Source organism: Canis lupus, chromosome 4 (assembly GCF_011100685.1).
Source record: "Canis lupus familiaris isolate Mischka breed German Shepherd chromosome 4, alternate assembly UU_Cfam_GSD_1.0, whole genome shotgun sequence".
In the NCBI taxonomy this organism is placed as follows: domain Eukaryota; kingdom Metazoa; phylum Chordata; class Mammalia; order Carnivora; family Canidae; genus Canis; species Canis lupus.
Window position 1 is genome coordinate 10,690,861 of NC_049225.1, and position 72,089 is coordinate 10,762,949.

At 43.9% G+C, this 72,089-nt stretch overlaps 1 protein-coding gene and 1 long non-coding RNA gene across 2 annotated transcripts; both read left to right on the forward strand.

Annotated features, from left to right (window-relative positions):
* The first annotated feature begins 3,180 nt into the window (after positions 1–3,180).
* On the forward strand, positions 3,181–6,661 carry LOC111095684. The gene is made up of 4 exons (XM_038533767.1): positions 3,181–3,195; positions 3,913–4,273; positions 4,378–4,608; positions 5,094–6,661. Exons 1-4 carry the CDS (start codon positions 3,181–3,183, stop codon positions 5,186–5,188), a joined length of 702 nt encoding a protein of 233 aa, XP_038389695.1. The 3' UTR covers positions 5,189–6,661.
* A 14,703-nt stretch (positions 6,662–21,364) lies between these two features.
* LOC111095697 lies at positions 21,365–23,116 on the forward strand. The gene is made up of 3 exons (XR_005357559.1): positions 21,365–21,493; positions 21,913–22,035; positions 22,145–23,116. It is a non-coding gene; the product is annotated as an uncharacterized LOC111095697 (long non-coding RNA).
* Positions 23,117–72,089: the final 48,973 nt, after the last annotated feature.

The following is a 72,089-nucleotide window of genomic DNA, read 5'->3' on the forward strand; positions in this document are numbered from 1 at the left end:
ACTGAGGAATAGGAATGTTCATGGAGGATTTAAGGATAAGAGAATGAAATGGTGTGCCTGGATGAGAAGTAGTGGGAAATGTAAGTAGTAAGAAATGCAGTTGGTGCCATATTGAGCCACAAAGTCTCAAAAAAGAGAATGAACCATAGCCTGTGAGGTGGGCACACCATGGAGACTTTTCAGTCGTCTACCAACATTGGCAAGGCATCTTCTAACTAGGTAAGTGAGCAAAGGATGGGTTGAATGGGACAGAGACTAGAGACTGTGTGACCTTTCAGAGATGGAGCTATGTGGTTATCACTGAGAACAGACAAGGCAGGAAGAGGCTCTGTGAAGAGAATTGACAATATATGGCGAGTGATGAAAACCTGGAAAAGCCAGAGGGAAGAGTCCCAGGCATGATCCCTGTCTTTCCTAAGTGTTAAGTTCATAAGAAATGTAATTTCTGCTTCCTTTCATTTTCCTTCATAATTTAAGCTTACTAATAGCTTCATTTCAAGATGAAGCCCATGCTAGCATATTGGTTTTAAGAAATCACATCCTTAGTATGCTGTGATTCTAAACTAAAGCTCATAAATCATGCAGTTTTCTCTTTCTTAAACCTGTTATCACTAACATGAACTCATTAAGACATCAGAATTTGCAAGGAAATTTTGGGTATAGTCAAAGTTGCAATCATCTAGAATTTATATGTTAATATTTTGGAACTATAAGTAAATTTAGAGAGAACAGCTAATCTAACACTTCCTCCTATCAAAGCCAAAACCAGAGAAGAAGGGTCTTGTCATTTGTTTGCCTGGCAAAGAAAAAGGGAAGCAGACACCCAACTGCTAATCAAACATTTTAGTGACTTCTATCTTTTTAGCAGAAAACAAAAAAAGATTAAAAGAAAGTATAAAATTCAAGAACCACTGATTGTTGATGACTAACAAAAACTGATGAAGAAATGATAGTGAGGATGGTTGTGATTCATTTATTCCCTGAAAACAATTTATCAGATGCCTTGGGAGGCCAGATGGTTCCAGGCACAAGTACCAGAAATGAACTAAGCATACAAAGACTGGTTCTCATGAAGCTGGCCAGTGGGGGAGACAGATTTCATATTCACACACATGCATATGTGCATACACACAAAACTAAAATGTCAAGCAGTGAGTGCTAAGTACAGCCATGCTGTGACACACAGTATAGTTGAAGAAGAGGATGATGACAGAGACAAGTTGTAAAGGTTGAGAGGACACTGGTAAGGCAGTACAACATTGAGAAACGGGCTTTTCCAGCTCCCATGGCCTCTGGGCACCAGAGCTTCTAAGAGCTCTTCTCTCTGTACCTGGGTCATCCGAAGGGCGTGAATAGGTGGAGGTTGCTCCATGTGGGTCTGCCAAGGACCTGGTCCGGGGACCAAGGGTCTCTCATGGAAGGGCCATCTTCATATTTTTGCTTATATTCTGATGCATCCTGGTCCTCAACACTCAGAACTCAGAATTCAGCAAGGAGGCAATTGCACAATTATATGGATTTTATCGAATGTGGACAGGGTTCTAAAACCACAGAGAAAGACCCTGTTTCCTGCATAGTGGGGCTCCATGGCAAAGATAAAGACATACCCCTGCAAGGGGTCAGGTCCCTGCAAGACAGCAGTAGGGAGCTTATGACTGAAGGTTTGGGGGCCTTTCAGGGTGTTAGATAAGCTAGCCAGTTGTTAAACATCCTCTGAGCAGTCATTGTACACCAGGCTAAGAGGAGGAGGATTAAGGTACCACCAGGGCAGCAGCACGTACATATAAAGGCTGCTTCTCCCCACCCCATCCACCTTGAGGGCTTAAGCAGCCAGTGAACAGGCTCCCTAGAAGTGCTCAGGGAACCTCAGATCCCAAGGAAGTTGGCTGAGTACCTCACTGTGCCCACTGCCTGCCTGTCTCTGTCTGGCCTCAGGTAGAGGTCCCTGAAGTGAGGTCAGAGGCAGAAGTAGCCCCAGCAGTAGCACCCGGACACATGTTGGAAATGTGAATGCTCAGGCCCTTTGTAGACCCATTGAGTCAGAAACTCTCTGATAGGGCCTGGCACCTGCAGTTTTGCAAGCTCTCCAGGGCATGCCAGTGAACTCTGGCTTGGTGTGCCCTCACCTTGGCAGATGCTCCCACGTAGGTACGTGGGCTGGGCTGGGCTGGGTCCTGGCTAGCACCACACCACAGCCCAAGCTGGCAGAGCTGGGTTACGGAGGCCACCCTCCCCAAAAAGTTTTGGAAGAAAAATGTCCGGCCTTGCCAGCTTCCAGCAGCCTGGCTCCCTGGAATGGTTAATGACAGTGCAGCCTTCTTTCCCAGCTAGTGATAAAGACTAGAAAGGAGGTAAGAAGGAAGCTGGAGCAAAGGGCAGAGCAGGCTCCTGGAGGCTGAGGGGGTGGGAAGCGTGTGTCAGGCCTGTCACTGCATCATCCCAGCCTGCAGGGAAGAGTGAGGCAGCTTCTCCCTCTCACGCAGGGAAGGGGACCATTGTCTGAGGCAGTAACAGCAGTGATGAGAGTCGAGTCCTGCGAATGAAGATAAGACTTCTAAAGATGTCAAAGCCAGTTCTGTACAGAAGTCACTAGGTGTGAACTCTGGAAGGGCCAAAATTATATTAAGAAATGGTCTCTGTTGTCAGGCTTCTTACAAATTGCTTGGGGGAGAAAAACACTTCTTTATTTTAATAAGATTTTATGTAAAATGCACTATTTAATACCAATACACTCCAACAGTGTAACTTGAGGGGAGGGGGGAGTCAGAGCCACCCCTCGGCCCAGCAGGGCCTCTGTACTCCTGTGGGCCCCAAAACACCTCTACTGAGCCCCAAAGCATGGTTTGGAAATAAGTGGTGTTCAGACAGGGATGGCAACTTTATGGAACGCTCCATGGCTGCAGAGAGACAGGACCCAGCCTGGAGTCCAGGCTGGGCCGTCGTCACCAGCCCATGCCAGCTGACACACCAGAGCTCAGATGGGACACGGTGCTTTCCCAGTGAAAGCTTCCTGTGTTATCTGCTCGGGCTGCCATAACGAACCTGGTGGCTTCAAACCAGAAATGTATTTTCTCAAGTTCTGGAGGCTGAAAGTCCACAATCACGGTGTTGGAGGGGTTGGCTCCTTCTGAGGCCTCTCCCCTTGGCTTGTGGAGGGCTGTCGGCTCCCTGCATCCCGACATGCTCTTCTTCTGTGTATCTGTGTCCTAATCTCTTCTTAGAAGGACACAACTTGTAAAGGTTGAGAGGACACTCTCAAGGCAGTACCACCTCGAGAAATGGGCTTTTCTAGCTCCCATGGGCCTCTGGGCACCAGAATCACATTGAAGTAGAGCCCATCTCAACGACCTCTTTTTTACTTCAATTACTTCTTTAAAGATCTTTTATCCAAATACAATCACATTCTGAGGTATGAGGGTTGGGACTTAAACATACGAATTTTGGGTGGGGGACACAATTCAGCCCATAACCCTGCTCAGAAGTGTGTATCCACACCACGTGGAACAACAGGAGAACACTGCAGAGACCTAGGGAGGCCCCAGGCAGGGCCTCCACACCCCCAGGCCGCTTCTCCTTTGGCCCTGACTGCCACACATGGTCTGATCCTCTGCCTCTCTGGGCCTCTCGGAGTTCTGAGGGACACTGCCTGCCTCCCACGGGCCTCAGAACTTCCTGGGGCCCTGCAGCGGGCTGCCTGGGGCCGCAGACTCTTTCCTTCTGCACTTTTTTCATTTCTGAAGAAATTCAATGGTCTCTGAACCGCTGTACTTTTGTAAAAGGACACAACATAGTGAGCCACATGTGAACCAAGTAGGAGCTGGAGCAGTCGCCGGGCCCTCCTGACCCGCCTGGGATGGCATAGCATGTGTGTGCCCATCTGCAGGCTACAGGGCAGGGACCTGGGGCCCTTAGGGCGGCAGAGCCGGTCTTACCCTCACCAGGCATGGCCGGGCAAAGCGGATCGACAGTGTGAACTCAGTTCTACCATGGAAAGTGGGACGGCCAAAGCCCACACCACATCTGAGGCTTTGTGCCAGCAGCCCCAGGTCTGGACATAGACAGGGAGAAACATGGCAGCCCACCTGCCTGGACACCACAAAGAGGAAAAGCTGCATTCAGGGGCTCCCTGCCCCCCTCCCCAGTCCCAACGCAGCCAAGGTCCCACTCCTCCTGAGGCACTCTGGCTCTTCCTTGACCTGGTCTGCCTGTGGCAACCTCACACATGGTTTTGGAGCTACCCTTGTCTCAGGCCCATGTCTGCATAAATCAGCAGGTAAGCATGGAAAGTGGAAGTTAGAGACGGAGTCCCCAGAACAGTTGGGGGCCTGAGGGGTACTGCTCCGTGTAAAACAGTGTTATTTGACTCTCTTTCTTTAGATTCTTACAACCAGAAAACGAACAAACAGAAACAGAGACCCCCCGAGCCCCCAGGATTGCCGAGCCTACACACCAGTTGCCCTGTGACCCAGGCAGCGAGAGACCCTTGGCCCAGACCCTCTTCCTTCTCACCTCGAAAGGCCTCTCCTGAGGCCCGTATCAGTTGTGGCTGCTTGGATTCTGGAGCCCCTGTTCATAGCCCCCACCTGCCACGGGGTCTGGATTTACAAGGTGAGACCTTGGTCCCCGTCAGTTTCCAAAGCTGTGAACTCGAGCCTCACTATTCTGTGTGTAAGGGCATCTCAAAGGGGCTCCTCAAAAGGCTGAGGAGTGAAATCAGTCCGGCATCTGAACATGTCTCGAAGCCCTTTATGAATATTGGGTCTTCTATGGTAAAAAAGAAGCCCTTTACATATTCATTTATTCTTTCCCTTATTTTGTTCACATCATTTCTGCCTTCCTGGGTGAATTTCCTTGTGAGCAAGTGTGTTGTCTTATGCTCCTGTCACCCTCAGATCTCCCGTGCCCCTGGACCCCCGGGCAGTCTAGCATCCCTCAGGACACTCCCTGATCTCAGCTTGTGCAATAAACTTGACAGCTCTGCAGACGGATTCCAAAGACAACAGTCCATCTTCACTCATCCAGCCTCCTCTCTGGACTTGGGTGCCCTTACTCCCACACTGCCCACCCCAGTCCATGCTCTCTTGTCCTTCCAGGGCTCCCAGCTCTGCTCCTCGTCGAAGGCGACGAACCAGTGTGCCCTTCCAGAAAGTGCATGGTCAAATGCCAAAGTCAATTGCAATGCAAATAGCCAGAGAAATGTACTTGATTTACAGCCTGTGGTTTAACTGCTTTCATGAGCCATCAGGAAACCAGCCTTGAAATAATTCCTGGAGAAAGCACAGGTCAGCTGGAGACCACCAGGGCTGATGTTGTAAGGAAGAGGAGTTTGAACTTCCAGAAGAGAAAATAAAGCCTGATGTGGAACAAGTTGCTCAAAGAGCCCATGTTAGAGGACACTAGACACTTCACTGGAGGAGTGTCTCCCTGGAAGGGCCATGTCAGTTGTGTGAGCAGATGGCATTTCTTTACCACCTGATGGGCCAGAGCCATCAGGCAGGTCTGCCTACCCTCTGTCCCCATATTAGGGCCATCCCAGTGCTGCAGGGTCTCCTCAGCAAATTGTCACGTTACTCAGAATGACGTTGATATGTCTGCCTATGATATGGCACCTGGTGGGTACTTTCCCTTGTAAAGGTCTTTCTTAATGGCTGTCTAGGTTGGCCCTGTAATCTTGTCAGGCAGAGGCAGGGGCAGCACTCCCACTTTCCTCTGACAGAGGCTGGGGAGGCTGAGGAGTTGGCCTAGGTGTGTACAAGTGAGCAGCGGGGGGTGGGGTTGGCCTCCTGTACTCTGCTTTCCGCCAGCTCTGGCCTCCCTGGGGGGCCTGATGCCCAAGGCCCTATGAGTCACCTGAACTTGCCTGCTGGAGCCATGCATTCATAATCTGCTTCTGAGCACCTCCAGGTGAGCCTTCCAAGCTGGCCTTTCAAAAAGCAATCTCCACCTGTCCCCGGGGGAAAGTTCAGGAAGCCTCTCCATTAAGACCCTGCAGTCCTGCTCCCGGTCTCCACCACATGGAGGGTGAGGGGCTTTGATGACTGGCTGCAGGAGTGCTGGCTTGGTTTCCCAAGACTTTCTCTGGTGGAAAGACTTCCAGGGGCTCCCTACACAGCCTCCCATCCTCTGAAATCCTGCAGAGGGTCCTGATTTGAACCTATTTCAGAGGCTTATAAAGACTTCTTCCCCAAAGCCAGAGTTGTCACTTACTACACACAAAGTATTCTTTTAGAAAACACAGAATATTTCTGAAAAGTTTCAGTATATCCTTGAATGCCTCACACCATGGTCATTCCCAGAATAAAAGGAAAGCAGTAAAGTCCTAACAGTTTGATTTCAAAAACTGCACAAAACAGGCATAGGACTCAAACTGACGCTCTGCCAAATGTGAGGCGTACCTCACTGAGGGATCGAGTCTCAGGGCCAGCGCTGGCCCAGGGACAGCAGAGCCCAGGATTAGCGAATCCATCACAGGAAATGACTTGGACTCTGCAGAGAATCATCAAGGTCCCTGGGTAGCCTGGCCACTCGCCGGTTGGGAGGATCTCACCATGCCCAGGAGCCCCAGGCAGAGAGGGCAGTCTTTTCTGTCTGCTCTGGGAGCCTCCACTGTGGCTCCCATCAGTCTCTCTCTCTCTCTCTCTCTCTCTCTCGTTTTTTCCAATCTTGGCAAATAAAATTTACCATCTTAACCATTTTTAAGTGTACAGTGAGTGGTATGAAATACTTTCATAACATTGTGCAACCATCACCACCATCCATGTCCAGAACCATTTTCATCTTGCAAAACTGAATCCCTAACCCCATTCACTCCACCCTTCTACCCCCTGTCTTCCCAGCCCCGGGCAACCAGCCTTCTCCTTTCTGTCTCTATGAATTCAGACTACTGCAGTGCCTCCTCCTGTGAGTGGAATCATAGAGTATTTGTCTTTTTGCGACTGGCTTATTTCACTTTATGTAATGTCCTCAAGGTCCATCCATATTGCAGCCTGGGTCAGGATTTCCTTTCTTTTTAATGCTGAGTGACCTTCTATGATGTGTGCATACCGCACTCTGCTTGTCCATTAATCTACCGATGGATACTTGAGTTCTTCAGTCCTTTGGCTATTGTGAATAGTGCTGCTGCGGACGTGGGGGTGCAAATGCCTCCAGACCCTGCTTTCAACTCTTCTGGGTGGATACCCAGAAATGGAATCACGGGATCACATGGTCATCTCTGTTTCGTTTTTTCTTTTTTTTTTTTTTAAAGATTTTATTTATTTATGCGTGAGAGACAGAGAGAGAGGGAGGGAGGCAGACACACAGGCAGAGGGAGAAGCAGGCTCCATGCAGGGAGCCCGATGCGGGACTCTATCCTGGGACTCCAGGATCACTCCCTGGGCTGGAGGCAGACCAAACCGCAGAGCCACAGAGGCTGCCCCCTCTGTTTCATTTTCTGAGAATGGCCACACTAGTTGCCACAGGCGCTGCACAGGCGTCAGGCCTGCCGGTAGAGCAGCGGTGCTCCCACTCCTCTATTGCTCCCACTCCTCCACGTCCTGCCCACGATTCCCACTGCCTGCTTCTCTGTTGCTTTTGTTGATGGTAGTTGTCCTAGTGTGTATGACCTGGTCCCACGAGCCTCCTTCTCATCATGAAACATTTGCAATTATATTGATACTAAAATTAAATTCTCAGGGTTAAAAGAAGAAAACTACATCTGCCTTATGGTTTGCAGTCCACAGAGTACTTTAATAAGACACATTACTTGATTTTCTTTATAACACCATAAAACACCTGTGAGCCCCTTTTCTAGATGAGGAACCTAAGGATCACTGACAGAAACTAAGGTAGAGCACACTCCTTTTTCCTCCAGGCTTCAGACAAGAGAGCATCATTGTCATTTTGACGGGCTTTAAAATCACTTCCCTGGGATCCCTGGGTGGCGCAGCGGTTTGGCGCCTGCCTTTGGCCCAGGGCGCGATCCTGGAGACCCGGGATAGGATCGCACGTCGGGCTCCCGGTGCATGGAGCCTGCTTCTCCCTCTGCCTGTCTCTGCGCCTCTCTCTCTCTCTGTGACTATCATAAATAAATAAAATTAAAAAATAAAAAATAAATAAAATAAAATAAAGTAAAATCACTTCCCTGTATTAGGATCTCATTAAGCCTGACCTTCTGCCTCAGAGACCATCAGGCTTCAGATCTTCTTCTGTCCCCCGCCTATGAGCTCCCCACTGTCTTCACATCTCAGTGCTCAGGCTGTGGGACACAGCCTGTGAAATGGGTAGGAACTCAGGCTGCAGGAGACACTGAGGGGGCTGGAGTCTGGCCCTGACTTCCCACCTAGGGGACCTCAAGCATGGTGTCAACCTCTCTGACTCCATCCCCTCAGTGCTGGAGCTGGGCTGATGAGAGCTCCTAGGAAGCACAGGTGAGGTGGGGTGCTTCCTGGTGTGGGCCTGGCACACCATAGAGCACGAGGCCCCAGATGGTGCCTTTGGTGTCACTGCTGCCCTGTTCACCCACCCCTCTGGGTGGTCTCCTCTCCTACCACCTCTAACACAACCCTAACAGGGAACCACTCAGCCTGGGCTCTCCCCAGAAACACATACTGAGGTGGACCTCAGCACCTGTTCTGCTGGGCCATGGCCTGGTGGCAAGCCCCTCTCTGCTACAGCACAGCCCTCACCCAGCTCTCAATCCTGGGGCCCGCTGACATCCCTCCACTCCATCCCATGCTCACCGTCCTTCACACCACAACAATGATGATGAGCCCCTTGTATGACTCAAGGCGTGGTCTCTGCTGCTGTGCTCCCCACCCACCCTCCGGATCCTTGTCCTGTGCCTGGAGACATCAGTGCCTGGAACCCCTGGGTTCATGAACCTGGTGAGCCACTCACCTCCACTCTTAAAGCTGTGTGACCTTGAGCCAGATGCTTAACCTTCATAGGATTTGGTGAAGTCCATATGATAGAATGTTGTTAGAGCACCAAGTACCTTCTAAACACCATAGACAAATCTCAGTTGTTATACAGATGATACGGTCTCTAATCCCCTCTCATGTAATACTGTTTTCCCCAGATCACAAATCCCTAACGAGGACCATGTAAATGTATGGTAATTAATTGAACTCCCCATAAGTGCTCACTAGATATTTTTTTATGAAGACAGCCACATCCTAAACTTGTAACATGAACCATATAATTAATTACCTTTTTTTTTCAAGCCTCATGGAATCGAATATGGTATCAGCATTCTTCGATATGCAGAAGAAATGCCGTCTTAAATGCTGATTTGCTAGGCAGTGCGTATGAGGACATCTGGGCCATACTTGATTTTATAGGTATTTCTCCCAAATGCTGTGGTCTAGAGGCAATCTACTTCAACTGCCCTGGTAGGTTTTTGCTGCTGGCTGGGGCACACCTGTGGCCTACTCTGGCACACTCAGAGCTGTGCACACCGAGGCCATGCTCCCGCGTGCCAGACCGCTGCCTGCTGCCCTAGCCAGCTCCCATCAGGAACAACTGGTACCTCTCTCCCCAAGTAAACAGTCAAGGAGAGGAAAGGAGAAAAGCCTTAAATATTTGCTTTCCTTTACAAGACCACCTACAAAATGTTGTTGAGACCCTGCAGGCAAAATAATCTGTCCTGATTCCGGCTCTGGCTGAATGTAAACACCTCGCACGCTCTGTGAGGAGAAGCTGGAGGCTCCCAGATGTTTTCACAAGTTTTCCTCTGGGGAGGGAGGAGGGCAAGACCTCCTCTAGTTTTTATCGTCTCCTGTTCTTTTGTTCTTCCTCCTCCGTGAAGTACTTAATCAAAACAGTTTGGGATAGAGATTGTACGCGTGAAAGAAGTGGCTTTTGTTACAAAACTAGGGTTCCCTTTCATTTTCTTTGAAGGACCCCAGTCCTGAAGTGATGGCCCACATGGGGTGCAACAGGCTGTCAGCAGTGAGAAGACAGGGTCTCAGCTGCCACAACTGCCCTGAAGCCAGGGTGGACGATGAGTAGATGCAGGAGAAAGCTCTAGAGCTGTACATACCAACTCTCACCTCTGCCCCTGCCTAGTGTTCAGTTCACATGGGAGATTCCAAGGATAAAGAGAACCCATTGGAATCTTCTGAAAGTGAATTTGTTCTAACCATCGTCCACAGCATTCCCTCTTGCTCCCTGGTGTGGCCCCGAAGAGCAGGAGAGCTGGGAGCTGGGTGGCCAGAGCTGCTGGGAGCATCACGGCCTCCCACTGGCAGGTGATCTCTAGGCACAGAACCCAAGAGGGCTGGTGGGTAGAGGGCAGCATTAAGCAAGGTCCTCCCTGGCCATTTTCTACCACTCCACACCCACCTCCTTCCTCAGATCCAGAGCCCAGAGCAACCTCATCCTCTAGGGGCTTCCCAAGTTCTGCCCGAAAAGTGGCCTTTGAATGGGGGCATAGCCACATCAGTCTGCTCTGCTCAGGGCCGTCACCTCAGTGCACCACCTTGGGACCTACTAGCTGTGCGTGAGGAGGCTTTGGCACTGTGGTCATTATCATCTTCACCTCCCCGACACCCCTGCGAGATAGGCAGGGTATCAATAAGTGTTTTTATTCTCTGAGCCTCCATTTCTCAATATGTTAAAAATAAAGTGAAAGCATTATGGTAACACTGACCTTTTAAGAATAAATTATGAGAATTAATGGCAATGCAGGGAAAGCTCTTAGCACAGTGCATGGCACATACCAAGTACTCGGTGACTCTTATCAAGAAAAGCCAATCAGGTAATGAACAAATAAACAAAAGTTTTTAAGTGACTTTCGTCTGAATTCATCAGCTTAGCAGCTATTTCCATGGAGGATTTAGGGGTTTGTTCAGTATTATCCCCAAATTTAAACCCCTGGCTTGTTTTAAGATGTCAATAAGAACTTAAACATCTGAAATGTGGTTGGATTTTATGCCCACAGGTGAGTCCCATGTAATTCAGCCCCTGTCCCCCACCTTGTACCAATGCCCAGCTGTTACCAATGGGAGGCTGAGACTCTGGAGCATCCTGCTGGGCCAGCCATTCGCACATGGCAGGACTGGAATGCAGCCTAAATGCTGTTTCTAAGGGACAGAGTCCCATAGCCAGGCTGACCTGAGTGTGCATGTCTGAGCTCAGACTAGGGAGCATGGTGCCATCTCTTTTGGCAAGGAGGATGCCCCTACCAGCAATGCAGGTATTGCATGGACACACACACACTCACACACACTCTCCCACAGTGGATCAGCTGTGCCACATACTAGAAAAGCAACTCCAGAGGAACTCATCTTGAGCCCAAGCTACCATTTTCCCTCACTTGAACTTCTGAACTGCCCTTTCAGCTCACCCCAGCTGCTTTGCATCCATGGTCTTTTTTTTTTTTTTTTTTTTTTTAAGATTTTTTATTTATTTATTCATGAGAGACAGAGAGAGAGAGGCAGAGACATAGGCAGAGGGAGAAGCAGACTCCCTACCCAGAGCCTGATGTGGAACTCAATCCTGGAACCCTGGGATCAGGCCCTGAGCCAAAGGCAGACTCTTGACCACTGAGCCACCCAGGCACCCCTGCATCTATGCTCTTCACTGTAGCCAGGGACCTCCACTACTTCTGGAATAAAGTCCAGACTCCTTATCAAGCCTGTGAGGCCCCACAGCCCTCACGGAATTTGCTCCACAACAATGCTGTCTTTCAGGGCTCACATTGTTCCCACCCCCAGGACTTTTGTATATATGGTTCCTTTCTTCTACAAGTTCCTTTGTCCCCCCCCTACTCCCTACTTTGTTCCCTGACACAGTTAACTTCTCTTAACCTTCCAGATTTCAATTCAGCTTCATTTGAGGTCAGACTTTGACATATGCCTATAGTTCTCCTCACACACTGTGTTATAATTCATGAATCTATATTTGACCACATGCTTGATTGTTTGGAATTTGCTCCAACCCCCAACACTCTGCAAGGGGCACAGAGGCACAAGTCATGTGTCACCACCCAGGACCAAGCACAGCATGTAATAGGCTCTCCCTCTGAGGGGTGCTGAGCCCTTTGGGGAAGGCAGTACCATTTACAGAGCATGTTCCTAGCCATGGATCCTCAGCTGAGGACACTCAACATCGCTAGATCTCATCTCCTCATCTGCAATGGAGTGATAACGACAAAGATCATCTCTCCTTCATGGTGGTTGTGAAATAGATGAAAGTTAATAGTTAAAAGTATATAAAACAATGCCTGAAACATAGTAAACTCTTTATAATGGCTGATGTCTGATGATGATGTCTGGATTCCAAATGAGTTAAAGTAAATAGTAAATGTAAATAGGAAAACTATAAGGCTAATAAAAAAACTATACAGTTATATATATTCGTGTCTTTGTTGTCTACTAATGAGGAAAGACTTCAGAAAGAGAACTTTAAAATTATAAATCACAGGGCACCTGTGGGTGGCTCAATTGGTTAAGAGTCTGTCTTGGACTTGGGTCATGATCCCAGAGTCCTGGGATCGAGCCCTAAGTTGGGCTCCCTGCTCAGGGAGTTGAATTTGTGAGGACACAAGTATTCAGCCAACAACAGCACATCAGGCCCTCCACAACTGGATACCATCCTATCCCTCCAAATGCATCCTGTACTGCACCACCCAACACCCTTCATAATGCTTCTCCCTTCCTCGCCTTTGTGTGTGTTGTTCCTTCCAAATCTATCTGCTGGGAGAACCTGTCTTCATGCTTCAGGATTGGGTTCCAGTCCCCTGCCCTCTAGGAAGCTTTCCTGGTGCCCTTCCCAGGCAATATTGATCACCCTTCAAAACACCATTTTGTCTTGTGCACATGTGAGGCTCCAGGCAGGGTAGATGCCTCCCCCGTGGTTCCCACAGCTCCTGTGCTTGGATGCTGTCTGGTTCTCTCTTAGCATGAGCTCTTTAAAGAAGGAAGCTGATCTTACTAAAAATTAAGTGTCAGGCCCTAGCACAGTGTTGGGCACATAGCAGGAGCTCCAAAGATAGCTGCTGGATGGTGGAATGAATGAGCAGTTAATAAATGTAGCCCTAGCACAGTGAGCTGTAACCATCTGGCCATCCTTCTTCTCTCTCCTTCATGAGGAGATGAAGTCCTTAAGAACAGGGAGACTCTTATTCATCTTCACATCTCTGGGACAAGAGTTGGCCCATAGCAAAAGGGAAAGGTGTGCTTCACTCACTCGTTCTGGCTATTCCAGAATCTGGACAACTTATAGCTACTGTTTCTCTGAAATCCTGACAGCCAGGGGCAACTTTGGGGAAGGCTGGGGCAGGGACAGTTGGGGAGCCCAGATTCATTCCTCTGACAGCTAAGTCTCCCAACTTTGGAGGTTCAGACACAGGGAGCAGCCGGTAAAGCCAGTGTTCAGCAGGACTGAGGGGAGCCACAGGAAAGGTGTGTGCATGCCAGGGAGGGGCAGAGGGTATTTGGGTGATAGGGAGAATTAAAGGTTAGTGCAGTGTAGACACAACAAAGAGAGCAGCAGGACCTGTCAGAGAGCATACTTGCTGCCAGGTGAGAATCAGAGCAGATCAAAGCTCTGTCCTCTGACTCAGACCCTCTGACCAGCCCCTCTTGCAGACCCAGCCACAGAGCCCTCTGATTTTGTTTTATGGCCTCAGACATTGACTCTCCTCCTAAAAACAAACAAACAAACAAACAAAAAGAAACTAATTAAAAACAAACAGCTTCCCCCCTCTCCATCAGCTTTCAGGAAAACCACACAATCATCTCAAGGATTTAGAGACTTTTTTCCTCCAAAACCATAGGGAAGTTGTTATTCACTACAGCCATCTTCTTGCAACTGAAATGTGTGGCCTGAATTCTTGTCTGCTGGAGGCTTCAAATGACGAACTGATCGGAGGACTTAACCTGGAGTCCAAGTCCCAATTTCCCCACCCAGAAAGCCGCTGAGCCTTTGGTCTTTGAGGCAGCGCCATCCAACAGAACTTACTGCAGTGAGGAAAATGCCCTACATCTGCACGGTCCAGCCCAGTAACCTAATGTCATATGTGACTTCTGGGGCTAGTGCAATGGAGGACGTAATTTTTAATTAAGTTGATGAATTAATATTAAATTAATATTTATTAATTAACTAGACAGCACAGCTCTTAGATATGACCTAGAGCTGACATTCTGCTTATGTTTGCAAGTCAGCTTTCCCCTGTTTCTCATGGCCATTTCCTTTTCATAGGAGAAACAGATTAGTCACTACAGGGGACCTATGGATGTAGGACCTAGATCAGAAAGGGCAGAGTTGAGTGTCAGAGAGACAGGTCTTCTCTTCAAAAGTAAAAAACAACCCTGGAAACAATGCAGTGGAGACTAATGTCATGAGCCAGCCCTCTCCCCCTTTCCGTAATCCTGCTGAGACAACACCAGGTTGTAAATCAAAGTTGGCTCTCAGGCAGATCCAGGCAAGAGCAACATTCATTTATTTTCTTCCTGCATAGTCCTTTCTCCTCTCAAACACCCTCCCCCACTGCCCCTTGGGATCTGTTCTGACTCTAGAGACTGTACACAGTATGCTGGGACAGTTGGCCTCACAGGATGAGGAGCTTCAGGATAGCAGTGGCACCGTGAGGGGGTGAGGACACCTGGGAGGCACCCAGAGCTCCAGCAGGCATAGGCCAAGAGCAAGAGAGCAGGGCTATATCCAAGTACACTGGTGCCTGGGGTTCTGTGGCCCCCAGCTCAGACTCCACTGATTTAGTCAGTACCTAATGATTTATTTATTGATTCAGAACCATGGCAAGCAGGAGGTCACACTACCCTGCCTTATTAATCCAGACAGACAACCAAGGTAATATGGGAAAATCCAAATTGCTTGATCGGGCTTTTGTTGTTGCCTTTCCTACTTACTACTGACCATGTATCAGAAAGTCCCGTGGAGAGAGTCCCATTGCTGGGCATTGCATAACCCTTGCTCTCTGGCGCTTCAGCGATCACACGGAGGGACATTTCTGTGAGCATCATAAATGAGGGTTCATTGGGGCCAGCAGCCAGAACACTCCTATTCTTCTCTAGGTCAAAAATTCCTCTGTGTGCACATGTCTTTTCTTTCAGGTTCTTTTAAAGGAGGAAAAGTTCAGCCATAGCATCCATGTATCTTGGGCCAAAGGAGACACGACATGCAAAAGAACTTTGGAAGCCCTTCATGTGCACAGGCTGGAGGGGTTCTGACAGCTGGAGTCTGCTTATCTGGCAGCCCCTCCGGAAGCCTGGTCTCACCCACACAGTACATGGTGGGTCCAACTCATCATATCCCCTCCACTCCCTTACCCTTGGTGTGACACAGGTGCCCTCTGGCCCAGGGGTCACTGAGCTCTTGATATGACTCCTCATGTCACTCACTGCTGACCTAACAAGGGGACCGAGGACGGATTTGGAGGACCTTGTCTAGGGATCTAGCCAGCAGCAATTTACAACTTTGTTACTCCAGGGACGCTGCTCATACATTGATTAGATTAAAAACAATATATAATGCTTCACTTCAAATTAAAGATTCCAATTGGATTCAGCAATTTTCAAAAACAATAATAAAAATTGATAAGCTATCTGACCCTGTCTCAAATGTGTCTGTTTTTCTATAGGAGACACAAGTATAACCCATGCTGATACCTGGCTTCCATTATTCCCTGACTGTTTTTTCCTTATGTCAATCTTTTCTACCCAATCAGGCCTTCTGCTCTGGGACACCAGTACTGTTTCTGGAACGTGAAGCTTTCTTCCCTCATAGATGTGCAATAACAGCAGTGGCATCGCTGTCTGATGAATGCATTATGAAGGAGAAGCTGAGGAACGGGGCTGGCCAAACCAACTGAGAACCAGCCACTGCTCCTTGGGCACAGGGATGATCTGTCAAATGTGCCAGATCATAAAGATCAGCTTCCTAAATTGCCCCTGAGCAAAAAGAAACTGCAGGTCCTCTTGCTTAAAAAGCAGCATAAAAATGCCATTAAGTGCATGAACATGCAAGGCCTTTTTTTTTTTTTTTTTTTTTTTTTTGAGACATGGAGTGAGTGGAACAAAAAGCACAGGAATTGGGGCAGAGGCAGAGGGAGAAGCAGACCCCGCCCTGCTGAACAGGGAGCCCAATACGGGGCTCTATCCCAGGAACCTGAAAGCACGCCCTGTGCTGAAGGGAGACGCTTAACCCACTGAGCCTCCCAGGTGCCCCATACAAAGCCTTTTTTTTTTTTTCTTTCATGCTCACTCTGTCAATCTGTCATGGTAGATTTATTTGCCATTTCATGTGTTGCATCTTCAGGCCGGGGCACTCACAGAGTGAGTGTAGACCTTCACAGAGGCAGGGCCATCCTGCAACTCTGAATGCCAGCTTTCTTCTCCACCAACCATTGGGTGGAGGCACCCGGCCCTGGCTGGGAGCAAGAAAGGAGGGCAGACATCTTCACTTCCCACAGGCCTGATACCCCAATCCCCAGCAGATAAGTGACCCCAAGGGCACTTCTATACTCTGACAAGAGCAGGAAAGGCCAGGCATCTGGATAAGGGATACGTGAGCCACTCACCCTATACCTCCCAGCTGCCACCAGTGTAGCCATAGTGCTGCCAGGCTGGGGTGAAGACAAACTGTGCCCACCTCAAGATATAGGGGCTCCACTCCTCCTGGAACCTGCACCCAGGTCCCTGCTCTGGGCCACCCAGGGGGCACTCGGGGTGGATGAGCCAGTGACCGAGGACCCATTCCAAGGAGGCAAGAGATGGCAGAGTCAGAATCCTGTAGAAGCCAAGGCTTTAAGGGCTGGCACGTACTCCATTGTCCCATTGAACTTAGCTTGCAAAGCACAGATTCAAAGATAAAACTATTAAGAATTTCAAGACTGCCACTACAGAGTACAAGACTCCAAGCCTGGGGCTCTTCTGAGCACAGGGCTCCGTTGTCCATCCATGAGGCTGGCCCTCCTGACCACTGAGCTCAGAAATAGAAATCCCCCTCAGGCAAGAGGACAGAAGATCAACAGGCCATCCAGTGGGTAAAGAAGACTCCCAACAGTAACCAAATGCAGCCTGCAGCTGGAATAAGTTGGAATAAGTCACGATCAAAGATTTGTCCTTGGCCACTGGGATCCGGCAGCTTCTAGGAAGATCCATTTCAGAAAGGAGTCTGCGTAGTACTTTCCTATCACTACTGTAGCAAAATACCATAAATTTAGTGGCTTAGAATGACTCTAAAGTATTATCTTACTGTTCTCAAGATTAGAAGTCAAAAAAGGGGTCTCCTTGGACTAAAACCAAGGTGTTCCCTCTGGAGGCTCCTTTTCCAGCTTCTATCAGCTGTTCACATTCCTTGCTTGTGGCCCCTTCCTTCATGCTCAAAGCCAGCAACTGGAGGCCTCATCCTTCCCAATAATATCACTCAGATAACCTTAACATCTCCTTCTCTAACTCTCTCCTCTGTCTCCAGTTACCACATTTAAGGACCTTGTGATTATACTGGGCCTACCAGAATAATCTCCCTATCTGAAGATCAGCTGATTAACAGCCTTAATGCCATCTGCAACCTTAAATCTCCTTTGTGAGGTAACCTACACAGTCATAGGTTCTAAGGACTAGGATGTGGACATCTTTGGGGGACCATTCTTTTGAAATGAAGGCAAAGAAAAAGAAGGCAAAGTTGCCCAAAGCAAGGAGCCATGGTTAATGGGCATACTGGGCAGAAGCAGGACTCCAGAGGAGCCTGGCATAGAGAGGGAGCCTAGATCACACTCAGACATCCATAGACAAGTCCTGAGAGGTGCTAAAGTCATCCTTGGCCTAGTAGGAGGGACACTGAAAATCTAGCAGGGCTGGTGTTAGGCAGGCCTTCCTAGAGAGAACCTAGAGTGGCAAAAGAGTGAATGAGCAAGCTAAAACACGTCAGCTGAGACACAAAGTACATCCAAAGGAAGTCCAGGAGCTGCTTACTTTAAGGTGGATTGTAGTTTTGTCCCATCTTCACTGCAATGTTTTTATATTGTAAAAATTACACATAAAAACTGGGATTAAGAGTGGTCTAGCGACAGAACTTCAGTCTGTGGTTTATCCTGTGGCATATCAAGAAAAAACTAGTATCAAATGGAAGAGGAGTAGGGGGTTTTTGTTGTTGTTGTTGTTGTTTTTTCTGGGGCTAGAGGGAGAGGAGAGAGAGAGAGCCAGTCTGGACCAAGGCAGCTATATTAATCAGAGTTCTCCAGAGAAACAGTCCCCTTAGAATATATATACAGAAGGAAATTTATTATAAGGACTTGGCTCACACAGTTATAGAAACTGACAAGTCCCAAGATCTCCAGTTGGCAAGTTAGAGATTCAGGAGAGCCGATATTTCAGTATGAGCCCAAAGGCAGGAAAAAAAAAACCTCATGTCTCAGCTCAAAGCAGTCAGACTGGAGGAGTTCCCTCTTATTTGCAGAAGAGTCAGCCTTTTTTTTCTATTCAGGCCTGAGAAGGATTGGAGGAGACCCACCCACATTGGGAAGAGCCATCTGTTTTACTCAGTCCACTGATTCAAATTTTAATCTTATCCACAAACACCCTCACAGACACACCCAGAATAATGTTTGACCACATGTTTGGGCACCCTGCAGTCCAGTCAAGCTGGCACATAAAATTAACCATCACAGCAGCCAATGTCTCTGGGCTTCAGTCAATGAGGAACCACAAAGGCATTGTCCTTGCAAATTCCAATAGCAGCCAAATCTCTCAGGAGAAAGGGTATGAACTTAGAGTTAAGTTGCTACCATCGATATGCCACACTCCAAGTGGCTATGTCCCAACAACACATTCTTATTCGCTCTTCCCCAGACACACAAACCTCATACTCTGACAAGAGCATGGAACTCAGCCCTCTTCTGTGCTCCTAGACCTTTGCGCAGCCTCTTCTAACACAGACCTTAAACACTACACAGTAATTGTTGGTTTACTTTTCTCTCTCTTCCTAAATTGTGGGTTCCTTGGGAAGAAGACAGTAGTCTAGCATATAGCAAAATGCTTATAGAATGTTGACTAAATAAATGGAATAGGAGAAGTAGTAAGGTTATATTTTTTTTAAGGTACAAGCATTACTTTCACTCAAATATAAAAATAAGCACAGGTCAAAGATTTTATTTAACTCATTTAGGAGTAAGTAAGATGTTACACTAGTTCTAAGAACAGAAATACAGGCTGTGAAATAAATTTCCAAGTCAAATAGATACAAAAACTGCTTTTTTCCATGACAGTGGAACTAAATTGTCTTCTACCACACAGAATTTATGTCTACAGGCAAGCATTTTTTGCTTTGCTATCATTTACCTACGACTTTCAGAGTTGTAAAATAGCTCAAAGAGCATGAAAGTTGTCAACCCCACAGAATCAGATAACTCAGAAGGTTATACATGAAACACTAGTTTTCCACTGAGGACAAGAGAATATTCTTGGTCACTTCAAATTCTATTACATTTTTTTTTTCTGACAGTGTCTGTCCTTCACAATCATATTAGTCTCAAAGAAAGATGATTCTTGACTACAAAATGAGGCTTTCATCGGCTTTGGCTTGGTTATTTCCACAGATGCAGCAAGAGTGCTAACTACCCCACAGGCCTCCTTGAGAGTGCTGTGAAGCATCTAGAACTAGCTTTTTACTGGAGTTTTTTGTATAAAGGATCAGCTTGGATTTTAAGAACTTCTATTATCTGCTCTTCTAGAGCTAGAAAAACCACACCCAAGAAACTCTCTCTACCAGATTTCTCCTGCAGTCCTATAAATTTAAATTCTTTTCTGGACGTGTCCCAACTATCCTAAACCACCAGGAAGTAACCTAGAACACTAACAAGTCTGGCCTCTGTGAGCCAGCTTGCACGATTATGCAGACATTGTATAAACCTTAGTCCTTAAAAGCGGTTTGTCATACCTGATTTAGTGAGCATTGTTCTCAAACAAGACACTCCAGAAAAACCCTGGTTGTACCATCAATTTGTTTAATTATATCCTGGTAGAAATTAAGACAGTTTCTTACTGAAACTATGCAAATAACTAAAGTAGTAAGGAGACTTAGTAAGTCTGAATTCTGTGAGAACAGTGAAAATCTAATATAATTTTACATGTTATATTTCACTTTACCAAAGTGAAATTTACTAAATTGTTGTATATTACAGAGAACTTTATTTTTTTAGAAGATTTTATTTATTTATTCATGAGAATACACAGAGAGGAGAGAAAGAGGCAGAGACACAGGCAGAGGGAGAAGCAGGCTTCATGCAGGGAGCCGGACATGGGATCCGATCCTGGGTCTCCAGGATCAGGCCCTGGGCTGTAGGCGGCGCTAAACCGCTGAGCCACGAGGGCTGGCTACAGAGAACTTTAGAAGAAAAAAAGCATCCTTTTATATCCAGAAAATAGAACATTGAAACAAATGCACAGTATACCAAATAGTTACAATAAAATTTCTCTCATTAATTCATTCAGTTCTATGAAATTATTGCTGTTCTGCTGGTTCTTGGTTTATTATTTCATGAAGCCATATGTGTCTCAACTAAAATATTCTGGAAATCCTGACTCAGCCTACAGGCATAGCCTAAACATCGTCAAAAGCCTGTACCCAAGAGTCTATTCTTTGAAGTATCAGTAGTTTGAACTACCTGGTACACCTCTTCCATGAGTCACTGAGATGGTCTTTGTTGAAGACATAATCTCTGGTCTGTACTTTTATCACAGAGCCTCAGGCAAGCCTTAAGATACAACAAAAACTATCTGTACATGACAAAGACTTAATGATTCTTGTTAACTTGTTACTTGTAATTTTTAAATATAGAGGGTCTGATGAGAGTTCATAATAATAAGAATCTGACACAAAAATGTGATTGTTTCTCTGCATACAAAATAAAGAAAATAAAGCCATTTCAAAACAAATGTTTGACAAAATGTTTTTAAGAAAAATGATTAAACTTTTTTTCTAAAATTTCAGTGAAGTCTGATTTATAACGAATGAATATAATTTTTATAGAGGAAAAAAATTGAAATATAACATACAATAATCCTGAAACATATGGAGTGTGGTAGAGGTGATAAGGGAAGTCAGATTGTCTCTTCACAAAACAGAAATAACTTCCATGTCAAGCTACAAGAATCGTTTACTTTGCTACAGTTATCTGCAATTAAAAGTACAAACTATATAAAATCAGAAAACTCACAAAGCTGTGCCCCACATAACATTTGGTTTCTCACTGAAGATAAACAGCAATTTTTCTATTCCTCTGGAAAGTCTTTAAGATAGGGAACTAGAGAAGGAAGTACCAGGAATCCTTCTCCCCACCTACACAAAAATTACACTCACAAAATCTGACATAACTCTTTTAGAACTCTGGAAATGTATTAGTCAGTTTGGGTTGCCATAACAGAATACCACAGATTTGGCAGCTTAAATAACAGAACAGTATTTTCTCACAGTTATAGAGACTAGGAGTCCAAGATCCAGGTGCCAAACCATCATGTTTGATTTCTGTTAAGACTTCTCTTCTCAGTAGGTAACTGTCTTCTTAATGTGTTATCACATGGCCTTCCCTGTGCATGCAGAGAGGGGTGGTGGGAAAAGAGGGAGAGAGAAAAAGAGAGAGAATGCTCTGTTATCTCTTTCTCTTCCTAGAAAGATACCAGTCCCTCTGGATTAGAACCACACTCTTTTGACCTCATTTAACTTTAATTACTTCTCTAAAGATCCTATCTCCAAAGACAATCACAGAGAGTGTTAGGACTTCAATATATGAATTTTGGGAGAACCTAATTCAGTCCATATCAAAAGACTACTGAAGGTTTGCAACTGCCAGGGGAAGGCTTGGATAGTAAATTGTAAATTAATTTCAGTCAATTTCAGCTCTTGGGCCGGTAGCAGCTACTCATCCCTCAACCTCCAGCCTCATGGCAAGTATCTCTCTCCACATTCCAGGAGCAGCTTACACACAACTTATGAGAGCCATATTGGACACCAAGGACCTTGTTCTCCAAGTAACAGGAATCTGTGGTCTGATCACTGATTGCTACTTCTGACTGTGGAGGTTCACACATACTGGTGGGCAGCCATTGTTGGAAGCCACTCCCTCTCCTGCTGAAATGACTTCATAAAGATTTAAAATGTTAGAATCCCTTTTCCCTTCATTTTTCACTTTTTACCCCTTTAGAGAACCAGACATTTAAGGACCAGGATATTCAAACAACAGCATATAACAAGGAAAAATATAAACTCAGTAAAGACCTGAGAAGACCTTAAGTTTACACCTAAAGCTTACATCCCTGGCAGAGAGACACCTGTCAACAACAAGCAAACCCTGGGAAAGCGGGAAAATTGAATCTCCAGAATTACCACGTTATAAGATGCAAGTGTCCAGTTTTCAACAACAAGAACAACAAAATCACAAGGCACACCATAAAAAAGAGCAGTATAATCCATTCAAGGGGAAAAAATAAATGAACAGAAACTATCCCTGAGAAATATCAAATGGTGGATTTACTAGACAAACTAAAACGATCTTCAAAATACTTGAAGAGTTAATAAAAGACATGGACAAAGTCAAGAAAACAACATGTGAAGAAAATGAAATATCAATAGATAGAAAACATAAAAAAGAAACCAAAAAGAAATCCTGGAACTAATATTACAATAGCTGAAATTAAAAATTTACTAGAGTGATTCAGAGCAGATTTGACAGAAGAAAACCAATGAACTTGAAGATAGGACAATTGAAGTTATTGAATCTGAGGAAGAAAAAAAAATGAAGAAAGTGAACACAGCCAAGGGACCTATGCAACACCATCAAGCTCATGAACATATGCACTGTGGTAGTCCCAGAAAGCAAAGAGAGGAAAGAGGGACAGAGGGTTTATCTGAACAATAAACAACAACAACAAAAAATTATGAAAAACGTGAATACAAACATCCAAGAAGCAGAATGAACTCCAAGTAAAATAAACTCAAAGAGACCCACAGGAAGGTGCATTATGATCAGACTTTCAAGAGCAAAAGACAAAGAGAGGATCTTGAAAGCAGCAATAAAGAAGTGACTCATCACATACAAAGGATCCCTAGTAATATTATCAGCAGATTTCTCATCAGAAATCTTGGAGGCCAGGAGACAGTGAGTTGATAAATTCAAAGTGTTGAAGTAAATAAAAGCTGTCAACCAAAAATTCTGTTTCCAGCAAAACTGCCCTCCAAAAAACTAAGAGGAGTTAAGATATTCCCAAAATAAATTAAAGCTGAGAGAATTCATGACCCCTAGATCTGTCCTTAAAAAAAAAAAAAAAAAAAAAAGGATAAAAGGAGTTCTTCAAGCTGAAGGGCACTAGATATATTCAAAGCTATATAAAGAAATGAACATCTCTGGTAAAAGTAGATACACATTTTATAATTATGAAAGCTACTATTACTCTAACTTTGGTCTGTAACTCTACTTTTTGTTTTCTACAGACTTAAGAGACTAGTCATACAAAAACAACAGTCTGTGGACAAAAATGCATATAGAGGCAATTTTGTGACATCAACTGAAATAGACAGGATCAAAAGGAGCAGAGGTTTTTTTGTGTGTTATTGAGTTAAGCTGGTTTAAATCCAAATTAGAGTCTTATAACTTTAAGATGCTAAATGCAATCACCATGGTAATCACACACACACACACACACACACACACAGCTATAGATATACACAAAAGAAAATGAGAAGGGAACTAAAAAATGCTTTACTACAAAAAAAGTTAATAAACACAAAAAAAGATAGTAATGCAAGAAATGAGGGACAAACAAGTTATGAGGCATATAGAAAATAAATAGCAGGGCAACTGGGTTGTTCAGTGGTTGAGCATCTGCCTTTGGCTCAGGACATGATCTCAGGGTCCTGGGATGGAGTCCCGTATCCAGCTCCCCACAGGGAGTCTGCTTCTCCCTCTGCTTATGTATCTGCCTCTCTCTGTGTGCATCTATCATGAATAAATAAAATCTTTTTTAAAAAAAGAAAACAAATAGCAAAATGACAGAAGTAAGTTTCTCCTTGTCAGTAATTACTTTAAATATAAGTGGATTAAACTCTCCAATCAAAAGATGAGATTGGTTGGGTTTTTAGGAAGGATTTAAAAAACATGATCCCACTATATGTTGTCTACAAGAGACTCGCTAGATTCAAATATGCAAATAGATTGAAAGTGAAAGCATGGAAAAAGATATTCCATGCAAATAGAAAATAAAAGAGATCAGAGGTGGGCTATACTAACATCAGATAAAATAAACTATAGGTCAAATAAGTTTATGAGAGACAAAGAAAGATATTATATATATATATATAAAATTTTATTTATTTATTCATAAGAGACTCACACAGAGAGAGGCAGAGACAGAGGCAGAGGGAGAAGCAGGCTCCATGCAGGGAGCTGGATGTGGGACTCAATCCCAGGCCATGGGATCATGCCCTGAGCCAAAGGCAGATGCTCAACCACTGAGCCACCCAGGCATCTCAAGGACTTTATATATTAAGAAGAGATTCAACACAGCAAGAAGATATAACAATTATAAACATTCATGTATTTAATAATAGACCATCAAAATATATGAAGCAAAAGCAAAAATTGATAGAACTGAAAGGAGAAATAGATAGCTCTAGAATAATATCCTACTCTCAATACTAGTTGGAACAACCAAGACAGAAGATAAGTAAAGAAATGGAATAAAAGGGAGGGCTTATACAACACAATAAGCCAACTAGATCTAATAGATGTGTACAGAACACTCTACCCACCAACAGAATACACATTCTTCTCAAGTCCACATGGGACATTCTGTAGGATTTACCATATGTTAGGCTACAAATTAATTCCCAATAGATTTTAAAATATAAATATCATGCAAAGAATATTCTAGACCACAGTGGGATGAAGTTAGAAATTAATAACAGAGAGAAAACTGGAAAATTACCAAATTTATATAAATATTAAACAACATACTCTTAAACAATGGGTCAAAGAAGAAATATAAATGGCTAATAAGCACATGAAAAGATGCTCAACATCACTAATCATTAGGGAGATACAAATCAAAACCACTGTAGTGATTGATCTATAAAAATTCAGCTTTAAAAAGAGAGGAGAGGGGATTCCCTGGGTGGCTCAGTGGTTTAGTGCCTGCCTTTGGCCCAGGGTGTGATCCTGGAGTCCCGGGATCAAGTCCCGTGTTGGGTTCCCTGCATGGAGCCTGCTTCTGTCTCTGCCTCTCTCTCTCTCTCTCTCTATCATGAATAAATAAATAAAATCTTTAAAAAAAAGAGAGAGAGAGAGGAGATTTGGGGCACCTGGGTGGCCCAGTGGGTTAAGTGACAGACTCTTGATTTCGGCTCAGGTCATGAACTCAGGGTCATGTGAAATCTAGCCCTGCATCCAGCTCCATGCTTAATGGGGAGTCTGCTTGAGATTCTTTCCCTCTGCCTCTGTTCCTCACCTCCAAGCTCTCTCTCTACTTCTTTTTCTCTCTCAAATAAATAAATATCTTTTTTTAAAAAAGGAAATTCTGACACATGTTATAACAGGGATATTAAAGACATTATGCTAAGGGAAATAAGCCAGCCACAAAAGAACAAATACTGTATGATTCCACTTACATTAGGTACCTAGCATAGGCAAATCTAAAGATACAGAAAGTAGAATGGAGGTTGCCAGAGTCTCAGGGCAGGGGGAATGGGAGATTCTTGTTTAATGAGTATAGAGTTTCAGTTTGGGAAGATCAAAAAGTTCTAGAGATAGATGGCAGTGAGGGATGCACAAACAATGTGAATGTCCTTTTTTTTTTTTTTTTTTTTTTAAGATTATTTCTTGGGCAGCCCAGGTGGCTCAGTGGTTTAGCGCTGCCTTCAGCCCAGGGCCTGATCCTGGAGACCCCGGATCGAGTCCCACATTGGGCTCCCTGCATGGAGCCTGCTTCTCCCTTTGCCTGTCTCTGCCTCTCTCTTTCTGTGTCTCTAAAAAAAAAAAAAAAAAAAAAAGATGATTTCCTTATTCATGAGAGACACAGAGAGAGAGGCAGAGACATAGGCAGAGGGAGAAGAAGGCTCCCTGTGGGGACCCCAATGCGGAACTCAATCCCAGGACCCCAGGATCACTATCCAAGCCGAAGGCAGCCGCTCAACCACTGAGCCACTCAGGTGTCCCGATGTGAACATACTTAATGCCATTGAACTGTACACTTAAAAATGCTGAAAGTGGTAAATTTTATATATATTTTACCACAATATTTTACCACAATATATTTATATATATTTTATCACAATCATTTTTTAAGGTCTTCCAATATTTTTCCTGACACTTGCTTGTACTTATTGAGTGCTTTCTATGTGTCATCCTGAAACTCTTCCAAACATTTTACTTGTCCTACTTTAATTTCCATAATAATCTTATGAAGCTAGTACTATCATTATGTCTATGTTTCAAAATAAGAAAATCAAGACACAGAAAAGTTAAGTACTTTATCCAAGCCCACAGAGTTTGTGAGTGGTGGATCTGACGTTTGAATCTTAGCTGTATGTCCAGATTCATCATCCTTAGCAACTGAGCTATATTACTTCCAAAATGAGTAAGCAATTAGTATTTTATAAGCTGTTATTGATTTGATTGTCACCATGTGAACTTAGATCAGTTGTTTTGCAGCTCTATCTTTCCTGGGTTATAAAACTGAAATTCAGAAATTGCTCACATGGTTGTGACCTTTCTTTGCATAGCTACAGTAGAAGGTAGTGCAACGAAATAATCTCCCAAATTAATCCCAGACTCACCCACTCAGAAGGTCTTCTGACATTGTCTCATATGACATTAAAAGTCCAAATGCCAAATATAGTACTTACTTGCTGTGTGCTCTTGGGCAAGTAACATGACTTCTCTGAGCTTCTGCTTTCTTATCTAAAAAAAAGGAAGTCACAACATCTTCTTGCAGGACTGTTGTGAGGATGATTCAAATATCCTCAGGCCTCACTGGCCTGTGGAGATAAACAATGTCACATCAATGTTAATATGCAGATTTTACTGGCTCAAGGCCCCCAGTTCATCAGGCAACTCAGGCTCTGAATCCACTTCACACTCAGCGGAAGACTAAATATCTCAATATGAGATACATTCATACAAAGAGAATCTGCAAAACTATATATATGCTAAATAGATTACAGCTATTATTTTTATTGCTTTAAATAGCATATCAGGCCAAGGTGCAATCATGTCTATATTAACAATTTTAGAGATTTAGGTCTTATTTTCTGACTATCCCCACCCACTTCAATGAGAAAACCTATGGGAGCAATCTTTGTATGGCAGTATGCGTATTTCTAGAGGAAATGGAAGGCTTTCCAGGAACTGCTTGGATGTGTAATCATCTTAAGATAATCTATTTTCAGATCCTCAATTTCCATAACTACTCTTCCCTAAAATTGATCTGCCTGAGAATGTGCCTGTAGAGGATATGGGGTTCTCCTTTCTCACCACCCCACACAAGGCTGACTTTCTAGCATCTTGTGGTGCATTGTTTCTAAGGGACACAAACTTCCCAGTGATCTTGAGACCATTTAAGGGAATGTCTGTAACAGTTGAGTGGCTAACACTTTTGCGAGGGTTGGGGGAGGGTTGTAGTATGTGATTCTTTTTTTCTCTATGCAACTGAAGAAAGGATCTTATCCTATATGCCCATAGATCATTAAAAACTATTTTCATTGTGTTAAATTGCTATTTAATCATTGGCATGTAACTCAGAAGGAATTCAAAGAATTGAGGAAAATTTGCAACTTACTTCATTCCCATCCATTCATTTGACCAATGTTTTTTATTCTTTACCTATATAAAGAGGAAAAATAAGAGAGAATGTATGCTGAACTAACATAGGGATCATCCATCTGTACTGATAATTTTTTAAAAGATCTAGTCTTTCATTAAGAAAAATATCTTAAATCAAATTTTAGTTTCATCTTTTATTTAAATGTGTGCTATATTAAATGTCAAAATGTATGCTATATTATTATTTTGATCAATTATCATGAGAATGCAATCCAGAAAAGAAAAAAACTTTAAATAAATAGTGATTTATGGTCACTAGGATGTTAAAATTTTTAGATTTCAAATTACATCTATTTGGAGAGACCTAAGATGGGATGATCAACAAAAGACAAACTTTTATGACTAGATCAGATTTTTAGGATTTTGGATTAGATTAGGATTGGTGGAAATGACATGGAAATAGCTATTCAAAGAGAAAAGGGAACAATGTAAAATTTCCAACCATTAAAGTACATTTGGTCATGTATTCATGGAAGTGGTTATTAGTAATCATCAAATTACTATAATTCCACTGGAGTCTATTAAAAGAAGGATATAGCAGTTTTATTTTTAAATATCAGTATGTACAATATGCTAAAAATTCTTCTCTGTGATTTTTTAAACATATATGAAACATTTTAGATGGCAACTGAAAAATATATGAGCCATGTAATTTTATGGGAAAATGTATTAGAAAGTATGAGCACAAAATTTGAAGACCCTTGATAGAGAGCCATTCTTGACCCAGCAAATGACCTGGCAGGGTTGACCTGACCCCACCAGGTGGGGGCTAGCTTTGAGTCTATCTCTATCATAAAAGATAAACTGAAGCATGTTAAAATGCTTACTTTAATTTTAAAATGGACTCAAACCAGAAGTGGTTAGGCGCCTCCACCAATAAGAGTTAGGGGAAAGACAAAGAGAAGTTTCTGAAGCAAGGAATGGAAGTTTTTTGATTGGCTCTGGCTTAAAGCCTTGGTAGCTGTTTGTGATTGGTTGTCTTTAGCTTACAATTTTGAAACCTTGAGACATCTACAGGCTTAAGTTTTAGTTTGAGTGCATAGGCTGTAAGCCATCAGGCCATCAGAAACACCTCAATCTAGTGGCCTCCCTATTTAACCAATTGAACACTACTCATGGCCCCCAGCCACGGACATGCTTCAGGCAGCCTAGGTAAGCATTCTGGTAGAGCTTAAAGTCCCTATGTGGGTGTTTGGTGTGTGTGTCTGTGTGTTGGGTGTCTGCGTTGGGAGGTATGTGTGAGTATGAGTGTGTGTGGTGGAATGTGTTTTGGTCTGTGCGCCTGCAGGGGACGGCTGTGTGTGAATGTGTGTTGATCTGTATGTCTGTGTGTTGGAGTATGTGTTAGTGAGGGTATATTGAAAAGTATGTATGAGTGTGTGTAGGCAAATGTATATTGGTGTGTATGCCTGTTAGGAGTGGGGAGGCTGTGTGTGTAAGTGTGTGTGGAGAGGTTTTGGTGAAAGTATTGGTCTGTGTGCCGGTGTGCAGGGTAGGGGGGCAGGGATTGTGTGCACAAGGCTGCCACCCCCGCTCCTGTCCGTGAGGAGCTTCGTCTGTCACACATGTGGATAAGGCCCACGTTCATGCCACGTTCAGTTGAGTCTCTAGTGTCATCTCAGACCTGGTTGTCAGACCCAGAGGATGGCAAGGGCAGAATGATATAAAAATACAGCTTTAGGATTTGTTTCATTATCAGTTTAACAGTTTCGAGGAGCATTGTGACTTTCCCTATGATGAAGACAGAAGAAAAACATAAAAACACCAAAATGAGGAAAGGGTTATAAAATATGGAGCTGTCTTTAATCCGCTTTGGTTTAATACCACCTCTTGAAAACACATGATTATCATGTAAACTGTTTTAAATATCATCCAGCACTGGCGCCCATGTTGCCCTTACCCAGCTGAGGTCCTGGTATGAAAATTCTATCTTTAAATTAGCCACCAGATTAATTGAGTCAAGAGCAGCATTCCTTGTATAAGAGGATGAAAAGAACCCCCGAAAGGACTTAAAAGCCTAACACAAAATCTTTTAAATTAGCAGGGGGCTGTCACAATTGTGTATTTGATGTCATGGCAAATTTTATTCTTCACATCCAAATCCTGCCACCCGGGTGGAGAGGAGCCGTCTCTTACTGCAGAAGGCTGGAAAGAAGCAGAGACAGCCAGCCGGGTGTCATCTCGCATTGCGACTGTAACTCCCCCACATGCTGCACATGAGGCCACACTAAGAAAATCTTCTATGCTCACATTCCAAAACAGATCAATTCACATTTTCAACATCACAGAAGAGTTCTTTGCCTTACAAAGGGATTCCCAGGGGAGTTCACTTAAGTAGACAGTTCCTCCACACCACTCAAACAATCCCTATTTACAAAACATCTATAAATGGTAAAATCTCAGGAACTCAGTTTTGCAAGCTAAATGACACAGTGCTACTCAGTGTGCACCAACGAGTTCCTAGTAGAGGGTGTTTCTTTAAGAGACAATGGTGGCTGGACAAGATGAAATAGAGAGTGTTGAGATGATTGCAAAGAAGGACAATAGGGAAATCGCAGCTGGGGGTTTTGCCCAGAGGGATGGGGGCTACAGGTAGGGCAGGTGTTTAAAGGAAGTGAGAGCTGTTGTCTGAATCCGGTCTCAGTACGTTCACATCTGCTCCCTCTTCCTCGTTCTTGCCATCCAGGTGAACAGGGCCACCTTGGGTCTGGTAGAAAGAGCCAACTGTCCAGGCTTTCCCAGATAGAACCACAGCCTGAGCCAGCTAATAGAAAAGCCAGAAAGAGATGCTTTTCCCAAGAACACACAGTTTTATTAAAATAAGTGTATCTATAACAGCAATAACTAAGAGCTTTCAGGTATTTTACAGTGAATGTATACTTCAAGAGTCTAAAAGTAACAGGAGAAAATGGAAATACTCACAAGGAAGGTGTTCCTCTTCTAAAAAACATAATTGAGCCCCTGCAGGCGGTGACCTGGTCATTTCTTTTTTCTTTTTCTTTTTTTTTTTTTTTTTTTTAAGATTTTATTTATTCACGAGAGGCAGAGAGAGAGAGAGGCAGAGACACAGGCAGAGGGAGAAGCAGGCTCCATGCAGGGAGCCCGATGTGGGACTCCATTCGGGGTCTCCAGGATCAGGCCCTGGGCTGAAGGCAGAGCTAAACCACTGAGCCACCCGGGCTGCCCCTACCTGGTCATTTCAAAGCTTTGGCCGCCCTGTCTTTGTATAGCTGAGAGAAAAGCCTTTAGGAATTGCAGGACTCCGTAAAAGGCTGGCTTCTCATTCCTAGGAGACCCCGGGAGGCAACACTTGAAAGGCAATGAGAAGGAGGGAGATGAGCAATGCTGCAGTCCCAGCTCCTATGTTGCAAATTCCGGGGCAATTAGAATAAATATTCTTGTCTCCCACATAGGCATTATCTCAACATGGGCTGAAGCCTGTCTTTCCAGCTTTGTAGAAGGGCAGCCTCACGCCAGGGGAAGCCTGCAGGTGCTGGAAGGGCCAGGCTGTGCCCCGGCTGGAGGAGCAGCGAGAGGACCAGCGCGAGGAGCAGCGCGGGCACACCGTAACCCACTGTGTGGCTCCCATTTATCAGACAGGGAAATTGTTCTGGGTGTGAAGTGGTTCGCGCTGGTGCTCGCGCTGGTCCTTGCACAAATGAAATAAGGATCTTTTGGTGTTTAGTAGAGCACTTGGTGATAATAAACTCAGCCAGGGATCCCTGGGTGGCGCAGCGGTTTGGCGCCTGCCTTTGGCCCAGGGCCCGATCCTGGAGACCGGGGATCGAATCCCACGTCGGGCTCCCTGCATGGAGCCTGCTTCTCCCTCTGCCTGTGTCTCTGCCTCTCTCTCTCTCTCTCTCTCTCTGTGACTATCATGAATAAATAAATAAAATCTTAAAAAAAAAAAAACTCAGCCAGCGCCCCCGCTATGAATGGATAGTGTTATTAATAGGAACACACCCTTGCTAGCCTTCACTTGTTTTCTGTTATTCTTTAATAGGTGCTGGGGTTTCAGTTCTGCTTTTCGCTTGCTTTATGAATCGTCTTTCTGCCGCCTCTAATTGTCTTTTGTACCTGTACATTTTCAAAAAGAAAGACAAGGGCTCCAGGCAAGCTCCTCTCTTCTGGAGGCCCTGCATGGGAGGGGGGTGGGGGGCGCCGGGTGCCTTCCTCACCTCTGGGCCTCCAGCCCCTGAGACTGACCTTCCTGCTGCGCGTTCACAAAGAAAGGGTGTTTTGCTCATCTTTACATTTTCCCATCAGATTTGCACACCTCCTTCAGAGAGATAAGACCCTTTTGTGATCACTTGAAAACACATTTGGACAAAATAGTCCTACCAACAGAAAACAAACCAAAAACAGCATTCTGAAGATAGAAACTGGAAAGCTTCTTAACCACTCTAAGAAGCTCAAATGGTATTCATGGGCAATAGGGAGCACTAGGGGTGTTGATCAGGGTAGGGGTCACACAGAAAGAGGGATGGAAGGCTAGGAAGACTGGGAAGGCAGGAGCCGCAACCACAGGGCAGAGGCCACTGAAGGCCCCATCTAAAGGCAGGACCATGGGGTGAGAGATGCTGCAGAGGGGACCCAAAAGGACCTTATGTCTATTTGGATGTGACATAGAAAGAGGACATCAGAGCTATGTATCTCCAGTCTCAGTGAGCAGGAGGCTGCTTTAACCAGGGAGAAGCGTGCGTGGGAGATTGTGGCTCACATGTGAAGTTGGAATTCAGGAGGAGGGGAAGGTCCTGGCAGGCAGCTCAGAAGCCAGGTCTGAGCCACTTCAAATCCCATGTGGAAGAAGGAAAAGCATAAACAACTAAGGAAGAAACTTTAAAAACTAAGAGAATTGTAAAAAATAAATAAATTCAGGAGTGGACTTAAGTGAGAAGTCAGGGTGAGGAGTACAGCATCAATTGCTCAGAAGAGTTATTGCAGAGGAAGGGGAGGCAGAGAGGGAGCCTGTGCAGAAACAACTGGGGCCACCAAGGTGGCAGGCCTGACCTCGGGGTGGAGGTCTCTTGCCCAAGGACGGGAAGGAAGGAGACATGCTCATGGCATCCTACAGCCAAGCTGTGAGGAAGCCAGGGTTGGGTCTTGAATTTTCCAGATAAAGAAATTAACCCACCTTGCTCCAAATCACACCATCAGTAAATGAGACTCACCAGAGCAGCCCATAAAGAGACAGGCTCTCTCTTTGCTTACCAGATGATTAGGTGACCCAAAGCTCCTGTGATTTAATGAAATTTGCTCCTGGCACAGAAAGTTGAGTGGCCTGGTAGGAGAGATTGGAGCCCAGAAATCAATTCAAGAGACGTCAAGCACCTGACATATAATGGAGGCGATATTTCAGTTTACGGAGAAAATAATTTCTTTAATAATTAATGATGCTGGCATAATTAGCTCTTTATCTAGAAGAAAAAATAGCTACACTTCTACTTCACACTATAAATAAATTCCACACTTTGAAATAACTTCCAAAGGGATACAATAGATTCCAAAGATATTTTAATACAAATATTAAAAATAAAATACAAGTAATAAAAAATTTTTTAAATTGAAGAGAATATCTGCATAATCTTACAGTGTGAGTGTTCTTTCTAAGCCAGACATGAGACCTAGAAGCCATAAAGAAAAGACCAGACCAATCTGATTAAATAAAAATGAAAAGTTTTTGTATGGTTAGAAAAAGTAAACTAAGATAATAGTAAAAAAAAATAGTAAAAAAAAATACCTACTAGGAAAAGTATTTTCAATATTTACAGTAAATAAAGATTTAGTATGCTCAATATTCACAGAACTACTGCAAATTCATAGGAAAAGGGCAAACTCCTTAAGAAAATAGTGAAAGGAAATGAGTAGATTTCCCACAGAAGAAATTTGAAAGGTCAGTATTCATAGGAGAAGATGCTGTTTCACAGAAAAATATAAAATAAAGTGACATGTGATAATATTCCCTTGTCATGTGATTGACAAACATTGAAAAATAATAATAGCTAATGTTTTCAAGAATGCAAGAAATAGGGCACCTGGGTCGGTTAAGTATCTGCCCTTCACTCATGTCATGATCCTGGGGTCCTGGGATAGAGCCCCACATTGGGCTCTCTGTAGGGAGCCTGTTTCTCCCTCTCCCTCTGTCCCTTCTCCCTATTCCCTCCTTCCTGATTCCCCCCTCCCTGTGCACAGGGAGGTGCCTTGCTGGGGAGTGAGAATTGCTCCAATTTGGGAAAGTCATGAAACCATATTTATTTTAAAATATATATATATCTTTTTACAGATCTATCTCATTTTTATGAAGCTATTCTACAGAAGTGAAAGCACTGGTAGGTGAGAATATACATAGTGACATTAAATATAACATCGCTAAGGCAGCAGAGCAGCAAACACAGATCAGAAACAGGACCTTAATGCCTATAGCTAGAGAGATGGTTTTACAAGTGTATCCATTTTCACTATGAAATATTATATGACTTTTATTATTTTTGTACTATATTATTCCACTTATTAAAAATTACAGAAAATACAAACTAGAGTGACCAACAGATAAGTGGTTTCCTGGGGACTAGGGGGGACAAAAGAAGGATTGATTACTGGGCAGTATAAGGTAGTTTTGGAATAATAGATATGCTCAAACCTGGATCGGAGTGACGGTTTTATGTGTGGAATCAGAAATTTTATACGACTTTTAAAGAGAATAAGGTAGCATATATACTGACTGGGAGGGATGTCTGTGATGTGTAAATTCAGGAGGAAAGCAATTTGCAGGGTAATTTATATAAAACGATCCCATTTGTTAAAAATTCACAGAAGTTTCTCTTTACTTATGTATATATGTCTGTGGGAGAATGGAGAGTTGTAGAGCTGTGTCACTTGTGTGATCTTAACATTAATAAAGAACATGTATTCTAAGGAGAGAATTTTTCAAACATTACCCAGATTCCCAGGCCCCCATTCCATTGGAGCCTGCAGATATCCATTTTGACAAGAAGCCCAGAGTCTACTACTCCCCTTAGGAAGTGTGCAGGCCCAGGCCCCTGGGAGGGCAGAGCTACCGACGGAAAGGACAGTTCGGAGGAAACAGGACTAAGGAGAGCTCGTGGGCAGGGAACAGGTGAAAGAGTGTGTGCAGGTGGGGGGGGGGGCTTCAGTGTGTGCAAACAGGGCCTCCCTTCCCCTGAGCCAAGAAGGAAGAAGGGAAGTGCCCAAGAGGAACATGCAGAAAGATTCCGAGACTTCTCCAAGGGCAGGAAAGTTAAGTGTGAGGAACGTGGAAAAGGGACGAGAACCGACAGAGGCCATGGAGGCACTGGCTGTGCCCAGAGGACAGAGTTCGTGCTCACGCTGATCTGCATGTTGTGGGTCTTACCCCAACATCAGCAGAACCAGATAAAACCCACTGTGACTCCTTCCGCCCAGAAAGACAGAGTCTGGGCGGGTTATTCCTCTGTCTGTGCAGGGAGACATGGATAGAGATTGCGATCTGTGTTGTGCGGATATCATGAGCATGAAATTGGATCACATTCCAATTGGGAACCCTGGGAAATGACACCCACCATTTATTAAGCACCCACGCTGTACAAATAACAGTGCTACTCTTTCCACAACTTCCTTGGGTAGATAAAATTATACCCATTTCCAGATGAGAAAACTGGGGTTTAGAAAATTGGAGAGACTGCCCCAAATTCCAAATTCACTTGGATGGAGGCAGCTCCAGGAGGGGAACTCATTAATGCTTCAGTTCTCTCAACTACCTCCCCAAAGGCAGGGGTGCTGTAGCCTTTTGTCTTCCAGAGCAATGAACAGACTGGCCTCAGCCCCCTGGGCTGAGCCCCTGGGACTCTGAATCTCTCTGGCACCTTTTCTTCAGCTGGCTCACGGCAGCTTTGTTGATGACTCACCCACGCCATGGATACACGTCACTGTCCTGAGAATAATGTAGCACAGAGCAGGGGTCAGGGCGGCAAGCCAGGATACCCACCCCCCACACGTAAGGCCCCAGGGCACGGTTGGGAACTTTACAGGCAAGAAAAGTGGGTCAACCCTCTCCACTCTTCCCTCCTCCCCTCATCTTGCTGGGACAAGAGGTCAGCGTGTCCCTTTCTGTCCTCAGCCCATGCTTAGGGTGGGCAGGGTGAATCCTGACCCCAGCCTCCAGACACAGCCCTGTGCGCCCAGAGGGCAGTGCAGGGGGCGCTGGCTCGTGGGGGCTAACCCAGGAGAACAGAGGAAGGACCCAAATCTCTTATTAAGGGAAGAGGTGAAGTGGGAAGAAGACCTCAGAAGCATGTTTGTCTCTTATCCAGTAAGTATTCATTAAGTGACTGCTGTATGCCAGGGATTCACAGGTTCTGGGGACTCAGAATTAATGGAGAAGGTTCACTGCAGAATCCCTGGTGTTTTGTTCACTCTTTTATCTCCACAATGCGAGTATCTGACGCACATAGGCTCTCGATAAGTATCTGTTAAATGAAGGAATGACAGGCTTGGTTCCAGTCTTTATGAAACTTACAGTCTATGGAAGATGAAGACATCAAACAAATAATTACACGACTAATTCACTCCAATTGCGATAAGGATTATGAAATTCAGGATGAACTTGGAATTATTTTTAAAAGCTTTAGAAGTCTTAGAAAGTAGTCTTTCTTTAGAAGAGAAGCCTTTCGTGAAGAGAAATTTTCAGACTCTTTTCAGTTTTGGTTTAAGAAAAACAATTTGTAAAAATTAACATCTTAGGCAGCTGTAGATGAACAATTTACCATGCTATTAATGGCCTTATTTAATGGAAGAATAAATTCCTGTTGGCAGCAAAAACAGAACACAGCAAAATGAAACAAAATGCTGTGCATGAATGCGTGTGTGTGCTTGTGCGTGTGCGTGTGTGTGTGTGTGTGTGTTCGAGTATCCAAGCTTCTGTGTCTGCACAAAGTAAGGTGTCAGGGGCCTCTTCAAAAGCAACCCATGGGGCTTTGGGATCACATATTTATCATCTATAATTTGGCACCTCCTTTTCCAGTTGCTGAACACTTGGCAAATCTCTTGGTTAAGATGCCCTGTCTCAAAAAAAAAAAAAGATGCCCTGTCTCCCTAGTCCCTCGCCCCTCTGAGGTAGTCAGAGGCCACCTCAAACAGCCCCCACTGGTTCCAGGTGCTGGGTCCCTCTCAGCTAAGGTAGTTCCTCCTCCAAACAGGGTGGGCTCCGGCGCCTTCCTCCTGCCCCTTCCTCCTGCCCCATGAGCCCTCTGTAGAGGGCAGGCTTTTCCACAGCTCCACTGCCCCAGCAGCTTAGCGAAGTTCCTGACCACTTAAAATAATAAACAGCAGATATGGTGGGCCTCTGTGGGAGGCAACACACTTTTGGAGCAAGAAGATCGAAGTCTCAGATTGGCTGTTTTGCAGAATCATAATCTTGATCAAGTGACTCAACCTGCCTGAGTCTCAGTCTCCTCTTCTGAAAAGTAGGCCTGAGAATACTGTCTACTTGACCTGGTTGTGGAGAGGGAAGAACAAATGAGAACACACATTCAAAATCTCAGCAGTAAGGAGAGGATGGAGGTGAGGACTGGAAGATAGCGACAGGACGCACAAGAGCCCGCCTGCCTCACCCACCACCTGGGCCAAGGACAGGGCCATTAGTAGTGCTCAGCCCTGTGCCCCAGAAGAAAGTCAGATACAGGCTGAGACCACCTTTTCCGAAAGGTCCCTCTTCCCTTGGGAAATGTCTGTTTGTGTGGCCCCTATAAGCGTGTGGCTTAGTCCATTTGGGCTGCTATACTAAAATACCACACACTGGGTAGCTTATAAACAACAAAAATTTATTCCTCAGCATTCTGGAGGCTGGCAAGTCCAAGATCAAGGCACCAGTGTGGTTGGGTGAGGGCTCTCTACCCAGCTCCTAGATAGCATCTTCTCACTGTCCTCATGTGGTGGGAGGACAAGAGGACTCTATGGAGTTTCTTTTCTAAAACACTAATCCCATGCATGAAGGTCCCCCCTCATGACTTGAGCACCTCCTGAAGGCCCCATCTCCAAATGCCTTTTTCTCCAGGGGTTAGGATTCCAACATATGAATTTGACAGTGATATGGACATTCAGCCCACAGCAGTGTGAGTGGATTAAAACAAATAATAAAATGGGAGCAAATAAATAATGGTGGGGTTGGCCCCCAGTGGGCAGAACCCAGGTCTGAGACCCTCCTTTAGAGTGGCTTCCTGTGGTGGTAGCAATAGAAGGGAGGGGGAGCATTTCAGCCTTTTTGTCCAGAATCTCTTAAACTCTTGAATGAAAACAACTGGTTTTCTTCCTACCTGGGATTCTAGAACACTGAGCCCACAGGACACTCCTATTTTTAAATTGCCAAAAAAACCACATGGGGTGTTTTTAACTGAAGGGTAACCCAGACCATCCCATCCCTCAGATGATGGAAATGCCTTACGTAAGGGTCACTTGGAACTGCTCATGGGGGCCAACAGCATGAGTCATCGACCTCTGAGGTCATTTTGGTTCCAACTCAAAGTAAACAGAGAACTGGTTCGTAGGCACAGGTAAGAAATGAAAGGGGAAAGAAACAACAAAAGCTGAAAGCACCCAGCAAGCAAGCTATTTCCCCTAGTTGTTTCTGGAATCTGTCCGCGTGGCCCCCACAGAGCCTCTGGCTGCCATTCAGGCTGAACTCAGTAACGGCCTGAGGCCTCTGCACTGTGCGTGGTGTAATCACTACAGCTCGGCAGTTTGCTAAAGGTTAGCTGAGAGTAGATAAATGGAGGCTACCTGTGTGATGCCCTTCCTGTGACCCCTAAACATCTGCTTGTCTCTCCCACCACATGATAATCCTCTCTGTGCTTGTTCTGTGAACACAACTCAAAACAGAAGTTAGAAGTTAGAACTATACCAACAGCAGCATCCCTGCCTTCAGCTCTGTAATTGTTCAAGTTGGTTCTGTAACTGATGGCTCTGAACTGCCCAGAAGCTCCCAGGAGGCCAGAAAAGTCTGTCCAGCCCTCTCATAAAAGATTAACCAGCTGGAGCCACATCCCCAGCTCTGCCTGCTTGTGGCTGCCATGTCCACTCGAGGGTGAGTGTGCAATCAGAGGCAGGCCCAGACCCCACTTAAGGCCACGACGAAAGCCAGCAGACCCAAAGGCAGGAGGTCAGTGTCCTGATGCCAGCTCTCCCTCTAACCACGTGGGCCCTCCAACCTCTCAAATGTAAAGTGGTGAGATTGGCCCTGACCCCACAGTACATGAGAGAGGGCCACAGGAGAAGGCACCTTTGAGGGATATGGGTTGGGGACTGGCCTGCTGCTGAGCCCCCAGGCCCTTCCTGCCCTGCAGGAAGAAAACCATGGACCTCAGTTTCCCTTGACTGAGGGAGCACCTCTAGCATTTATCATCAGGGCTGCCCTGTGAAAGTCTTGGAAAGCCCAGTAGAAAGGAATCACAAGGTGCAGAAACTCAATGAGCCATAACAAACACCCTATGGGACAACTGAATAAAAAATTCAAGTTTGGCCTTGGTCTGGGGAGCAGCGTAGAAAGTGGTGTTACATTCAGTGAGAAGTTTCATTGTTTGCTTATTTTTAACAAGAGGCTTTATGGGAATTCCTATATTTTAGCATACATCTTTGACACCATGAGTAAAACATTCCAGAATGACACATAACTCAGAAATGCAAACTTCCATCTTTTACCCAGAGGGCTCATGTGGCATCAGGTGCTCATAGGCCGCAAATCCATTTTAATTCAGGAAGGTAAATGAAAACATAAAACCAAGAAATTTAAAGAGCAATCTCTGAAGGGTTAAGTTAGAGGGTGTCTGTATTAATCTTTACCACTTTTTCCTTTCCCTTGTCAACGCTGTTTACACAGTACACGAAATAAACACAGGCCTAGAAACATAGGCTCATCATTTTTGTCCCAAGCAGGTGGAAGCTTTTCACCACTGCTGTGTGGTCCTGAAACACACCCACACTCTAGTTAAAAACAAATAAAAACAGAAACAGCACCCACCACCACCACCATGAAATAAAACACCATATGTCTCTGTCGGTCCAGTGACCCCATCTGACATGGCTGAGTGACGGCCGTCAGCACCTGGACTGCTGGATGTCAGGTAACTGGAACAGAGCTACCCAAACTGCCAAGATCCTTCTTATTCTATAAACATACAGAAACCTGAGGAATGAATGCCAGTCTTATTCTAAGAGTATTCTTACCCTTTGCTTGCACAGCCTTGATTTGTATTCTGGTTCATTAAAATGCTTTAGTCACCCTGTTTATCAGGAACTTTGAGCTGCAGAACACTCTTAGAAGCTGTGGGGAGATATGGAAGACTACATTCCTGCCCCAGGTGGTAGTCTTCCCTCTAAGGAAAAGAAAGCAAAACGCACATAAAAAGATAATATGTAGTGACATACATAAAAAAATGCAAACTCACTAAGGTGAATGATATGCGTGGTCCTGGGGGTTACAGAATCAACAAACATCATAGACTAGGTGACTCAGAAAATTCTGTGGCCTAGGAATCCATCAGAGATCTAAGATCATAGACTGTCAGATTCTGGACATTCTGGTCAGTGTGACTACCAAGTATAGACATCCTAGTGTGGGAAACTGGAAGCAGGCTTCCTTGGAGCAGAGTGTGGGAAAGCGAAATAAGTAAGGATGAGCCATGTGGAGGGATTTACCCATGTAGATCCTCGACGCCCATTTGTACGTCCATCCATTATGTACACCTGCTGGCGGCTTTCCGTACTCCAGCATGCTGAGCAGTTCGGTTGGCTATGACTGGTCAGGAGCCAAGCAATGACACCACCAGAGCAGCATCGAAGAAGAGAATTTCAAGACAACGTGAAGGAATGCTATAGAATAGTAGAGGCTGGAAGTGAAAACACATAAAATGACAAGACTTAGGAGAGTTTTATTTACAAAAAAATAAATAAATGACACAAAAATTGTAGAACTTTGGGCTCATTATTTTGTGATCTTTAAATCCAGCCTAAAAAGTTAGAAGTAAGCACATAGCATGCTGCAATAAAAACAGATGGTGAGGTGGGTATTCATTAGTATTAGTTGATTGATTAAAGCCAATATTTTTCCATCAAATTCAGTAAAATCTGTATACCAATAACCCATATACCATAGAGTTCAAATCAAATAATATTCCCCCCAAATGGTCAGAGATCCTGCAAGCTGCATCGCCACCTACCAATTCTTCTTTCTGGCTCCTGTAACAGGGTAAAGACCAAAATAAACAAAGACAACATGGCAGCCCCAGTGGCACCGCAGTTTAGTGCCGCCTGCATCCCGGGGTGTGATCCTGGAGACCCGGGATAGAGTCCCACGTCGAGCTCCCTGCATGGAGGCTGCTTCTCCCTCTGCCTATGTCTCTGCCTGTCTCTCATGAATAAATAAATAAAATTTAAAAAAAAAAAAAACAAAGACAACAGCTACTGGCTGATGAAGGAGTTAGCTATTGTGTGGAGCCTGGTTTTGAGCAAATCAGAATAACCACGTGGTCCACATTTCATGGCACTGCATTAAGTGCGCTGGACTAGCCTCCCCAAGGCTCTCAGGAGCTGGCTGGCTTCTTGTAGCCTTCCTTTGCCATAGTACGCTAACTTCTGGGTTGCCCACTATTCCCCATGTGCACAAACGTCCCCAGGTCACACCCACAGCGCCAGCTCCTGCGTTTGAGTTACACCTAGGCCTGTCCGCATGGTGAGGTGACCTCTGGTCTGCCTCAGTAAAGGTGTTTCTTCAGACACTCAGGAGTCTCTTGACTGCGGCACTGGCTGTGTCTGGGCTGCTGTGTTCTGAAACAGGCTGGCCAAGAAGCAATACACCTAAAAATGTCTCTCAAGGGCCATGGCTTGCAAACTGCAAGAAAGTAAAACAATATTTTAACAGGCTGTCCAGCCAACAGGGATCCTGGGACTTTTATAATGGGACTCCATGACTAATCCTGTCAAAACTAACACAGGGTAGAACAATATTTGGCCAGGGAAAACTGCTGAAAGCTGCTAGTGTGTGGTCCTCCCTTTATTGGAATAGAATTGAGGGACTGGGTAATAATGATTTCTCAGGTTATAATGCCGGGTTTGGGTTTGGAAATGAGATGGCATTTCAGAGAATGTGTGTCTTACATGGAATGATTCCTGATACAAGAAAACCCCCTTTTCTGCCTTCACACCCCAGAAGCTGGGCTGCATATTTGTGGGGGTTTTCAGGAACTCGCTTTGGAAAAGACAAACTGGGGTTCCCCCCAAATAACACATCATTTTTATTTTTATAGCCATAGGGTTGACAATTTATTCTATATCACCTCTGAGATTCTGGGCCTTCTCCCTGAAGCCTGAGAAGGGAGGCAGCTCAGGAGGGACTATTCCCCACTAGCCCTGGCAATGGTTCCTGTGGATGGAGAAGAAAGTAAAGTCCTCTCTAAGCTCTCAAGGCTAGTGCCAACTCTCCAAACATGATTCGTCAGGCAAAGTCAGTCAGACAGAAACTCTCTCTGGCCACAGTATGTTAAGCCCTCTTTGGATATAAGCCCTCTATGCCATGGTTTCTCATACTCTGAAAGTGTACACACTTTCACACTTCTCATACTCTGAAAGTGTACACACGTATACATACATGTACTCACACGCTCACAGAAGCAAACACACATAACCATGTACACACATACTTGTACAAGCACATGCACAATCTCCCGGGGAAATGGTTGTGGCAAATGTGAGTGCACACTGCTGAGAAGGAGAAGCAAAGAGCTGGGCTTGATATACAAAGGCAATCCATCGGGCAGTTCAAGTCAGGATCTGGGGTCGGGAGCATCAGAATCCCAGCTCCACCACTGGCCAGCCCAATATTGCTGGGTTAGGGACCTAATCTAAGACCCAGTTTCTTTTTCTCTAAAATGAGGATAACATCATCCTCTCAGGATTTTTTTTTTTTTTTGAGCATTAAATGAAATGACATGTGCTAAAGCATTTTGTAAATTCAGTGCCATGTGGACTCACAGACATCTTGAGGAAAGAGAAAAATGGCACCACCAGATGCACCTATGAAAATATCCTCCCATATTTTAAACCAAGGGCAAAAAGTTCATTAAAGTTCTATAATCAAAAAACATTATTCCAACTAAAGCTAATGTTCCCATTATCAACACTTGTATGTCACCTGGTGGGGAAGGGAGTGCTGAACAGGCCCGAGATCCCCAACTTGATTGGAAACCACTCTTTCATTATGCAATAACATAGGGTCATAAGACTAGCAACAACATTTGTTCATCGTGGATTTTTTGTGTTAATTTTTTAATATTGCATTAAAATATTACTCATTTTGATTGCTCAATTCTTTGGTGCTTCCTTTAATACCACGTGGGCGGTGAATGCTTCCCTTGCCTCTCCAGCTCCTGTAAACTGGAAATGAACATACCATTTGGTTTTGATGGACCTTCTGTGCAGCCTTGCCGAGTCCCTTTATCTTCTCTCCTCATCTGCCCAATCTATAAAATAATAAAACTATTATTGTAAAGGTATAAAAGAAGTCAGAGGGCACCTGAGTGGCTCAGCAGTTGAGTGTCTGCATTTGGCTCAGGCTGTGGTCCTGGGGTCCTGGGATCGAGTCCCACATCGGGCTCACCGCAGGGAGTCTCCCTCTGCCTATGTCCCTGAGTTTCTCTGTGTGTCTCTCATGAGTAACCAAAAAAAAAAAAAAAAAAAAAAAAAGTCAGAAAGCTGCTCCTTGATGTCAAGGGCCTTTCAGTCTGATTGGGAAGCCAAACTGATACAGTCTGAGGACAGTTCGAGCAGTTGAGTTATAGAAGACAGTGTGGTACAAACTGTTGTTATCAATTCTGTAGGAATTCATAATAGGAGGAATATGTCTGGGAGCCACAACCCCTCTCCAACAGGTACATCAAGGTGAACCTTAAGTGAAATAAAAATTGGATTAGCACAGAAAAGGAGAGGCATTTTCAACAGAGGAACATCATAGGAGCTGAATAGCGCAAATCTACTTCCTTTCCTCTGGCTCATGGGGTAGATCTCAGTTCTAAGTAACCTAGATACACAAAACCCATAGGTAGCCAGAGCTCTCTCTCAAAGGAAGGACTCAAATTCCCCCAACTACTCCAAAAAACTTATAGCACTTAGCAATATTTTTACCATTTTGGCCATTTCTGAACGAAATCTTAAAATGGTCTTAATGATTATTTTTTACCACAATAAAAGAGAAAAACTAGAAAAGTCTAAGAAATTGTCACAGCCAAAAAGAGCCAAACAAGACAGTAAATGTAATGTGGTGTTCTGGATAGCACACTGGAACTTAATTAGGACATTAGATAAAAACTAAGGAAATCTGAATAGGATATAGACTTTGGTTAATAATAATAAGTAGTTTACTATGTAGGGGCACCCAGGTGGCTCAGTCAGTTGAGCAACTGGCTCTTGATTTTGGCTCACGTCACAACGTTGGGGTTGTGAGATCGAACCCAGCATCTAGCTCCATGCTCTGCACAGAGTCTGCTTGGGATTCTCTCTCTTCCTCTGCCTCTGCTCCCACCCCCACCAGGCTTGCACACACATACTTTCTCTCTCAAAAAAAAAAAAAAATAAATAAATAAATAAATAAATAAATAAATAAATAAATCTTAAAAAAGAATAATAAGTAGTAGTTTACCATGTAAATTGTTAAAAATAGAAAACTGTCAGGCACATGGGGGTTCTGTACAAAACCTGTACTTTAAAAAATACACTAAAAAGTGGTGCATGGGTGGCTCAGTGGTTGAGTGTCTGCCTTAGATTAGGGCATGATCCTGGGGCCTAGGGATCAAGTCCCACATCTGTCTATGTCTCTTTCTCTGTGTCTGTGTCTCTTTCTCTGTGTCTCTCATGAATAAATAAATAAAATCATTTTTAAAATTAAAAAAATAAAAAATGTACTTTAAAATATAAAAGTATAAGAAATTCAAAAATATAAAGTATACTATACTAAGCACAGTATGCTATACTTTTCTATAAATCTAAAAACTATTCTAAAATAAAAAGTTGATTAAAACAAACAAAAACAGTCTTAATGGCACAGTAAGATTAGAGTCAGAAAGGGGGATAAAGATAAAAATGGGTCCTGAAGATATCAAGAGGTCAAAGTCACTTGTGTTAAAGGCTGTTTTCTGAATGTCCCCAAAGGGAACCACTTGAGGGAGCACGTGGTGGGTGAGCTGAAGTATAATAAAAAGGTTGGAGAAAGAGTCCAAGGGGCTCAGTATTCCTTCACTCAATAAAACTTCAAGTCATTAACTACAGCCTGGGTGTTCTGAGCTGAAAATGACTCATATGAAAATCCCCTAGACCAAAGCCCAAGACCTCAGAAAGGAAGCAGAGTTCATTGTGGCCCCCCACTGAGGACCTTTGACCTCGCTAAGGCTGGCTCTGGCTTCCTTGGCAGCCCTAGCAGTTGGGTTTGCCTTCTGGGCCTCATCCTGGATAGGCCCGTGGTCAGGGCCACCTCGGCCAGATGAGGTCCAAGATGTTACCATCCAGGATGTCCTCACCTGTTCAGAGGCTCTTCCATGGCAGTCTGGATGTCAGCTCTCAGCCTACCCCCTGCCTAATCCCAAAGCTTAAATGCTTGGTACTAATACATCTCCAAATGGAATGAAGATGGGGAATAATTAAAGTAACGCTGTAGCTCAGGCTGCCCGAAAGTTCAGCAGGTCCCAGCCCCAGCCCCTGGGGTCCCATGTCTTTGTCCAAGTATCTCTGTTGAGAAAAGCAGAGCAAGTGCTGAGATAAAAACATGGAAGGCCTTATTAACAGCACACCCTGTGTGCATAGGTGTGCATACACACACACTCATGTGCACACATGGCCGGGTGCAGGACTGTCAGTCAACCGTGCCAGGCAAGCAGTGAGGGGGCGCCAGCCAGTGCTGCCTTCTGCACCCCTCCACCTGGTACAAGGTGAGCCGACTCCCCTCACAGGTTCTCAACCTCCGATGAGACAAATACTTACCACATGCATTTGCCTTCTTGTTTTTCAAAGCCGCAAAGCAACGGTAGAGCTCCTTGGCTTCAGACTGCGTTTATTCTGCCATCTGACTGCAGATGTCCGGCTCCCCTACACCACACAGGGCTCCCCACGAAGCAGTCAGAGGTGGAAAAATGGTGTCTGCTGTCAACACAGCGCCCCACCCTCATGGTCAACAGGCCCACGAGATTTCACAACAGCAAGACAGGGATCAACCACCCAACTCAGCAACCTGTGCACAGCCTCCTGACCAGGGTGCAAACGGCCCACTGAAGCGTCCTGATATGGGGCATGCTGGGAACCATCCAGTCAGGATCCACAGACCCACAGCCCAGTGGACCCTGGCCCAAGTCTGTTAAGTGCCCACCTCCTTGTCTTGAGAACACAGTCCCAAGGCCTCAGTGTTAGTGACTCCATCTCCTGTTCTCACTAAACACATGCCTCTCCCCACCTCCAGTTCTCTTTCCTCCAACTTTCCTTTCTGACTCCCTGGAACATCCTTTTTCTGGCTCTTGTTCTGCCTTCTGAAGCCACCCAGTATAAACTTACTCTGTATGCTGCATGAGGAGCCCTTGTAGGACTGAAGATATCCCCACCAGAACCTTCTTTTCTCCAACCTGGCTCCATCTTTGACGACTATTTCTTATATAGAATTTTTACCACTTCACTTACCTGCTGTAGACACTTCGATTTATCGTCATCCCTTAAAATTAAGAACTCTGTTCTCATAGAACAGTTTGAAGTTTAGAAAGAAATTGATGCCAAGAAAACTATTCTAATCCCTTTCCAACTTTTCCTTCTTTTTTTTTTTTTTTTAAGATTTTATTTATTTATTCATTAGAGACATACAGAGAGAGGCAGAGACACGGGCAGAGGGAGAAGCAGTCTCTATGCAGGGAGCCCGACTCGGGACCCTATCTCTGGCCCTGGGCTGAAGGCAAACTGCTGAGCCACCTGGGCTGCTCCAACTTTTCCCTCTTTAGCACTACTGGATTATAATTTCATTAGATATTTCAAATCAATGGCTTTCTCATTTTGTCATCACTTCTACATTCATTGCCTGGCATTCCTCTGTGGAAAGAAAGTAGAGCTTTCCTTTAACAACTGAAGTTATTTGTTCATCATGAGAAGCAAGATGAACAACTATTATGCTTTAATGGCCTTCAGATAAGTTGAGTTTTTTTTTCTGCAACAGATAGTGAAAATGAATCATCTCTCTCTCTCTCTCTCTCTGATCATTATGAATTCATAGATTTTCTCCATCTAGAGATAAAGAAATAAAGCCCAGAGAAAGTTTCCTTTTCCAATGCTAGGCAGCTAAGAAGTGACATAGGATTTCCAGGCCCACTTAATGCCAAAAGCAAGCTCCTAACATTATATTCCCCTGCTTCTTATGGTCAGTGGTTGTTTAAAGTTTCCAAACACTGATTTTGAAAGTGTAAATTCTTGCAGTTCACTTGGTTAATCCTAGATTCAGACACTTGAGTTAGCTTTGCCTGGATGGATCTCTGCCTATCCTGGGATTTAATTTGCTTTTAATCATCCTTCAATTCTTTCATGTTTTCAGGAAAATTCTCACTGATACAGAAGATAGAAGCAAAACAGACATTGAGAGACTCTGTTTCTAGCTAATGTTATAGTTCTTTCCCAAGGAGTGCCTACCTCTTTTTCATTCATCTTTTTTCTATGAACAAAGCTGTAAGTGTCACAAATACAATCCAGAGAACTTGCAGATGAAATATATATTCTTTTTCTCACTCTGTTGTCCAAATATTTCCTATTGCAATCAGAGTAGTAATTTTGTGGATTTCTTAACCCATAGAAGACCCTCTCTCTTCTCAGTTCTGTGCAAGTTTTTTGAAGTAACTATACCCTTCCACACAGTTGTATACATGGTTCATGTAATAACAAGTGATATTTGGCCCACTTCATCCTATCTACCTCATCCTATCTACAGGACTGAATCTTGTTCTATTCTGTATCTATTTATGCTGACCAAAAGATAGGTCTGATATCTGGAGTATTTTCCTGTTTAAATCAAAATCACAGGTATGAGTCCCAGAGAAGTAAATAAATAATCAACATATGTATGTGTTGGATAAATAAAATTTTATTGACTTATATAAATCTATCATTTAGAACAGTGGTACTAAATAATAGCTAACAATTTTGTCTTCATTTATCATGTGTGGAGGGAGCAGTCTAACATCTTACTTACATTGTCGCATTTTTTTTTTAAGATTTTATTTATTTATTCATAAGAGACACAGAGAGAGGCAGAGACATAGGCAGAGAGACAGAAGCAGGCTCCATGCAGGGAGCCCGATGTGGGACTTGATCCTGGAACTCCGGGATCACACCCTGGGCCCAAGGCAGGCGCTCAACTACTGAGCCACCCAGGTGTCCCACATTGTCTCATTTTATTTTTACAACCAGTTAAGATGGATATTTTATCATCCTCATTTTACAAATGAAAAAAATCAAGGCTTAAGTAGTACTAAAAAATTATCCAAGGTTAGTAAAGTGGCAGAGCCAGCATTCAAAGTCAGGGACCCCAACTTAGAAGCCCACGCACTTTGAGCCACTCTGTGACACTATCCCTTTGCTACTTGAAATGCATTAGGCAATGGAAAAGGAACTTTTGACATAAAGCCACTCACGTACAATACTGTCACATGAATTCTGAGAATAGACTTCCACTTCCAGTCATCATTGAGTACCTTGGGACCTATTAATGTTCCTGCCAAAAATAACAAAAAGCTGCATGAAATAAAATTTAAATCATCTTCTATGCATCAGAGATCCATTGAAGCAAAGAGGACAAGAGGGTCAAAGATTCTAAAGAGGGAAAAACGATGGAGAAGTGAGCTGATTTTGTGCAATGTTTTTAACCCTTGGGGCATTTGCTGATTCTGAGAACAGGGTGAGGGCTAAGAATCCTGGCTTCACTTGAGCAGAGGCTGATGCTGGGGACAGAAGATCAGCAGAGCTTTGAGAGGTTTTTGTGCATGTTTGAGAGGCCAATTATTGCAACGAGAATGAAAAGGCAGAGAAGTACTCCTGTCACACTGCCAGCTTTCTCCTCAAGAAATTTCTCAAAATCTGAAGCTAGGCAGAAGTGAAGGTTAAAAGCAAGCAGACATCCCAGAAAGGTGGAGTACATCTCTATTGTGTTCTTCTTCCTGCTAGTACAACTAAAAGCCCTAGACAGTATGCATAAAACAAACCTCAGAAACCTCCAAAAGATGGAAAGAGGCAGATTAGGGACCTCAGGACCCAGCAAATGACATGGGGTGAGTTCTCCGGGGTTTTTTGTTTTGTTTTTTACTGGTTTTGGTTTGTTTGCCTTGTATAATCCCACACTAAAGCTCAAGAAGCCAGGAACTCAGAAATGACAATGGGCACAAACCAAAATAGTCCCACAGAAGCTTCTCTCCCTAGCCACAGGGCCAGGAAGGGAGAGCCTAGCACGACAGAGAACTTTTAGACAATAAGTGCTCTACTCCAGCCAAACACCACAGAAAAAAACTGTGGTCTCACTCCCACCTTCACTGGTAAAAGCCTAGATTTTTGCCCTCACCATGTTATGAGAAGGTGATCAACTCCCCTTCAAGAGTAGTGTCAGAGAACACAGGTAAGCAGTGGGGACTCTCATCCCCACAAGCTGGCATGAGGCTTCCTTCTCCATATAGCCAGTGGAGACCATGTGGGAAGAGTAGAGTTCTACCCTCACCTGTCAGTACAGGAAGTCTTTGACTTACAGTTTTTCAACTTTACAATGGTGTGAAAATAATACGCATTCAGTAGAAAACACACCTCAAATTTTAATATGGATCTTTTCTGAACTACCAATATGCCCTAGGCTCCTCTCTTGTGATGCTGGGCAGCAGCCACAGCTCAGCGGCCCTGAGACCATAGGGTCAACAACCAACATACTTACCACCATTCAGTACCCATACAGCCTTTCTGTTTCACATTTTCAACACAGTCTTCAATAAATTACATGAGATATTAAACACATTAGTATAAAATAGGCCTTGTGTTAGATGATTTGCCCAACTGTAGGCTACTACAAGACTTTTGAGCAGTTTAAGGGAGGCTGGGCTAAGTGAACCTGCTCAGTAAATTAGTATATTAAATGTATCTTTGATTTACCATATTTGGGATTATCAAGAAGTAACCCCAATGTAAGTCAAGGTCTGGGTAATTAGCATCAGAATTGCATTATAGTATTGGGTAGGATCATATCAACTGATGCAAAAAAAAGAATTTGATAAAATTCAGTATGCCTTTGAGATAAAAAAAAAATCTCAGTAAAATAGGAAAAGAGAACTTCTTCAACCTGATAAAGAGCATCAACAAAAAAATCTACAGTTAATATTACATTTAATGGTGAAAGAGTGAATGTTTTTCCCCAAGACTGGGAATAAGGCAATGATACATCCTCTCACCACTCATATGCAATATACTGCTAGAATTTCTAGTCAGTGCACAGTCAAGCAAAGGAAATACTTGACTTCAAAAGCATGATCCATAAAAGGAACAACTGGTAAAATGGACTTCATCAAAAACTAAGACACAGGGCAGCCTTGGTAGCTGAGTGGTTTAACGCCACCTTGAGCCCAGGGCGCGATCCTGGAGACCCAGGATCAAGTCCCACGTCGGGTTCCCTGTATGGAGCCTGCTTCTTTCTCTGCCTGTGTCTCTGCCTCTCTCTCACTCTCTCCCTGTGTCTGTCATGAATAAATAAATAAAATATTTTTTTAAAAAAATTAAGACACAGTTAAGAGGATGAAAAGACAAGCTATATAGAGTGGGCAAAAATGTTTTTAAACCATTTACCTGACAGAGGTATAGTATCTGGAATATATATATATATATTTTTTAAGAGTGTATATATATATATATATATATATATATATACACACACATATATAAACCATCTAAGAGTTTATATATTATTTATAAATATATTTAAATATGTTTATATATTTAATTTATATATTATATATTTAATTTATTTATATTTTTATATATTATATGTGTGTGTATATATATACGTATATAATATATAATATATACACATTCAGTAGAAAACACACTTCAAATTTTAATTTGGATCTTTATTTACTTATTTATTTTCTAGTATCTATTATATCTATCCCTATCTATTATCTATTTATCTTTATTTATTATTTTCTGCTGTGGAGTTTTAAGATATATATATACCTTAGAAAATAATCCAGGCAGAAAATGGGCAAAACTTAAAATGAGTAGCTAGGTTGAAACCATGTGACTGGTTTTGCCCAAATGGCTCCAAGCAAAAGTGATACATCACTTTCAGGTAGAGCAGTTATGAAGTGGTGTGAGTTTTTCATGTTTTCTCTTTTCCCCCTCCCGGAAGCCATGTGTTGAGATGGTGGCATTCACTGCATGGCCTGGATCCCTGATTCACTGTGTAGAGAAGAGATTCTCTGGTGAGTTCCTCAAGTTACATTGGACATTACATGAGCAAGAGACAAATCTTTGGTGTGTTAAGTGATTGCAATCTGTGGAGTTATTTGTTACGTGACCATAGCTTGTTCCATCTGACAAACGCAGTGGATGAACTATAATGTAATAAACTAATATGCACTTCTATACCATTGGGCAATTATGTGGCTTCCAATTTTTCAGTTATTTATAATTAATAATGTTACATTGACTGTCTCTGTTTATGTACAGTGCAAGATTCCTTTAGAGTAGTGGAGGGATGAAGATTATTTCCAGGAAATTCCCAGAAGCAATATTCCTGGATAAGAGGAAATAAAAGTTTCTATTATTCTATACTTGAGTGCTTTTCTATACAGAATTTGGCCATCAAAACTTTGTTGAATGAACACTTTCTAATTCTTGCCACCACCAGTCTTGCCAACTTTTACTATTACCATGTCTTTTGCAAAGTTAAGTGAGCATAAAGCTATGCTTTCCTGATATTTCAGTTTGCATGACTTTGGTTAGAAGGTTGAGCATCTCTTCATATATTTGTTTACTAAATATAATTATTTTTCTTTATGAATTTCTAGAACTGAGACGTTTGTAATTGAGAAACAAAGCAGTAACTTTGTCTGGTAAAGTTATTTCTCTTTGTTGGCTTCCCCAAAATAGCAATCAATCATACTGAAAGGTGAAAAGTATACTATCACTTTCTTTGTGACTCCTTATATGGAATAAAGCCAACTCACTCAGCTGAGGTTAGCTTTAACTAACCCTTTCAACTGAGAGCCTCAAATGTTCTTTCATTATGCTCATCCAAATGTTTAATTAACTACAGTGATGACTAATTAATAGACACCATTTCTGCCATCTGGAACTAGCTCCTCTATCTCTTGGCCTTATCGTTTCTCCAGTTCAGCTAAGATCTTAATGACTGTACTGTCTTCCTTTTCATCTTATTATTCTTCCTCTTTTCTTTTTATTGTTTAGTGCTTAAGAGAACTCAAGGTAGGAAAATTGCTGTATAGGAGAAGCTAGGAGAACTCACTTGAATTTTCTGCATCAATGCTACAAAGTTTTATTATAGTCATTTATTTGCCTCTACTATTTATAAAGTCATACTAAGTTGTTCATTAGCAAGTATGGAAACAACAGCAACAACAACAACAACAACAAAACTTGAATAACAACAGGGCTTTTCTTGCTTTAGCCCCTGTCTACTTTTCCAGTCCTCTTCTGAACACAGCCCCATACATTCTTATCATACCAAACTGCTCACACTTCCTAGTGTGGCTCCTGATCTTGCATCCCTTCATGTCTCTGTATGTGCTGTTACTTTGGCCTAGGGTGCCCTTTCCCATCTGACAATTCCTCTTATTCATTAAGATTCACACTAATGTCAACATGTCTGTGAAGTCTCCCCTGCCACCCTGGCCAAGAGCTCATCACTCTCTCCCCACATTTCTGCAGGACACGTCACCGCTGTCACACCTTCCTCATTGTGCGGCTCTCTCCTCCTCCAGGTTCTAAGTCAAGAACACATATTCTCTATCTAGAGAGCAAAAACGTTAATAGGTTTTTGTCTGATGAATAGCACTAGGTCAAAGCATTTACCAAAGCTTTTCATTTTCTTTCTTTCTTTCTTTCTTTCTTTCTTTCTTTCTTTCTTTCTTTCTTTCTTTTAAGATTTATTTTATTTGAGAGAGAGAGATGGGGAGGGGAAAAGAGAAAGGGGAGAGAGGATCTTAAGCATACTCTGCACTAGGTGGGGAGCCCAAGGCAGGGCTCAATCCCATTACCCTGAGATCATGACCTGAGCTGAAACCAAGAGTCAGACACTTAACCAACTGTGCCTCCTAGGCACCCTGCTTTTCACTTTCAAACTTCTGACTAGGCCAGATATCACCCCAAGTGGTCATCAAGACAAAACTAGAGTGACCTCTTTTTTTAAGCAAAAGCATGCAGAAGAGCATCATAAAGATAAGGGGAAATTATAAATGCTTCAATTCAGAGCTTAGCACCAGTATTCCATACACTTTCAGGGTCTCTATTCCAGCCACTGCCCTCACCACAGCCTTGCTTCTGAAATATCATTAAAATACACCCAGCAAATAGGTCTGTGCAAGCCCAAGCACACATTTTCGAAGTGTTTATATATATGTATAAGCAAGGGAGCCAAGAATACTCAATGGAGAAAACTCAGTCTCTTCAGTAAATGGTGCTGGAATAACTGATTATTCACATATAAAAGAATCTTACACCACTCTCAAAAATTAACTAGAAATAGATTACAGATTTAAATGTGACATTGGAAGTCATAAAACTCCTAGAAGAAAACATAAGGGAAAGGATTTTTGTCATGGGTCTTAACAGTGCTTTTTCAGGTATAACACCTAAAGCACAAGAAACAAAACAAATATAAGTTAGAGTGTATCAAACTAAAAAGGTACACAACAAAAGAAACCATCAACAAAGTGAAAAGACACGCTAAAAAATGGAAAAAACATACTTGCAAACCATGTATCTGATAAGGAGTTAATACCCAAAATATACAAAGAACTTATACAACTCAATATCAAAAAAACAATCCAATTTAAAAATGGGCACAAGACCTAGATGGACATTTTTCTAAAGAAAATATACAAATGGCCAACAGGTACGTGAAAGGGTGCTCAACATCACTCATCATCAGAGAAATGCAAATCAAAATATGAGTTATCATCTCACACCTGTTAAGATGTCTGTCCTCAAAAAGACAAAAGATCACAAATGGTGGTGAGGATGTGGAGAAAAGAGAACCCTCGTGCACTACTGGTGGGGTTGTAAATTGTGCAGCCAATGTGGAAACCAGTATGGAGGAGCCTCAAAAAATTAAAAACAAAATTACCTGTGATCCAGCAATTCCACTTCTGGATCTGTATTTCACAGGAAAGGAAAACACTATATCGAAGAGATATCTGCACCCCCTTGTCCATAGCAGCATTATCTGCAATAGCCAAGGCAGAGAAACAACCTAAATGTTCATCAACACAAATGAATGGATAAAGAAGCTGTGATATATATATATATTATATATTATATAATTATATTAATATCTTATATAATATAATATATATTATATTATTCCATTATATATATATATATATAAAATGGAATATTATTTAGCCATTAAAATAAAGGAAATCCTGCCATCTGCAATGCCATGAATGGATACACAGAGACATACCATACAAATACTATATGAAAAGATCTCACTTATGTAAGGAATAAAAACAAACAAATAAAGACAACCAAAAACAGAGAAAAGAAGAGGTGAGATTTGTGGTTACTAGAGGCAGGGGTTGTGGGAATGGAAGAAGGTAGTCAAAGCCACAAACTTTCAATTATAAGAGAAATAAGTACTAAGGATGTAGTTAGTGTATAGCACAATGACTATGGTAAAAATTTCATGGTATATTTGAAGGTTACTAAGAAAATAAATCCCAAGAGTTCACATCACAAGAAAAAAACATGTTTTTCCTTTTTTTGTGTGTCTTATCTATATAAGATGATGCATATTAACTAAACTTACTGAGGTAATCATTTAACCCTTTAGTATATGTAAGTCAAATCGTTATGCTGTACACCTTAAATTTATGCAGTGCCAGATGTCAGTTATATCACAATAAAATGGGGAAACTAGTGTTTATTTCAGGACTGGATTGATTTCCTACCATAGATGATAATCCTCAGAAAACCAATAGCTTTCTAGAAGCTAAAGATGATTCTTATATATGCATAATGTGGAATACATAATTGGCTTTTTTCAGTTAAACTCATTATTATTATTACTGTTTAAAAATCTAAAGTGTTCTCTTAGGTTAATTTGGTTGATGTGACTGTTCCAGGACTTTTACAGCCTGCAACATCTTAGTGTGACCTATGTCCAGGGACAGGGTTCACACTCTGAGGGTCCCTACCTACCTGTTTGGTCCTGCTGTTTGAACAGGACAGGTACCAAATGCCACTCCATTGAGCTCATTTAACTGCTCAGACTCCCAGAGGGACAGTATAAATGACTGAAGAGGGCCTGGAGGAAAGGAAGCAGAAAGAGAGGTGACATTTAACCCCTTTGGGGGTGGGGGGCGGTGGTCAAAGCTATATCTAGAAACCAATGTAAAGATCATTTGAATATGAGCAAATTACCATTAGCTCAAGCAGAAGACCAATGATTTAACATCTTTACCTAGTGTCATCAAAAATTTCCTTTGTATAATTGGAAAGCTTCAGATGCTGGTAAGGACACTGCTCTTAAATGGCCCCTCACCCCTGCAGGGAACTGCCAGGGACAAAGGTATCTTCCAACCTAAGGGAGGAGCCTGGGTTTTGCTACTTGCTATCTCATCCTATGATCTGGTTTTAACAGCTTCAGTCATTAAGAGTGAAGCTTCCCAGGAGCCTTTTGCCCAAAACGGGGTGTGTTAAGTTCCAGACAGTTCAGGTCAATATTATGGACCATTAACTCAATGTTTTTGTTTAAAGATGAGCAGGAATGACTAAGTACAGTCCTTTATCCAGAAAGTTCCCAGAACACAGGGTGTGGAGGAGCCTTAAGAGTGTCCTAGCCTTGGGCATATAGAAGTCAGCTCTGTGATGGCTGTTGCATGGTACACTGGGTCCTGAAATGTCTGTGGTCTGAAATGTCCATGACTGTCATGTTAGTGGGAGAACACATTTAAAGAAATATGGAACCTGAGATGGAAACTTTACAAAAGTAACAAAAAATTTAAGAGTTCACTGACAGCAGTGTGTTCAATTAGCAAAAAGTGTTTTTAAGTGACGCTGCCCAAGAAAGTAATGAAGTAACAGAATAGCACTGGCCAAATGCAGAAAAATCTAAGGATTGGATGGACTTCAATATTCAGTGACCTAACTGTATCACTGCTCAAATCTAATATTTGATATTTAAATACGAAAGAAAAAAATACATAAGGAAAAAAACAAAACATATTTTCTGTCTTCTAAATAAACCAATCATCAATCAAGTTGCAATAGGGTGGCAGGTTGTGGGTGATTTTCTTTAATTTTCTAAACTCTTTAATATGTTCTTTTACTGTTTTGCTAATAACAATAATAATTAATTAATTAACCTAGCAACAGGTTAACATAAACAATGAAGGCTTTTAAACAATGACATATGCAAATAAAAAGAAGAAAACATCCTCCAGGAAGTTGTTTACAGGAAAACACTTCTATAGCGAACAAGAACAAGCAAACAGGCCAGGTGCCCCCACCCCAGCCTCTGCCGCCCACAGAATTGACCATTCTGTTGCAACCTCACAATTCTGGTTGTCCTGGAGAAGAAGTGCTTCCATCCCCTTCTCCCATTCTTCCCTTGTGCTGTGTCTCAGGCACACCTGGACTAGCTGTGGCCCACTCCTGCCATAAATACCCCACCTCACTCTGGAATCCTCAGGGACCTTCAGACATCACCTATCCCACCTCCTTGGACTTCTTTCAACTGGAGACTCACCTTTTCCTCTGCCCTTTCAGGCTGGGCAGGAAAAGGACTCCCTAGGACAAGGGCAACTATAGGGTTTTACTGGTAATTCCCAGGTAAATCACTCTTCCTTCTAGTGTAATATGTAGCACTCCTAGAAGGAGCCACTAGCAAGCTGGCTAGCTTTCATCCAGGGGGCTGGCAACAACTTAATTAACCTTGAATACACTCTTCTGAGGCACAGAGATAAAACATACTGTTGGCTTTGATTCACAGAGACTTTAGAGAGTGGGGTGAAGTTTTAGGCCCTGAGTTCCTTAGCAAAGCCAGAAAAACAAAAAATGGTTCCTTCACCTTCAGTGTGCTGCTCAGAGAGGACAGTTCTGTTCTCTGTTTTATTTCTATTTTCATTATTGAATTATAGTTGACATATAGTGTTATGGTAGTTTCAGGTGTACAACACAGTGATTCAACAATCCTGTACCTGAGGTGAGTGTAGTCACCACCTGTCACCACACAACGTCATTGCAATGTTATTAACTACATTCCCGACGCTCTACTTATTGTTGTGTAACTGGAAGTTTGTACTTCTTTTTTTAAAGATTTTATTTACTTATTCATGAGAGACACAGAGAGAAAAGCAGAGACATAAGCAGGCTCCCCATGGGGAGCCCGATGTAGGGTTCTGATCCTGGGTCCAGGATCACACCCTGAGCCACAGGCAGATGCTCAACCACTGAGCCACCTAGGCATCCCTAGAAGTTCATATTTCTTAATCACCTTTACCTATTTTGCCCATCCCCCACTCCCTTCTCTCTGGCAACCACCCTGATTTCATGAGTCTGTCTGTTTGTTCATTTGTTCTGTTTTTTAGACTCCATATATAAGAGAAATCATATGGTATTTGTATTTTTCTCTGTCTGAGAGAATAAGGCAGCACAGTGAAGTGAAGGCAAGCAAGGGCTCTGTGGTGTGCCCTCCCATATCAGGACCCGACCCCCAAGGGTCAGAAGGCAGAGGGGAAAGGATACACCCACCATTTCCTTCTAGGTAGGACAAGGACAAGACTAGGGCTGCCTGGAGGGAATGCCTGTTCCCAGTGAAAGGAACCTCCAGAATTTTGGAATTTCCAAATCTATCATTGTAAAATGACACCGCAGCCTGGACCCTAACCTCATACTTCTGAGAGGCCTCGTTCCTCCTCCCCACATGTCTGCAGCTCCCCTGTCCTTATCACAAAGGCCATTGCTGTTTGAACTCACTGGGCATCTCATCTGCCCTCCTATGTCCCCTGCTCCCTAACCTGCTGCTCCTTTGTGGCAGATGCTGTTGGAAGCTCCTGCCGTGCAAGTCCCCCTCATCACTGTGCTCCATGGCTCCTCTGGTCCCCACCCCCTCCACCCCCCAGCCCTGCTCAAAGACTTTGGGGCCTGACTCACACTCATCCTCTCCTTCAAACCTGTCCCCAGCCTCCCATTCCTCCCATTATCCTAAATGACTTTGTTGTGTGTGAATGGCCCACCCAAATTCTTGAGCTTCTCACCCTCAAAATTCTTTTCCTCACCTCCACCGCAGGTGCCCATACAACACAGCCTCATGGCCTCAGGGAGCAGCTCTGCCTCCCAAGTTCAGATGCCCCAGGATGTCACCGTGTCCTCCCCACCTTGACCATCCTGCTTCTCCCCTCCACCTAATCTCCTGTCTCCCTCTCTCTTTCTAATAGCTTGGATTCCAAAGCCTGTCTCTTCAGCCTCTCATGCAAACACCTCCACCTTTGTGCCTCCTTGCCCTTCAGTTCTGAATCTACTAGGCTCATTAGTGCTTGGCCTGCAGCTCCAGGAAAGCTCACACAGCCTCCAGGAACACCGCTCAGGCATGGGCTAACCAACATTTGTTCTTAGGCCTTGCCTGCCTCTAGCACTTCCTGCCTCGAAAACACATGTGAGGCCTGAATCTAAGGAAGGGTTGAAAGGACGGCCCAGATGCCCACCCTGACATCACAGAGCTTCTGAACCAATGCTGACCCTGCCTCAGTGGGACTTCAGGTTACATGCACCATTTTCTTGAGTCAAATATATCCAAATGTAAACTGATGCAGAGCTTCATCGTTGCCTGCCTCAGTCAAGCCTGCATTCAACAACACCTGCTTATTATGCCTCCAGAACAACCCTTCACTGTCTTCCCTGTGCACTGAGCCACTTTTGTGCTCCTTTGGCTAGCAAAGTGCCTGGTGTATACAGACAACCATTGATAAGTGGCTGGCTTCAAACTGACCTGAAAGTGAAACCTAAGGATTCTTCGAGCTTTGAAATGACTCAGTCCAATCTGTGGACACCAAGCATTTGTATTTACAGTGAAATTTAGAATTATAGTGCAGGACCCAGAGGCTTTGATTTATTTAGTTACAGACACTGAAATGATGCTAAAAGTCAATCATCACAAGGAAAAGGAAACAGTGAGTGAGAGAAAGGCAGTCAGCCAAGAAAATGTAAACTGCAAGAGGAAAAAGGGGCTCTCAGAGTTCTGGGAGTGGACAGTGTCATGAAGCAGCACAAAGAGTCAAGACAGAGATGAAGCAGGCCGGGTAAATTATCTTTTTATTGTTTCAGGGAACACTTCATGCCTGAGCATTCCAGTAAAATGCATAAACAAGACTAAGGGGATATTGCTGTCTGACTGGCCGTTTAGCATTTTAACAGCTTGCACCTTCCAGGAAGCAGTGCCATTGGTTTAGGGCACTGATTTCATGGCTAAGACCTCCTTTGAGCCTCCATGCTGACACCAACCTGCAATAAGAAATGCTCAAACAGGCCCATTCTTCTCATTTACAAGTAGAGAAACTGAGGCGTAGTTCAGCATCCTAGGAAATCTCCTGCCGGCTGACCCCAAATACCTGGTGAGACTCTGGGCTCACCAGGGCAGACAAAGGAAGAAAAACAAAGATTAACCTGAAGACCAGCAAATGTTTATGTACTGAATGAAGCCCATCATCCAGCTCCTTGCTGGGTACCCTCCTCCCTCCCCTCCAAGACCAGGAAGAAAAATTTCTGCAGGGGTTCTGGCTCACATGACTGGGGCAATACTTAGTCAGGGGTGAAGGTGGACCCAGACAGGACTTGGGCAGCCACAACAGGATGAGGAATGGGAGAAAGAAAGAAAAAGAAAGAGGAATGGGGGCATCAGCATGGCATGCTTTGCAGCTAGCTGGGGTAGGATCTGCCTAAGGAGCTAGGAGAGAAAGTACTTTCTGCAGCCTCAGGTGTGGGAGAAGCACCTGCTGTCCTCCATGCCTTTCTGCCCCCCACTTCTCTCTCATCCCCTAAATCCCTATGGCAATGCCTTTAGACCTCAAAAAAGGGTAATCACCTTTATTTCAGTTTATGTTAATATTAAATGTTGGAGGGAGCTATGGGCAGATGCCTCTACCACCCAGCTCACAAACAGACACAGGCATGGCACGGGCAGCCTCCATGAGCTGGAAGCCCAGCAGACATAATAAAACTCCTGCTTCTCTGTTACAAAGGACTGGTCTGTGGGGCACCTGGGCAGCTCAGTCGGTTAAGTGCTCCACTCTTGATTTCGGCTCAGGTGGTGATCTCAGGGTTGTGAGAGCCAGTCTGGGTCAGGCTCCAACCTCAAGGTGGAGTCTGCTTAAAATTCTCTCCCTCTGCCTTTCCTCCCTCCTCCAGTCCTCTCTCCCTCTCTCTCTCTCTCTCTCTCCCTCAAATAAATAAATAAATAAATAAATAAATAAATAAATACATACATACATAAAATCTTAAAAAAACAAAAACAAAAGACTGTCCCATTTTCCTGTGTCAAAACACACTGGTCTGCCTTTGGAAAGAACCCAAGTTCTGAAGACCTGAGGACAACTTGTGAAAGACATGATGTGTTCAATTATCGTCTCCTGACAACAGCTCCAAAAGCTCCAAGCAAACCGCAGGAGGGAGGGCCAGTCCCTGGGCCGAGTCGGTCCGCCCCCAGCCCCAGGGCCATGCTGTCCAGGCTCCACGCCCCTTCACCCCAGGCACGTACTGCACCAATGCACAGGCATTAACAAAGATTTGTGGAGAACAGGAGGGTGGAGGAGGTGCAGTATAAAAATACAAATCGTTTTTCTTCTCCAGAAAGTCATCACTTCATCTCTTTAATTCTCCCCAGTAGCTTGAATCACGTTGTGGTGTTAATCGCCTTGTGTTCACTCTAACTCAGCAGCAGAAAACCGTGTTTGCTGGGAGCAGCCCGGGTCCTACACCCTTATCAGAGAGTGGCCCAGGTCCAAAATCAGGGGATCCCCGAGGATCTGGATGTGAGCAGACGTGCAACAAACACAGTTCAAAGTGTTCTTTGCTGTGTGGACAAGAGGGGTAGGGGTGAAGCGGACTGCCAGGCTGCTGCTGTGATGATAACCTCATGTGCCAAAGTCGCCCAGTGCTGATAGAGAAAAAGGCTTCAAAGCAGTTTCTTGACCGTATTCTCTCAGCAAGAAACAGAGCTGAATTTCTCAATCTACTTTAATTCCTCAGACCAGGCGAGGTCTGAGCTTTGGCTGGCTGATTCTGTGTCTCATGGGAGAAGGTGTTTACTCCATTTCAAAGCCAGAGTCACAAAATCCTCTCTGAGGGATAAAGTTGGAAGTTTTCCTTTATGGTACATGATACAATGAGTCCATGAGGCCCTAATGTCCAAGGTCATCAGCCCAACACATTACACTGAGTTCCAGTTGAATGCTTTCTTCTGGATTTGACACAATTTCAAATGGACCTCCAGAATCGGTGAAAAGTGAGATAGGGTCCTTAATAGCACCAAAGACCACAGAGAGCTCTATTCTCTGAAATATTCCATTTCCGTGATGTTTAGCTACCCTGAAGTTAAGCAGAAAATAATCGTGTAGGCTTAGGTCAAACCAGAAGCTTTCATTTGCTGAAAGGTGGTTGTGCCCCAGGAAGAGGACATGGAGCCTGGGGTACAGGACCTCACAATTTGAGTTTGGGCTCTGCCCTGACTCTTTTACTTGGATGTGACTTTGAGCAAGTTACTAAGTTTCTAAGTTGTCTAAGTTTCTTCATTTGAAAAGAGAGGTAATAATGGCATGTACATAAAGGGTGGTGGGGACAGTTACCTGAAATAACAATATGTATATAACCCAAATAATACTGGGCCTCTACTCATGTTTCTTCTCCTTGTTATGGCCTCCACAGGTTGCATGTCAAGACAGCAGCAGGCTTCCTCACAGCCTTCTTTACCTGTCCTCCTCCCTAACAACTGCTCATCTCTTTCCACAGCTGTCTTCTCCAACCTCCCTCTTCCCACCAATGAAAAATAGACTGAAGAGGTCAAGAATTGCTGTGGGTTAACTGGTTCAGAAGACTGCCCTGGTCAAGCCAGGGGAGATGGTTTGTTGGGATGGATTGAGGTGGGAGAAGGTGGAGGACAAAGAAAGTGGGCAGATTTTAGAGATGGAACAGATTTAAGACTTTAGCTGGTGATTGTGAATGGAGTCAAGTATGCAGTTGGTCGTCATTCATGGGTTCTGCATTTGCAAATTTGCCTACTTGCTAAAATTTATTGGCAACTCCAAAATTAACACTCACTGTGGTAATGCACAGATAATATGGTGTGGTAAAAAATTTGAATCTCCAGATGCCCATGTGCCCAGCTGAGGCTAAACAAAGAGATGCCCTGCCTTCCTGTTCCAGCTCTCATACTATAAACAAGTGTCCTTTTCATGATCTATTCAGTCCCACATTTTTGCATCTGTGTGCTTTTTGTCGGCGATTTCACAATTTAAAATGGCCCCCAAGGGTAGTGTTAAAGTGCTGTCTAGTGTTCTTAAGTGCAAGAAGAATGTGATATGCTTCACAGGAAAAATCTGTGTGCTAGACGAGCTTCGTTCAGGCCTGAGTTACAGAGCTGTTACAGTGCTGTACAACACTCATGAATCCCCAATGTATATATATATTTTTTAAAGATTTATTTATTTTAGAGAGAGAGAGAGCAGGGGGAAGGGACGAGAGAGAGAGAGAGAGAGAGAGAGAGAGAGAATCTTAAGCAGACTCTGCACTAAGCATGGAGCCTGATACAGGACTTGATCTCACAACCCTGAGGTCACAACCTGAGTCTAAACCAAGAGTTGGACACTGAACTGACTGTAACATCCGGATGCCACTGAATCCACAATGTATATTGAATAAGGCATGTTTAAACAGAAACCAACGCAAAGCAAGTTTATGCATTGATCATTTGACAAAAATGTTGTGACTAGAGAACCTAACTCTGTATTTTCCCCAGGAGCAATGGTTCAGTATTCACTAATCCAGTGTTCATGGTAACTTTATAGAACATAACTCCTGCAGTTAACGAGAATCAGCTGTAACTCTGCCCCAGGGTTCTGGCTTTAATGATTGGGTGGTTGGTGGTGTCTGGAGCCAAACCACATGGAGGGAGTACAGGGTTATTAGTCAGGGGACATGATAAAGTGCTGGACTCTTTCTCTTGTCCTGAGACCCCCACATTATTTGGGTATCATGAGTTCCAGCTGGACACGTCCTGCCCTACTGTAATATCATTACTCCCTATGCCTTCGTTCTTTGAGCTCCCCAATTTAATCCTCCAAAACCAAAAGGATGTAAACCATAGGGAGATGCCATCAACAAAACAGAGCTGTGCAACTAGGAGTTCAGAATGAGCCCAGAGTTCACCGGGAGCAAATGGATCAAGAGATGACAGGGAAAGGGAGGGGGGAACAGAACTGTGTGGGGGACTGCTGAGGAAAATAAGGAGGAAGAAACCACCCTCAGCTTGGTGAAGGGCTTGTGGAAATTAGCCAGACCAGCCTGGAAGACAGGATAAGAAAAAGGATTCTGGAAGAAGGTTCCAGAATATTTGGAATATTAAGGAGAAAAGGGAAGAAGTGAGAAGAACACAGGAATAAGAAAGAATTTACAGGGCAGGCCCGGTGGCTCGGGGGTTTAGCGCCGCCTACGGCTGGGAACGTGATCCGGGAGACCCGGGATGGAGTCCCATAGTGGGCTCCCTGAATGGAGCCTGCTTCTCCCTCTCCCTCTGCCTGTGTCTCTGTTTCTGTCTCTCTCTCTCTCTCCTCTCTGTGTATTCTCATAAATAAATAAAATCTTAAAAAGAAAGAATTTACAGAGACAATCCCAAATGGCTTACTAAATTGAGTGGTCTAGCTTTGTCATATACATAAAACTTGCCTGACCCATATGAAGCTCATCACCTTGTGAGTCCTCATACTGTGATAAAACCGAGCAAGATTTGGAAGACTATGGTGCGTGGGCCACAGCCTATCTGCCTTCTGTTTCTGTGTGGCCATCAGCTAAGAATGGTTTTTATATGTTTAGCGCTTGAAAAAAAAAGTCAAAGGAAAAATAATTTTTTGAGACACATGAAAAGTATACAAAACATAAATTTCAATGTCCTTAAGTGAAGTTTTATTAGAACACAGCCACGCTCATTCATTTACCTATTGTCTATGGCTGCTTTTGATCTACAACAGCAGAGCTGAGTAGTTAAGACAGAAACCACATGGCCTGCAAAGCCTAAAAATATTTACTATCTGGCCCTTTACAGAAAAGTTTACTGACCCTACAGAGAGCTTGCCTGTTAAGCAGTGCACTCAGGGTATGTTTTGGATTCCTTGATACAGTAGAAGAGAAAAGAGGCTAGGAGGGCCAAATGGTAGAACCTGGGTGCCTTGTGCCCAGTTTAGAGGTGAATGCCCTAAAATTCCTTACCTAATGGCCACTGAGTCAACACTGATCATAGAGAGTTGGTGCCTGTGGTTTCTGTATGGCCAAATGTTTAAAACAAAACAAAACAAAACAGCATAGTCTCACAATAAAATAGAATCTTAGAAATCAGGGCAACAAGGTAGGCTGGACAACCATCTCTAAAAGCCCTCCACTAGTTTTCTTTTTTAAAGAAAACTGTGAGTCATTCTTTAATTATCCCAGCTGGGGAACTGGAGACTCCCTGCCTTTTGCCTCCAGATGTCCAAGAAGGAAGCTGTGCTCCTCCCCAGCCTTCCCAGAGAGCGCAGGCTGAGCCTGCCTGGTTACAGATGACTCACTAGTTCGGCCTCCTCCAATCAGAGGCCCGAATCTTGGCCCCGGGGGCCCAGATCTGCTTGCCTCCAGCCTGGATTTGGTGCCTTCCCATAACACAATTTCCATTCTGATTTGAGTTTCCTTCTCCCTACTGTTGAGATTAAGGTCTCATCTTAATCCATGCTGGGTCTCAAGGAAACAAAAAGCCCAGCAGTGTCCCCTATGGCCTCCCTCTCTGCCCTGTTCTCAGCTCTGCTTACTGAGGAGGCTGCCCAATGTCCTTTTGATTTTCTACCCTGCTTCTCTTTCTCAAGGAGCTCACTTTATCCAGTGTCTCTTACCTTTCCAGGCCTTTTCTGATCTTACTCACATGTCCCCCTGCAGCCAAACACTCACACATAGCATGTTTAATTTCTGGATTTCCCTCTTCTTAGAGCTATGGCTACAAAGGTTATGGTTTTACAAAATGACTCTCTTCCTGCTAGCACAGTGGTAACTTTATTTTCACATGCACATGTACCATGTGCACAGAGAACCTATGTGTGCTGGTGTGCACGTACATGCTTGTCCTTGCACACAGACTCACAGAGGTGCCTGTTTCTGCCTACTTGTGTGCACACAGCCCTGGCTAGTTCACCTGCCACATCAGGATACTGAGACTGGCAGTCCCAGTGGCCAGGCCCAACTCTAACTGCCTGCCATACAAGTTTATGGTTGATATTTTTTAATGTGTGTGTATGCATTCCTCTCACTTCTTTATGACAAAGAGACCTTAAAACTTACTTTATAATTTATATATTTTTAAATTGAAGTATAGCTGATACACAATATTATGTTAGTTTCAGGTATATAGCATAGCGATTTGACAATTATACACATTATGAAATGCTCACAAGTATATAACTTTTATATTTTATAATAAAAATGATATTGCAGCCAAGCTCTCCTCCTGATTGATAGCAGATTAGGCATCTTTTCCTACTTTCAAAAAGAACAGATGGAGCTACAGAAAGCCGAGGTCTGAATCAAGCATCTCAATTTTTAAGAAAAGAACCACAGGGACATATTAGAATTATTTCTAGAACTACTTTTAACTGACAGCAGTTCACATATAAATAGAAGTCCACACACAAAGAACATCTATAGCTAGCATGGCAAGCACACATACCTATAAGCATGTAAGTTCATCAAAACAAGTGCTTCTTGGAACATCCAGGGCATGCATCTTATGGTTCAAGCTTGTTTTGTCAACCAATGTGTGTCCGGCACCTAGTACATTGCCTAACAAATAGAAGGATGTCGATAGAAATTCTTAGGCCATGTAATGAATACAGTTGGCCTCAGAATCAACCCAAGCTGAGGGAGTTCTGATAGGAATCAATTTGCATGAGGCTTTTTTCTGGTTAAGGGAAGTAAAGGAAGCAGGGTGTAGAGGATGGGGGGAAGAGGAGTCTGTAGCCCCTAACATCAGGTTGGGGGCTGGGATGAGGAGGAACCCTGATGCTTGTCCCATAAACTAGTCCTCCTGGCCTGTGCCCTAGCCTTAGATCTCAGCCCCAGAGGAAGGAGGCCTGCAGGCAGACAGGGGATACAGCAAGTTCCACTAGTGTGTCTTTGGTGTCAGATGACACAGAATGAGACTCCTACACCAGAATCCAACCCTGGTGGCCCAGGGCCTGAGGCAGGTACCACCTAGGAGGACAACAGCCTTACCGAGCAGAATGAGGGAAGCAGCTCCCAGAAGGCAGAATCACAAGGGATACAGAGCCAGAAGACTATCCTCAGATAGGATCAGATTGTTCCAGAACTCATGTGTTTCATATGACCCCCTCTGGCACCCAGAAGCCAATAAGCCCATAGAAATTCAGCTATCCTGTTCCTGCAGCTGAGAGAGAATTCTACATGATTTTAGGTGCAAATAAATCCTTTATTGGGCCCCTTGAAGCTGCAAGTCCAGGTTTCTTAGCCCTGCTTGGTCCAGGGATGGCTGGGCCCTTAGGGAGTCTTGAGGGGTAGAGGCCGTGGCAGCTCATTCCTGGCCTGCGGCAGTGGCTTGGGTAGAACTGCTGATGGCTGGGAGCTTGTGAGTCCTTCACCCTCAACACAGAAAAAGCAGAGCTTGGGGATCCCTGGGTGGCTCAGTGGTTTAGTGCCTGCCATTGGCTCAGGGTGTGATCCTGGAGACACGAGATCGAGTCCTGCGTCGGGCTCCCTGCATGGAGCCTGCTTCTCTCTCTGCCTGTGTCTCTGCTCCTCTCTCTCTCTCTGTGTGTGTGTGTGTCTCTCTCATGAATAAATACATAAAATCTTAAAAAAAAAAAAAAAGTAGACCTTGCAGGTTGTTTCCTCCCTTTTCCACCTTGCAACTGTTTAGTATCCAGATTGCCTTTTTTCAATACCAATTTCTAAACAGATTCTTAGATGGAAATTTTTAAGACTCAAAATTTCAAAGGATTCTTATTAATAAATATCTTCTGTGTGCTTGATGATTTCCAGTTGCAATGAGATAGAGACAAACTATTTCAACATAGTGCTGATTCTCCCAAAGGGGTTCCGGAGTTAAAGAATCTGTTTCACCACCTATTTTTCCTTTCTGACACCATATTCTGAGCTTCACTTCACACTATCAGACACACAAAGGTTCATCACTGCCCTTGACAGTTACCTCAATATTCAATAGATGATAAAATGGTAGTGAAATCTCCTGTCACTTTGAACCCTTATGGTTGGGCTTCTGTCCCCAGAACCTAAAGACATCAAGAACCACCCAACACTACTGACACCTGCCCCTTAGATCTCGCTCCTATCCTGGTGGCCACTACACTTCTGGTTCAGGCTTTGGTCACCTCTTATCTGTACTTCCACAATCTCCAAAGTCTCCAGACATCTCTCAGTGTGACTCTCCAATCCATTCTGTCCTCCATTTCCAGGAAAGTATATCTAACTGCCAGCCCTATGGTTTTATTTTTCTCACTGCAATAGTCTGAAGAATGGCCCCAAAGTTTTATAGGTCCTACTCCATGGAACTGTGAATGTGACCTTAAATGGAAAAATGATCTTTGCAGATGTGATTACAATAAAGATCCTTAAATGGGGAGATTATCCTGGAACACTCAAATGGGCCCCAAGTGCAATCATGGGTCCTTAAGAAAGAGGGGGGTCACAGTAATGGAAGAGGAAGCAATGCAGCCCACACATGCAGAGATTGGAGTAATACAGTCACAGACCAAGGAACACCAGCAGCCCCCAGAAGCTAGAAGAGGCAAACAAGTTTCCTTTCCTAGAGCCTCTGGAGGGTGCATGGTCCTGCCAACACCTAGATTGTGGACCTCTGGCTTCCAGAACTGTGACAGAATAAATTTATTTTGTTTTGAGCCATCTAGTTTGTGAATAGTTATGGCAGCCACAGGAAACATACACGACCAAAACCTTCTTGCTCCAAACCACAAAGCCCTCAACAATCTGAACCCTGACTATTCTTACACTCCTCTCTCTGCCATTCACTTCATGCTTTATCCCTGTCCATATTTGCACACTGACAGTGCTGTGAGAACTCCCACAGCTCCCTCCTTTGCCACCTGCAGGAGATCTGCACAGAACAACCACTTCACCTAGAAAGTCATCTCCTCTGAACCCTTAACTATCTACCCCACCAGTTCAATATACGGTTTTGAATTCTCTGTGTATTCTACAATTTAGTCCACTTACTTATTTATGGCATCTCTTTTACTGAACTGTAAGATTGTTATAGGGAGGGGCTAACGAACCTCTCTTCCTGGCATAGGGTTGTCATCTAGTGAAAGGCTAGTTAAATGTTTTCATGTTTAAATAGAATTACTTCTGTGCAACAATTATATACTGATGTTCATTGCTTCTTTCTTCCCACTGCTGTCTGGCTTCTGGTATATGATCTCCCTGTAGTCCACTGTGAACTTAGTAACTCTTTCCTCATTCTCCTTCCCTGGCTTTCATACCCTACCCACCTCATGTTAGCATCACTTAAAGGCCAATCTTCAGTCTCTCTCCTCTTTTTTTCACTCTCACACTTTTTCTAAGTGATTTTGGCCATGCCCTATATAGTTGGCTTCCAAATACCATTCCCCACCTCCCCTGAACTCTTTCCCATTGCCCACTGGAAATCTTTGCACAGATATCCCACAGACACATCCAGCCTAACATGTCAAGAATGATTTTCTTCTCATCTTCCTCTGCATATTAATCTGGACAAGCGAGGCCCCTAGGCTAGGATTCTGGAAGCCAAAGCAGAACCCAGGGAAGAGTAAGACAGGACCAGGCAGGAGCTGCAGGCTTCACAATCAAGGACATCCAGTGCTAATGCTTATGGGGAAATTCACATAAAACTTCTCTTCCAAAGGGCTCAACAGAGACACAGAAACCAGGCATGAGACCACAACCAAGACACCAAAATAGGCCAGCAGGGAGGGGGTTTCCAGGAGAGAGGAAACACATGGAAATATTGTCAGAAACAAAGACTCCAGACTCTTCTCATGGGACACTTTAACATGTCACTTTGGATAATATCCACTTCTACATTTCCTTCTTCCTTTCACTCCGTTGTTCAAATTAGAAACCTCAGAGTTATTCTTAATCCTGACTCAGTCTTAGCCTACTCCAGTTAGCAGGTTTCATTGAAGGGAGCTCCTAAGTATCTCCCCTTGACTCTTTTGCCCCATTGCCTCTCCCTGTCTCCAGCTGGAGCAATTTACAGACCTCCAGAGGAAACTCCCCTTCTCCAGCCAGTTCCCACATCGTTGCTTCCAACATGCCACCAAAGTTCAGATCTGCTTTAAAACCGTTAGTGGTCTCCTATAGTCTCTAGGATGAAAAGTGAACCCCTAAGTAGGCCACCCAAAGTCCTTCCCACATGCCAACCTCACCTCTCCTCAGCCTAGTCTACTGCTGACCTCCCCCCCCTTAACTTAAATCCAGCTCTGCCTGGCAATGGACAGGCCCTCAACACACTGAGCATTTCGACCTGCAAATTCCAGCCCATCTTTCAGAACCCTACTCCAACACCACTTCTTTTCTCATATCCTTCCCGAGTGCCTACTGGTCAGCCCCATTTTCTGCACTCCTGTGTTGCTTCACACCTCCCTCTTCAGTTACTTACCACACTATTCTGGGATACCGTTTCCATTTTCATATGGAATACAAATACAGCGATTGCTTCTTATGAACTTCCATATTCTAGTACTTAGCTTGGAACCTGGCATACTGTGAAGACTCCAATATTTATTAAATGAATGAATAGTCTGTAAGCCAAGGTGATAACTAAGAACAGAAAGAAAGAAAACCTTCCCTTGTAGGACAGGCTCCAGTGGCTCTTTACCTCCCTGTCTTGGTCCATCTGGGCTGCTATGACCAAATGCCAAAAATCTATTTCTCATAGTTCTGGAGGCTGAGAAGGGTCCAAGATCAAGGTGCTGGCAGATCCAGTGTCTGGCGCCGGCCACTTCCCAATAGACCATTTTCTTTTGGCTATAACCTCACTTGTTGAAAGAGGCAAGGAAGCTTGCTTGGGCGTCTTTTACAAAAGCACTATTCCATTTGTGAGGGTTCTGCCTCCATAACTTCATCCCCTCGCAGAGATGCAACCTCACGAATCATTGCCTTGGGAGTTAAGATTTCAGTATTTGAATCTGAGGAGGACATAAACTTTTAGTCCATTGCACTCCCCAAGAGCTCCCATTGACTGACTACCCACTCTCAGGTAGAGAAGTTTTCCAAGCTTGTCCAGGAAGCAGAACAAAAGGTCGGGGGGAATAACTCCTGTGCTTCGTCCAGGCATCAGAGATAAAGACAGGGAAACCAAAAACATGTTGATAGAAAATGTGAGTGTGGCTTTCAGAACATCAGAGCTAGGAAATTCTTAGCTCTCACCTACTCTACACCCTTAACGTATAGGTGCAGAGACTAAGGTCCAATGAGATGAGGTGACTTTCCCAAGGAATGACAGATGCTGTTCATCACAAGGCAAAGAGTAAAATATAAGAAGGCAGCAGCTGTAAAGGGGGTGGATGGAACCAAAAGGAAAACTAGGTAGCTTTAATCCAAAGCCCTGGAGATGTCCCTCCCCTCCTCAGTAGATGTTTACTGCTCACGTACACATGTATTTAATTGTGTGTGGCCTTGTGTGACTTTAAAAAGAGCTTTCTTCATATGTATATTCAGTAAACAAGTGTTTATCTGTCTCTCCAACCAGATTAAGAGCTCCAGAGGAAGGGAGCACACTCCTCCATTCTTTGGGTTCCCATATCACTTCTCCACACACCCCACCTGCTCAGCAGGAGTGAAAGCAAACCTCCCTGAGTGGAAGAATGAAGAAGGAGTCTGTTCCCTTTCAGCATTTGGGGCAATCTTCCGGGAATGAAAGGATGAAGAGCCAAGGGCCCCTGCCCCCTTGATATTTGTCACCCAGTCTGGAAGACAGACACATAAATAGATCTCTTGGTCGTTAGGCAGGGCTGTAAGAAAGGAACCTCAGAGTAGATAGAGGGTGGGGAGGACGTCCCTGGATAAGCTTAGAGAAACCAACCCAAAGGACTCATGAGACCAGCTGACTAGGCAAGCCTGAAAGCATGTGGTTCAAGAGACACAAAGTCCAGAGCAAGGGGATCAATGAGGGGCACCACTGAGCCCTGGGGACAAGGCATGGAGCACGGATAGAGGGTTAGTGCCAGGTAGGATAGCCTCGGAGGCCACAGTAAAACATTTTCTGAGAAAGAATCTTGAGGCTTTAAACAAGGGAGTAACTTGACAGGCTCGACTTAAGATACAGCCATCACTCAGGTAACTGGAAAATGAATTTGAAGGGAGCAGAATGAGAGGTAGACCAGTTAGAAGTCAGATAGGTGAGAGATGTCAGGAGTCTGGTCCAAGACAGGGGGAGGATGGCAGAGAGAGACAGGATGGCTTGGTTGAAAAATATTTTGGAGGTAAAGAACATCTAAGAGGAGCAGACAAAAAGGAGTGATCCAAGATGACCTGAGATTATGATTTCACAGAACCAGGAATATTGGATGAGGAGCAGTTGAGGTGTGCGGGGTGGCTACAAATCAAACCTCCTGGTTCCCAAATACAAGCCCTTTTCCATGTCCCCCGATGGGGAGGCCTATCGGAGAAAATGGGCCCGGAGAAGGAGAGTAATCTCCAACAGGAAATAAGATTATGCCTCACAGCCAAACACCTGAGCAAAAGT

What these genes read in the sequence shown, in the direction of transcription:
- LOC111095684 (XM_038533767.1), top strand. An exon ending in ATGTCTGCATAAATCAGCAG is followed by an intron (nt 4,274 to 4,377) that starts GTAAGCATGGAA and finishes CTCTTTCTTTAG; the next exon opens with ATTCTTACAACCAGAAAACG. An exon ending in ACGGGGTCTGGATTTACAAG is followed by an intron (nt 4,609 to 5,093) that starts GTGAGACCTTGG and finishes TTGTCCTTCCAG; the next exon opens with GGCTCCCAGCTCTGCTCCTC.